Below are 59303 nucleotides of genomic sequence, written 5' to 3'. Positions count from 1 at the left end.
TTAAATACTTGCAGACTTAGGGTGTTTTTAGTTCGCACTAGCACTGTTAAAGTGGGTCGTCCCGGTCCAGCGCAGACTTAATTTTTGATAAGTTTTTACGGGCTAAGATTCGTACAACCCTAGCCCGCCCTACGTGGGTTGGCGGGCTTCGCGGGCCAGCTCGTGATTTTTTTTTTTTTAGTGTTTAAAAATTTTTAAAATTAATATTTTAAAAATATTAATCTCATATATATATATATATATATATATATATATATATATATATATATAATTATATATATAATGTTACATAACAAGGCAGAATTGTGTAACGTATATTTATTTTTTATTTTTATTATTATTATTTTTGTAATAGGTCTAGTCCGCGGGCCGGTCCGCGGCTCGCGCGAGTTGCGGGTTAATTTTGGCTCGCCTCGTTAGACCCGTATTTTCATGGGCCTGTTTTTCCATGACCCTAACCCGCCTCACTGCGGGGCGGTGCGGTCCAACCCGCGGGCTTCGGCACACTTTGACAGTCATAATTCGCACATAGGAATCAGAATCGAAATGAGAATTATATACTTAAAAATTGTATGAGTTTTGGTAAAAGTATTTTGCATGTTTAGTAGTAGAGTGAAATTATAATGATTACAAATATTGATGTTTGGTTATGTATGACCCTATAATGAAAATAAAAATTTTAAAAATAAAAAATCAAAACAATTAATCATAATATAATGACATGCAGAACATAAAATTAACAATAAAATCAAAACAAAAATCTAAAAGCATTAATCTAAACTTAATAAAATGGGATGAAATATCTTCTTCTTTTTTTTTTTTGTTTTGTTTTTTTTTTTGTTTTTGTTTTTTTTTGTTTTTTTTGTTTTTGTTTTGTTTTGTTTTTTTTTTTTGTTTTTTTTTTTTTGTTTTTTTTTTTTTGTTTTTTGTTTAAGGGTAAGAACTTTATTCAAACTAAGCAATAAATTGTTCAATACATGAAGGAATCGATGAAAACCAAGTAACATGACCAAAGCGAGAACTAGCAGCTCGAGCTAACGCATGAACACATTTGTTCACTGATCGAGAGATGAACTCAATAAACACTGATTCAAAGTGTTGTTTCAGTAGCCGGCATTGACTGATAACATTGCCCGCATATGAAGAATTCGGGACATCTTGATTTATGAACCTGCATACCATCTGACAATCCGAATGAAGGATGAGCTTACGCCAACGTTGAGAGAGGATCCAAGATAGAGCTTCCTTAATAGCCATGACTTCTGCTAGATGAGAATCTTTTAGACAACGTATGGGACCACATTTGGCTGCCACAACGTATGGGACCCGAATGAAATATCTTTTAATTAAAGAATGAAATTTATAATTTATAATTAAAAAAATAATCAAATTCTATAATTGTAATTAAAAAATCATGAACCAAACACACCATATACAAATGATATATGCTCATATACGGAATAGTATTTTGGCATTTTGGCATAAACAGCGCTTACCGAAGGGTCAAAATTGCACTGGACCATTGCCAGCGGAATTTCCAGTCTGGTCAAACGCAAGTGAGAGACTAGAGATGGACTTTTCGCAGACCCCTTGGCGGAGCCGGAAACCGCCTCCGCCGAAGCTGACGGACATCTACTCCACCGTCGTCGTCCAAGGCAATGACAAGAACAAAAATGTCGCCGCAGAAACGGATGCCTCGGACCTTTACGCCACGATCGTCTACAAGGACGACGCCGACGACGTCGACGTCGTTGATGATCCAAACGACGACGATTCGCTCCCTCCGCTACTCAAACGACTCCCTAAGGACTTCGGCGGCGGCGGTCTAATTGATTCCGATTCCGACAACGAGGCGGGCTCAATTTCCGGGACAATGATAGTCAAGACCAGTCGCAGCTCGATGTATTCAAATCCGTCGTCTCCGTACCGAAAGCATCGCTCAGGACCGGCGTCGTATTGGGAGCGGAGAGTTGAGGATGAGGGTGACGAAGAGGAGGACGATGATGATGAGGAAGAGGAAGTTAATTTTTCCACTTTCGTGGTGAGAGATAGCAGCGAGTTTGATGCGGGGACAGTGGTAATGAGGACGAGAAAAAGTGGAAGCGGCGGAGCCAGTGGATCATCGACGATGAGTAGAGCTGTGGCGAGTATGCAGGCCGTGGGGGAGATTGGGCATGCGAGGCAGAGGAAAAGCGGGAGTGGTTGGGTGCCGGAGGAGGAATTAAGACCTCATGTGAGTAAGGTCTCGTCGAGCTCCATTCCAGAGAGTGTCACTAAGGAGGATCCATCCTCTAAATACGAATTGCTCCATGAGCTTGGTAAATTTGATTTCTAGCTTATTGCTCTTAGCTTTCTAGCCTGATTCGAACTGGATTTATGCAATTGGTAGTGAAATTGATACCTTATTTAGTTAACATGCTGCCATTGGCTTATCGTGTTTAGTTTTGTATCAGGTGGTCTTAATAACAACGGCTTTTAATTTGAACTGACATGTACCTTCTTGGATATATGACCAAAGTGTATATATATATAAGATTTCTATACAGTTCAATGTACAGAAACATAGATACAACCTATTTTAATCTATAATAACAATAACAATAATAATAATAATAATGCTAATACTAATACTAATATAATCTGATCTCTCTTTCTTTGATTTCTCACATATTTTGCTTTCGCCTAATTGGGCGGGTGGTGGCTATTCACCACCCATTAGGTCTTACAAACTGTCAATTTCAACATGATATCAAAGCCTATTTCAACATGATATCAAAGCCTATGTGTCCTTGACCATTTTTACTATTTTTCCGTGTAAATAGTACTTTCCAGTGAGCACAATCCGACCTTTTTGGTGGTTGCATCTGCAAACTAACACCACTGTGTTTTTCATGACATCATCGCAACCCTTAGCCCATCACCGGTGACGTGCCCTTATGTGCTTCCTAGCGAAGAAGTTGTCTCTTTCAGTCTTTAGCTCAAATCTCCTGTTCTAGTGATTTTCTGATCTCAATGTCTACACCAGTAGTCTCCACTTATAAAATTTTGTTGTCATATGCCATTATCATGTGTAGGCGGTGTAGCCAAGCCTCCTTCATACGCTTGTGCATGTGACTACCGGCAAGATTTTCTAGGTCTCTTTTTCCCAATTGTTCAGTTTTTTTGGTGAAATTTGAAGGCCTTTTCGATCCATATCTGAGTTTCTTTCTTAAGGGTGTTCAGTTTTGGTATTACCAGTGTTGCAAAAATCGCGCCTAGGCGCTAGTCGGTCGGCCTCCTAGGCGCCCGCCTAGGCGCTCTAGGCGCCCTAGGCGGTACCCAGGCGCCTAGCGATTTTTTCAACATTGGGTATTACTGTACTGGTTTCCTTATTTTTGGTGTGATATATTTATTCCCCAAGGGTGTTCAGTTTCAAAATTACTACGGAGTATATTTTATTTCCAAAGGCCTTTTATTATTTCTCAAGTAAGGGGGAGTGCTGCAATCAACAACCAACCGGTGTCCTATTTTGTTTTCTTCAATGTTATGGGCTTCTATTAAATGTTTTGGGCTTATCTTCATTACTATGGGGTCTATCGTTTTGCATCCCTTTGCTGCACTTGCTCCGTTTAGCATCTACAGCTCTTGGTGAAGACTTTTTGGCCTGTATCCTAGAGTGCTTGTGTTGCCGTATTATTTTGAGGTTGTTTGTCAGTTTGTGTTCAGTTCTATTCTTTGGCGCTTTCATCTTCATTCTCAAAGGGCGTGCACAACGCCGTGTCTTCCGAAACCATCCAACACTATTATCCTCAAGTCGTGCCTACTGCCTAGTCTTCTTTTGTTATTTTGAGCTAGGTGGAGATTCAGTTTGAGGGGAGTGCTAAATAATAGGAAACTGCAGCCCTATTTCTAGTAGGAGTGGTCTTAACCAATATTCCTATAAATATAGGATCTCTATATAGTTCAATATACAGAAACATAGAGAGACAACCTATTATAGTATATTATTTATTATTTATTAGGAACATGTGTCAAATAAGTCATTGAACTTATCACTTTTGTGCAATTGGGTCACTGAACTTAAAAAGTATGTAATCGAACCATCAATTCATCAAACAAGCAAAATATGTTCAATTGGGACATTTTTATGATTTCTTTTAATGCAATTTAAGTTAAAAACATTTCAATCTTTCATCCCAACTAGTATGACAGAGGAAATGACGATTCTTAGTACATACCATGTAAGTTATATGATCAGATTCTACCGGAAAAATTGAAAATGTCCCAATTGCACATATTTTACTTGTTTAATGGTTTAATTTCAATATTTTTACGTTCAATGACCCAATTGCACAAAAGCAATAAGTTTAGTGACCTATTTGACACATTTTCCTTATTATTAATACAATCATATATTCTCTCTTTCTTTGATTTCTTATATGTTTTGCAATGGCAGGGAAGGGTTCATATGGGGCAGTGTACAAAGCTCGAGACCTGAGGACTTCGGAATTGGTTGCAATTAAAGTAATATCATTGAGTGAGGGGGTGAGTTAAGTCTGCTTTGTGATTTCATTTCATATTTAGTTTGTTGCAGCATAAATTTTTGAAATATTAAATGCATCCAGGAAGAAGGCTATGAAGAAATTCGTGGTGAAATTGAGATGTTGCAGCAGTGTAGTCATCCAAATGTTGTTCGTTACCTTGGGAGCTACCAAGGGGAAGAGTACCTTTGGGTATGGACTATAGCGTTAACCTAAAACCTTAACATATTCTTCAACTGGTCTACTCAAATATTTCTTTTATCATATGGTATTATGAGCAGAACTGAGATTTAGTAGCATTTTTATTTTACGTGCTGATAGATTGTGATGGAGTATTGTGGGGGTGGAAGCGTTGCAGATTTAATGAATGTCACTGACGAGCCACTTGAGGAGTACCAAATAGCATATATTTGCAGAGAGGCACTGAAGGTAAGCTTGAATTGAACATGAATGTGTGTAAGACTAAGTTGGACATGTGACCCACCCGGCATATCTCTGGATTGTACTTCAGTCCCACGCTTACATGATGCCAAGTAATGCTTTAAATCTTTACAATGCAGGCATGAGCTCCAAGGGGCTTTAAACTATATTCTATGTATTCCAGCATGCAAAGTATCCTATTACTGAACTGAAGTGATAGTGACATTTTTCCCTTAGGTCATAGAGGAAAAGGGTGCTTTTATTTCATATTTTTATTTATAAATATGAAACACATTTCTGCATATTATGTGTTTTCACAGGTAAATATTAAAAGCTTGTATTAGAAGGACACCAAGTGGGTGTCTGCTGCATGTCAATCCTATGTAAAGCAACCATTCTATTTGAGAATGCAAGCTTAATGTACAAATATCAATCTATCAAAAAGCTAGCAAAATGACACCACTGGTTTAGTTCTTATTATAGTGATGATTCTTGAAAGTGCACAATTCTATATGATTCCCCTCAAAAACTCTCATATTCCAACCTTAGGCACTAGAGCATTAAAATGGCATCCAGCATCGTAAGTCATTCTTTCTTCTGATGCCTTCTATTGCCTCTGGATCAACTGTCAAATACCTCCATCTTTCAGTGCTTAACTCCGAGTCCAAAAATCTTGGATAAGTGGAGGAAATTTTAGGAACTAAGTAAACAAGCCATATGAAGACAGGCCATTGTCTTTGGAACTTCCATCATTGCTAGTTTGAAGCATAATTTGTTCTGTAAACTCATAGTGTCAAAACAAAATTGAATTCTTTCGCAATTGAAGCTTAAACAGTCTGTTGTTTCCTGAGTTTCATCTGGGCTGTTTTCTGCTTAATGCAGGGCTTATCCTATTTGCATTCAATATTTAAAGTTCATAGAGACATAAAAGGTGGCAACGTTTTACTGACTGATCAAGGAGAGGTTAAGTTAGGTGAGTGCCTTTATGCTTTTACTGTGTTTCCTAAAATCCAAATAGTCTTGAAACTCTGCTTTTCTTCAATTGTTTTTGTAGAACTTTGTATGAGTCCTTAATTCATTACTATGTCTGTGTGCCAATTTGATTTGTGATTAGTTTCTCTTCCCAAAAGTCATTCGTCAAAACAGTACTATTATGTGACTTCATTAAGAACTATGAAATATGTAATAATTGATCCACAATATGAGCCAGGTGATTTTGGTGTTGCTGCTCAGCTGACTAGAACAATGTCCAAGCGTAACACGGTATGCTTAATAGTTTCATTTATTTATTTATTTATTTTTTTGTTTTTGTGTAAAGGCCTGTTAATATATATTTTAATGTATATGGTGCTATTTCTTTTCTGTTAGCTGATGGATTCTCTCTATTCCAAAATTTTTCATAAATGGAAAAGTATAAATGTATAATCTTTACTGACTTATATAGAAAGATACCAAGAAAGGGAAGGAAACATTAATAACTGGAGCATGCATTTTAAAGAAGCTTTCAACTCATAATATTAATAACTGGAACATGCATCTTTAAGAAGCCTTCAACTCATAATAGTTAATAAAGCAGTAAACAACCACTAAGAAAGAAGAAGAAAGCAGAAGGAAAAAGAAAAAAGAACTGCCAAGAAGAAAAGTTACCTGTGAGTGGAAGTTGAAGGCGAGGCTTGGGCGGGGGGGGGGGGGGGGGGGGGGGTGGCTGCAATTGGCGGTAGAAGTTGAAAGCAAGGCTGGGAGGGGTGAAGTCAGCTGCGATCGGCGGTGGAAGTTGAAGGCGAGGCAGGGATGGGGAGTTAGTGTCTCAGGCTCGTATAAGTAGGGTTTTTAATCGACATTTTTTTTCTTTTTTAAATATTTATTATAAATAAAACCCGGGTCGGACCCATGTTTTAGTACTGGCTAGGCATCCAATACGCCCGACCGAACGCCAGAGCTCGCCTCACCCATTTCAGGCGAGGCGAGCTCATTAGGCGTACGGTCTCTACCGACCAGACACCTAGGCGACGCCTTAACAACACTTGAAATAATAGTTATTGATAAGTGAAATATGTTGTTCACAAATAGCGACACCAAGCAGGAGTAGCCAAACTACTAAAACATCACTCTTTTAAGGAATCTGGACAAGCCCTAAAAACAAACCTCCCATTCAAGATCTACAAATGCAATCTTGAATTTTATAGCCCTTTTATCTACAATGTTTTTTTTTTCCTCAATGATAGATCTCCATATCAAAATAAGAACTTTTAGTCTTCAATATAACCCGTGATATGAAAGATTGCAAAGAACAGGTTCCAGATGTTTTTGACAGTCTTCATGTAGTATTATATGACTTGCAGGTTCCTGTCTTGTATACATAGAACATATGACTGCCTTGCCTCCTTTTTTTTTTGGCAATTTATCCTGTGTGAGAATGAAATTAAGGATTGCTGTAGAAAGAAAGAAGTAAAGAAAAAAAACCTTTAGGAGCTCTGGACTACCAAATAGTGTTCTTATTTTTTGGCATAATTATTTTCAGTTTATTGGCACGCCACATTGGATGGCTCCTGAAGTTATTCAAGAAAGTCGCTATGATGGAAAGGTATGTTCTCGTAGTTGTTTGTGAGTTTGTGTGCACGCTAGTTTTTTATTTTTGGTACCCAGTCTTTATGACTGATACTTTCCATTCTCTTCCAGGTAGATGTATGGGCTCTTGGAGTATCTGCAATTGAAATGGCAGAGGTGTGTAGGATCTGGAACTCTTTCTATTTGAGATTCCCAAGCCCTTGTTCCTGGGGTGCTTATATATATATATATATATATATATATATATATATATATATATATATATATATATATATATATATATCTGTGTGTGTGAGAGAGATAAATTTATTGATGGTGAAATGTTTTTCTATTCTTGTACTTTGCAGGGTCTTCCTCCAAGAGCGACAGTCCATCCTATGAGGGTTAGTCTGTAAATTTGAACCTTTCAGGGAACGTTTAATATGAATGATTGTTACTCTCTTCATGAACTTATAAAAACATGCTGCCTATACATTGTATGTCTTTCAATGAAAAGCTTTTAATGTTATAGAGCATTGTGCTTCCTGATGAAGCCATTAGGCAACAGTAATGTCTTTGCCTGATTTCAGATCTCTGCTACTCAATGGACTGATGAACCACTAAACCTCTTTGAATATTATACTTTATCAGTGAGCCAAACAAATGAAACCAGAGTCCTTGCATGTTCCATAAAAGGGATTTATTTACTGCAATATATAAGGACCAAGAATTATGAATAAAACATACTTTTATCATTTGCTCAACTGTCTTTCCAATCCTTTGTCAGCTCTGTAATAGATATTAAAGTGCATGCTCTTTTCACTTGCTACACCTTTTAACCCAGGATTTCATGTTGGGTAACTGAATGTGTGGTAGCGTAACTGTTAAATCATTACTGCCAGCACTGTTGGAAGCTTAACTACAATCCATAGTTTCTGTCTTTCTGATCTCAATGTTATGGAAGTGTAAACAATTTCATGTTTTCTGCAAATGTGTGTAGGGTAGGCTCCTTACCTAATTTTAGAGAGTCAATTTATTTATGATGCACAAGGGTATACAAGCTACCTACCGAAAAATACAATAAGATAACATTGGAGAGTAATATGATAAATGTGGTAATAATATGAAGTCCCAATGATGCATAATATACTAACAATGTGCTCTCTATGAGTTATTCAATTGGAGTTTATGAAAGGTTTGTTGGGCAAAGAAGAGTTGGGGAATTGATAAAATGAATTTGACTTACAAACTTACAATAGCATATTATTAGCATGAATAGATTCAATTATCTGGTCCGCTCTCATCTCTTTCATGCTCGACAATGTATCTGATTGGTGGCATTAATCTGAAGGTTCTCTTTGATACTGAAAGCTGATGCGTGGATTTCTTTTCACATTTGCATTTTCAAGCAATACCTTTCAGAGACTTTATGTACTACTGAATTTGCAGGTACTATTTATGATATCTATTGAACCAGCCCCAATGCTTGAGGATAAAGAGAACTGGTATGTTCTTGATTCTTTTAATTAGAATTATTAACCATGGCATGACGCTTGAAGTTAATTTTACTAATGTATTTTTTTCTTAGAGATAATATTTGGAATTTAGTTTTACTTTAAACAAATTGGATTTCTTAGAGAGAATATTGCATACTGATCAACATTGTTTTATCTGTTTCCCTGATGTTTCATGGGTTTTAGCCTCTGTAAATGATACTTTGCTTTCAAACTGACCTATTCTTGCTTGAATCTCAATTAGGATGACTTGCAGAAAAGCTCTAAACAATCTAGAATGCTTCAGTTTCTCTCCTTTTCTTTTGTTGCTTTCTATGCCCTTCCTACTCTTAATTTTTTCTACACCCTTCCTTCCAGTATAGCATTTTGCATTGTAATTTTCAAGGTGAAGTGTAATTACATTTTCTAATATTAATATGCCAGTTGGCCCATGCTCTTGAACATTTTAATTGTGAAGATACATTGTAAGCTCAAATGTAACCTGTGGATGAGCCTGTTTGCAGTTTGCTTTGTCTTAGTAATTATAAATAAATAATGATAGTTGAAGCTTATGGAGATGTAGATGTTGGGGCTAATTAATCTTGGATTAGCCTGGATAAGAGCTTACATTTTAGGATTATGTCTGCTGCTATTCTAGTATGCTGCTGAAATTATGAACTGGTATGCTTGCCCATACCAAACAAGCAGATGTGTAAGAAGAGGTTCAAATTTATGACCTAGGGTTTCAAAAGAAGATAAATAACCATGAGCGGTAGATTAGGCCTTTAGGCAATGTATAGCTGCTTTTCACTTTTTTCCTGACTTACAAGTATAGTATGCATTTCTTTTCTATCTTCGGTCACTTTTTAGTCATAGATGAAGCACTGGAATGTGATGTAGATGGAAATTGGCTCACATTTGCAACTTGACTATGGTTACATATCTCACAATTTGAAGTTTTCCTAAAGGATTCCACTTCGATATGGACGTACACACATGGCTCAATTTCTAGTGACGTCTTTTAGTGAGTATAAGATCTTTATATATCTCTATATCATTTCAGGTCTCTTGTGTTTCACGACTTCATTGCCAAGTGCCTCACAAAGGACCCCCGTCTTCGTCCAACTGCAGCAGAGATGCTTAAGGTACTTTTTGTTCATTATAAAAATACTAATTGTGAATTTTATGGATCCTTTCATTCACCAGAAAGTCAAAATTGCAAGACATTATGATCTTTATCAAAGAAAACTTGCTTTTTCCCTCCACAGTCTAAGATGAAGACCAACTATAACTTTAGGCCAATCATTATTTTATCTCTACTTTTTTTTTTTTTGGTTTTAGAGATCTCTTTAATTATATACAATAAGTGGCCTGAATACAGGATATGAAAACACTAGTATATAAGTTTTATGTTGCCTTGTGTACTTAAACTAGAAAAGGTGCACCTAGGCTCCATCTCATTGAACAGTTTGATTACTCAATGAAGTTTTAAATTCTAGGGCAAACTTATGAAAAGCGAGGCAAGCGACACCTTGTCGCTCCGCTTCAGCAAGGCGCAGCTGTGTGAAAAAGCGTGCGCTTGAGCACGCTTTTCCAGCAAGGCGACGAAGCGGCGAAAAGCGAGGCGACGAAGCGGCGAAAAGCGAGGCTTTACCATGCAGAGCGCAAGTCAACTGTCAAAAAAACAAAAACAACATTCTAACCTAACCCTAAGTCGTGATAAAAAACCTCAGACCTCCGTTCTTTGCTCCTCTGCTCACCCTCTCCGTCCCTCACTGCTTTCTGCCAATCTGCCTCAACCATCATCGTTGCCGCTTCACCGCTGCCTCCTCCCTAATAGCCGAACTCAGAATCCCGAGGTAAATCGCCCATACTTCTCACTCCGTTTTTTTCCCTTTCTCTTCTTACGACTTACGTCGTTGAAGACTTGAAGAAGAAGACGGGTCTGAGGTTAAAATGTTAAATAGGAATAGAGTTGGAGTCTTGGTTGGACACTTGGCAGTAATTGTTTACACTTCACAGTACACGTTTTGTGTGTGTGTGTCTGTTTTTTTTTTTTTTTTTTTTTTTTTTTTTGGTATTAAATTAAGTTAAAATCTTAAATTTCAATTTACAGTTAATTCAATTAAGATTTATGCCTTTATTATTGAATTATTGATTGTTGAATATGTGATATTTCGATGACTAAATGACTTGAATGACATTATTTTGATGACTAAACTTTGTATTATTATGATATTGTTACTTTAGGAGTTTCTATTTATGTTATTTTTACATTGATGTGCAACTAGTTCTGCAGTATAAGCCTTTCATTAAGGAAAGTTTCAGGTTGATTTTTCATTATTGTAATTTTATTCATTTTCTGCCATTTCTTGAAAGCACAAATTCATTGAGAAATGCAAAAGTGGAGCTTCGGTTATGCTTCCCAAGATTGAGAAGGCCAAGCAAATTAGGTCATCAATGGCTTTGGAAGCACAAAATATTGTTCAAGAGCCCCTACTACCAGGCGCAGATGTATGTCTAAACTTTTATGTCTCTATACTCAGCTCACATAAGCTTCTTTTTTTTTTTTTTTTTTCTTCTTCTTCTCAAATAATTACCCCTGCCCTCCCGGAGAAAAGGTGAGGTGGAGACTTCCATTATTAATAATACTCCTGTCAATTTTGTGCAATTGCAGCTAGGAGTTCCAAAAGTAAGTGAAGTCTTTGGGGAGACTGTTCCCTCTAAGCCTAATGTTGGTCTTCAAGTTGCTAATGGAGTGTCACCTGCAATTGGTTCTCAAAACTTGGTGGAACCTACTGGAGAAGGTAAACCTATTTAATTTATATCTCATCCCCTATGGTTACTTATGACCATATTCCTGAGGTTAATCCAGCAAAACATTGTGAATAGATCACCCCTACAAATGTTATGACAGGATCTTGGCTGATTTGTACTGTCTAGTTTTCTATTTTTGAGGCTAACTTTTTGATCTTGCAAGCAAGTTGGCTCAATAAGCTTTTATACTATTTCGTATCTTCTGGGAATTGGGAAATGCATATTATATTTAAAAAATGTTTGGTAAATTTTTGGGTCTTTTATCAGGTGACTTTGGGACCATGATAGTTCGAGATGGAGTTGATGTAGATAAAACAGCTAGTCAAACTGCATTTATAAATGCAGAGTCATCATCTACTCTTAGGCATCGTGAAAGTGCTCATATCCATGGTGACAAGGCAACTGAACCTAGGTATTTTCTATCTTCCTTGATGTTGTCAAAAGAGGGGTAAAAAAGGACAGAAAACCTAACATCAAATAAGTTTTCATGCTGCTGTTTAACTGTGCATTATGAGGCCAAATATTGTGTGTGTATAGGTATTAGATCAAATGAGAACTGCCACCCAAGTAAAAACTGAGGGTTCATCTTAGTCATCGATCTGGGAATGGTCAATGGCTCTAAGGCAAGGGAAAAATGCGGTGGTATTTTGTTTAATATCTCAAGCTTTAAAGTGCACCAACCACATATGCAAGGTGCCCTGAGCAATACTACAAAGTGCACTTCTATGTACATCGGATGCACTTTGCAGTTGTGCGCGGTGCATTTCAAAGTTTGAAACATTTACCAAAATGCCATTACAGTTTTTCTCCTTTTTCCCCTTTCTTTAGAGCCGTTGATCTTCCCTAGATCAACGGCTAAGATTAGTTCGTAGTTTTTATTTGGAAGTGGTTCTCATAGGATTCAATCCCTATGTATATATAACCATGCACAAAAGGAAATAGTAAAATGTTGCTATTTCAATTTCATGGCCGTTCTGGAAAGTTCTTTAATACTTGAAACTGCTTTATTTTACACTTCTGCTATCAAACTAGAAGAAAATTAATCTATTGGAATAGTCTGAATGGTTTGCAATATATATTAGGCATGAAGTATTCTTTGTGCTGCCACATTTATGATTTATCAGCATCATATGTAGCACCATATTTACCAATGTCTGAGTGGGTGCGTCCATGCATTTTCCCATACTTTCTTTCTTTACATTTTTTTCCTGGTAAATAACTTTGATTTATACTTTAATAAGAAACAAGAAAGAAAATGTATTTTTCAAAAGCCTATCCAGTAAAATCAATTGCCCCATGGTGCATATCTGATGTCAAATTTCCTTTTAATAGAAATTCGAAAGTCTCAAGCAAAAAATGCTACCCTTTTCTAAAGTGAATAATTAATCTCATCAGGTTGCAAGATGAGGTAAATGTTAGCTCCCCTAAAGAAGGGACGTCCCAACCTGGACATGTGCAAACTACTCCTTCCCCTGATCATGATCTGAAGGGAAACATTTCGCTAAGCAGAACAATGAAGAATGAAAGTGTCAGTAAGAAAGCTTTGGATAAGGTACTCTGTTTCCCCCCGTTTGTTGTATATGTCATGTGTTTGTAACTCAGTGGCACTGCTTCACTATGCTAATCTTCATTTGTGCCCACTAGCTTTGGTCAATATACTCAGCTGGTAACACAGTCCCAATTCCCTTCCTGAGGGCAACTGATATATCACCCGTCGCACTTTTGTCTGAAAATGTGCTTGGGGGCTGGCAGCAAGATGATAGTGGGAAGATAGCTGTGGATGGAGTGCAGGAACTTTTAACTGGTGATGCTCAAAAGAAGGGTCGAGCTAGACAAAATGAGGTTCACTTTCTCTCACTTTTTTTTTTTTTTTTGGTTTAAAATTAAGAAAAAAAATAAAAATAAATTTCTCCTCCCCGCCCACCCCAGCCCCTCCTTTTCCTTTTCCCCTATGCTATGCTGCTGCTTACTAGTGTTGCATAATTGGTCACAGGTTCCACTTCCTCCGAGTGTATACCAGAGACTTACATCGAGTCCTACACTAATGAATCTCACACAGGCCTTGGCTTATCACAAGATGTATGATTATTCAACTCATTTAGCTTCCAAGTTTGTTGCATTTGTGATTGGACTTGAATCTTGAACCGGTTGATTTATATCATAATTCACTTTTCATGATAATTTATAACAGTTATTGACTCTTTGATCTCATCGCCACAGGTGCTATGAAGAGATGCCGCTTCAAGAAATGCAAGCTACACAAGAACAACAGACCATTCAAAACCTTAGTGAGACTCTAAGAACCATTTTACGATTGTAGATTAAGGATGTATCTTTACTCTTACTAAATATGTTGTTTATGTTGTGTGTTGTGCTCAATTTTAAGACATGTATGCTATTTCTTATTGAGTTGTTGTTGCTTTGATTGATATTCTATAATGTGCAATCATACCTGATGGTTTTATTTTTCCTAGCTCATCATGAAATTGGATAATTAGGGGTATTTTAGGAAATAAGTACAAGAATTAAATAAATTGGACACTGGACTGCTGGGGGTTCTTTCGGTTTGTGGAAAATAATATAAACTCCAAGCCCAATAGAAGGCCTGGTGGAAGCCGGTTGTTATACCATGGACCCGAGTCTACCTTGCAAGGTGGATCCTTGTCCTATATTGTGTATTTTTAATATTAGAATTGTGATTGTGTTTCTTAATTTTGAGAATTTGTGGAAAACAATACAGTATCATCACAAATTGTGAATTTTTAAAAGGTAAATTGTGTATCTTTGGATCCAGGTTCATCTTGCAAGGTGGATCTAGGTCCACAGAATAATTTACCGGTGGAAGCGGAGGGAAGGTATTCAAAACTATTTGATGATGTCCAATGTTGAAAAAATTGTTAGGTGACTGAGGACCGCCTAGGCGGGCACCTAGGAGGCCGACCGCCTAGCGTCTAGACGCGATTTTTGCAACACTGATGATGTCTAAAAGCCTTGAACGGATCCCGGTTTACAGTGTCTTATGCTTCCAATCCTGCCACCTAGACTACCACTCAGTCTACCATGCATTGCTCTTGAAAACTAGGGAATGTTTGGGTTCTCAAATTAAACACTTTCAAATTGAATTGAACTAAAATTTGAAATCGAAAGAACGAACATGAAAAAATAAAATAAAAAATTGGAACGCCCACCCCTTATTTATTCTTCCAAAAGGAAGAACCCCAACCCGGCCCGACAGAGCATTTGGGAGGATGTAAATCATGGTGACTCAACTAAACATGAACCATAGAGGCTAGACCGGTGCTCACTGCACACAAGGAACCCCCCTCACTTTGAGAAGTTGCTCCCACACTGCCGCTGGTGAGACTCGATCCCTGGTCATTCTTCCAAAGTTTCACCTCTATGACCAGTTGAGCTACCCATGCGGGCACCCCTTATTTATACCTATACATGAAGTTGCACATTCTAATTCTAAAGTCTTATAAAAACAATTAAACAAGTGCTAAAACTGGAGCAGTAGTGAGTTTCTTCTTCAAGATTTGGAATGCATGCTCTGATGCTCTTATTTTAGATTGCAAGTAAACTTGATGTCCTTCTTCACGAGCTCATGTGTATTGGGATAGTGTTCACCTTCTTCAACTTGGGATGAATCAATAGGTAGAAACACATCCTCATCCTCATGCTCGGTCACCTCAATTGTCTCATCTTCCTCATCCTCAGACTCATACTGGATTGCTGCCACTATAGACTCCATTTGTTTGGAGACTTTCATATTTCTCTTGTTAGCACAATCTCTGGCCATATGACCATCGACATTAAAATCTAAATTTATGGGCGCATAAAACAAATATTATGAACATAATGATGTTATTGAATATGATATACAAATTAATAGAGGTGAAACTTTGGAAGAATGATCAATGATCGAGTCTCACCAGTGACAGTGTGGGAGCAACCTCTCAAAGTGAGGGGGGCTCCTTGTGCCCAGTGAGCACCGGTCTAGCCTCTATAGTTCATGTTCAGCTGAGTCACCATGATTTACATCCTCCCAAATGCTCTGTCGGGCCGGGGTGTGGGGACCCTTAGGGTTGTAGTTCAGCCTTTTGGAAGAATGATATACAAATTAATAGTTAATATAAAACATGGTCATTTTGAATCAAGATCCACCATGCAAGGTGAACTCTGGTCTATGATATAATTTGCCGGTAATGATTCAATTTCAAAGCCAATGCAAGCAAGAAAGAAACATTTCCAGTTAAAGGGGATTGGATTCTTCACAAAAATTCTTTAAAGTACACATCTTCTAAAAAATTTAAAACATGCTTGGGTGCAGCAATTGCTTACTAACTAAGAACTTGCATTTTCTCTTAAAACCTCAGCTTCAGCTTGTGCCATGGGATCATCTTTGATATCTCCATCTTCCTTCTCTCCTTCTCGCTCCTCTGCCATTTTTTTCCTGTGTAATTCCTCTGCAGTCTCCATGGCAGCCCTGTGCTCTGCTTGGAGTTTCTGCATTTCCTCTTCTTGCTGTTGTCTTTCGAACCATGTATCGGCATCCGCCCAAACTGAAGACATAGCATAAATGAGTAAGTACTTGCATTCAAGGGTGGAGGCAAAAAAATCATATTGGGGGCTCAAGTTATAGAGAAAATTTCCAATGTCAATCGACATTTGTACTAATTGTATCCCCCCTACCCCCAAACGGTTAGCTCCACCCTTGCTTGCATTCAGATCAGACAAGAATGGTGTTAATGTGCAGAGAGTTTTAGAGACACAGTAACTGGAAAGTCAAAGAAGAAATAAATTGAATACAATATAATTAATATAATAGTAAATTCAAGGTTTAATTTTGAAGAACGGTATGTCGGTACTAAAGGTTTATCCTAACGGTGCAATTTCAAAGATCATTATGTATATGTTTAAATTAACCCCCACCACCGGAATTCAATCCTGTGACCTTTCCTCAAGGAGAGCCACAGATAGAGAAAGTATAGAACAGATACTACCTTGTAATAGAGTCAATAGTACTCAAAAGCGGAAGATCAGAGGTCATTCCTTAGGGTTTTCTATCTTAGGCTCCCATCCCCTACTTCTTTGCAGATGAGGAAACAAACTTCATACCACAATGCCAGCCAGCCATCAAATATGAATTAGCCACATTCTCAAAGATAGGATCTTTTCTTTTCTGCTTTAGGGTTTTTCCTATTCCTTTCTAGAATGGTGGGAATTTCGAACTTAGCATCAGTCTTCTCGTCATTAAACTTCCAACTCCATCTAATAGTTCTACAGAAAGCTCCGACTCTTGAAGAACTACTGAAAATCACAATTAATTCTCAAGAGATTCTATTCTAAATTTGAAATTCCCTACTATTCCATATTGCAATGCAATTCTTAATTCCCCAAAACTCTAAACAATTAAATTTTCAAAGAACCTCCCTCAAGCCAATTGAAATATGCTATATACTAGCTACCGCTTACAATCTAGGGTTAGGTTTAAAATTACAGTTATTTGAAAAAAAAATTAAGAAATAGTAAGAGTGATGATAGTGAAGACTTACTAGGTTGGGCAGCCCAACCCTGCTCGCCACCCTTGATGCGCTCCGGGAGAGCGTAATTAACGGTGAGTACGCGGCCGTAGAGTTCGGCGCCGTCCATATTGTCCATGGCGGCGGAGGCATCTTCTCTCTCCAGAAAAGTGACGAAGCCGAAAGAGCGGTGCTTCTGCGTGGCCTGGTCTAGCGGCGTCTTCACATCCTTGATGTCTCCAAACGGTATGAAGGCTGCGTGCAAGATCGCCTCGTTCACTTCCTCCGCCAATCCACCTGCAGTCGCCGCCGCCGCAGCAGCAGCATGTACGGTTTAATGTACGAATTCATAGAGATACACATACGAATTCAATACGTATATGATATACACGACATGTAAGAAAGTTAGACCAGCAGCTTACCTACGTACAAGGTGTTCTTCTGCACTGTCTGATTCATTGCTCTGTCTCTCTCTTTCTCCCTCCCTCCCTCTCTCTCTTCCCGCCTCCATTTTTATAGCATCAAATAGGCCTAGAGACTAAGCCCAATACGAGGCCCATTCCAAATGTATTTTAACTCATACTCCTAGTAGAATTTGGTTTGAGTTTTTTCCACTTTTGGTCCCTTGACTTCACATGTGTTGACAAATGGGATTCACGACTTTTATTCCGGACATAATAGGTGCACAACTTCAATTTTTTTTCCACATTTGGTCCTATCCGGCCAAGAACCCGGCCAACCCACCGGAATTAGACCCAACCCTTATTATGGCAAGGGTATTCTAGTCATTTCTAACCCATGAATATTGATTAAATAAAATATTTATTCCGTATTTACACCTCGTCTATCTCTGTTCGAAGCTAAGTGTGCGAAGAAGGAAGAACAAAAACCCATGACTGTAAAATCGTTCGTTGAAGCTGTATAATCGTTCAGCGCGAAACTCAAAAACACAAGCTGTAAAATCGTTTGTTGAAGCGGCGGATATGGCTTCTCATCATCGAAGCTGTTCTTCATCGGATTGGGCATCACATGGTAAGTACACTGGCAAAAAGTTAAATTAGTTGCTTTTTTGGAATGTTGAGGATGTTGTTATGCAGTTAGGGGAGCATATTGATAAAGTTGAATACTTTAGTATATATTATGGTTTCATTGGGACCCATGACTGTATATATTTTAGGGTTTAGCTTGGACCCATATCTGTATAAATTAGGGTTTAGTTGGGACCCAGTTCGACCATTTGGGGACCATTTTTACTTTTTCATTTGTTTATTTCATCTGCAAATGTGAATACCATTTCTTATACAGTTTATGTATATTCTGTGGGGACCATTTTTGTTGTTTTACCACTTGCATTTGTGATATCACTGCTCCGAATTTGTGTATGAATTTGATTTGATTTTGTATTGTAAATATTTGTCTTTGAAGGTGAAAGTGTTGAATATGACAGTGACACTGAGGGCAGTGAGTATAATGAACTAAGTGCTGATGATGACAATGTTCAAAATAAGGATGACATAGAGTTTGAAGAACATATAGATTATGGAGTTGAAGATAGGGGTTTAATAAATAACTTAGAAAACGAGGTGGGCAGTCAGGCTTTGCAAAGTGATATATTTGACCCTAACCTGTCTGATGATGCCTCAATTATGGAATCAGATAGTGATTGTGAGATAAGTGGTGGATTATGGACTAATTTTAGGGCAAGTACAGATATGAATGATCCTGAATTCACTCTAGGAATGACATTTGCCTCTAAGCAAGAGTTTAAAGAAGCTGTTCATAACTATGCCATTAAAAATGGAAAAGATATGAAGTTTGTGAAGAATGACAAATATAGATTCATTGTAGAATGTAAACAAGAGGGTTGTCCTTTCAGAATAAGTCTTAGAAAAGTTATAAACTCTTTGTCATGGAGGATTTTAACGATGGAGCAAAAGCATGATGGATGTTCATGGGCTTTCGATAACAGAATGATGAATTCAACTAAAATAGCCAAGAGGTGGAGCAAGGAAATCAATTATAATCCTGATTGGAAGATGTTAAAGTTTAAAGAAAAAGTTCATGATGATGACAAGTACAATATGAGTGAGAGGCAGACCTATAGAGTGCTTGCTAAGGCTAAAACTATTCTGAAAGGAAATGAAGAAGAGAACTTTAATAAACTTTGGAGTTATGAGCTGGAAATTAAAAGAACAAATCCAATGTCACGTTGTTTTATTAAATTGAGTGACTTGAAAGAAATGAATGGGGATTCACGATTTCTTAGGTTCTACATGTGTTGGGATGCATGCAAAAAAGGCTTCAAATATTGCAGGAAAATAATTGGAATTGATGGGACTCACTTAAGGACAATTACTGGAGGTGTGTTGCTCACTGCTATAGGGATTGACTCTAATGATAGCATATTTCCATTGTGTTATGCTATAGTTGAGAAAGAAACTTTACAATCCTGGACATGGTTTCTAGAGTTTATGAAAACTGACTTGGATATTACTGCTTGGAATGAGGATGAATTCACAATAATTTCAGATAAACAGAAGGGTTTAATTCAAGCTTGCAAGGATATTTTACCTAAAGTGGAGCACAGGTTCTGTGTAAGACACCTTCATGGTAATATGAAGGTTGCAGGGTTCCAAGGAAAATCACTTAAGGATGCATTATGGTCTTGTGCAAGAGCATACACTGTCACTGATTTCAATAGAGGGTTTAGACGTTTGAAGGAGTTAGATGTGAATGCATTTGAGTGGTTAGCAGATAAACATCCTAAAGAATGGTCAAGATCACATTTCTCATGTGCATCACAGAGTGATATGTTGGTTAATAACATATGTGAATGTTTTAACAGTGTGATATCTGAAGCAAGACAACAACCCATTATTGGCTGCCTAGAAAACATCAGGAAATTGTTAATGAAGAAACTGTATGAGAAGAGAGAGGCTGCAAAAAAATGGACTCAGAATATCTGCCCTAGGATCTTGGACAAGTTAGCTGTGATAGAAAAACAAGCTGCAAGTTACAGGGCAACTCAGAGTGATTATCATCTGTTTGAAATCCAAGGAATGTATGGGGACCAGCAAGAGGTTGATTTGCAAAGAAAAAGATGTTCTTGCAGGAAATGGGATTTAACTGGAATCCCATGTAAGCATGCTGTTTGTGCTATTTGGCTAAAGAAAGGTGTAGTTCATGATTATATTGACAAATGTTATTCAAGGGACACTTACCTGAAAATATATGAGGGATCCATACATCCAATGGCAGGGGCTACAAATTGGCCTTTAACTGACAGAAAACCTCCCCTTCCTCCACTATACACTGCTAGGCCAGGTAGACCACAGAAATGCAGGAAAAGATCAGCTGGTGAGCTCACCAAGGATGGGGTATCAGTTGCTCAGAATCAGCTCACCAAGGATGGTTTATCTGTTGCTAGGAGTCATATTCAGTTGCATTGTAGCATATGTAGGAAGAGTGGTCATAATTGCAGGAGTTGTCCAGACAAGACAATGAGAACCCATAAACAGGTATTTCTATATTCTCCTGAAATTTTACTCAAGTCAATTCCATAAACTAACTTAATTTTTGTGTAATTTTTTTTTTTTTTTTGGTTTTAGATGAAGCCAAGGAAAAGAGTGATCAAGCCTACTTCTGTACCAGTGTCAATTCCAGTTCTTGAAGATCCAGTTGCTGTTCCAGTTCATGAAGATCCAGTTGATGTTGAAGTTCCATCACCACTTGAAGTTGATGTTGATGTTCCAGTTCCACTAGAAGAACCAACTGAAGTTCCAGTTCCACTTGAAGATCCAACTGAAGTTCCAGTTCCACTTGAAGATCCAACTGAAGTTGATGTTCCACTTGAAGATCCAGTTTATGTTCCAGTTTTTGAGGAGGGAAATAACATTGGGTTATTTAACATTCCAGTTGAGCCACTGAATGAGCAAGAAATACTGACTCAAGAAGATCTTGATTTCTATAATCATTTTGATTTCTCAACACCATTTGAAGACCAGCCTGTTCCACATCAAGACCAACCTGTTCCAGCTAAAGACCAACATGTTCCAGATGAAGGTTGTTCTGGGCAACCACCAAAGAAGAAGGGCAAGGGAAAGGACAATGCCAAGAAACAAAAACAGCTTAAGAACAGAGGTATTGCAGGAAGGACAAGGGCTTCCAAGACTTTCAAATCTCTGTTCTTTGGAAACTCTGATGATCCATTAACCATTGACTAAATATGTATGGGAACTACTGTTTTTTGGGAACTTAGATTTTGGCTAGCAATTGAAACAATATGTCAATTGAAACCATTTGAAATGTTTGGTAATATAATCTCTTTTGGTATTTCATTTTGGTAGTATGTCAAACTGATTACGATCATGATATATTCAACTTGTATTTTGTCCAAAAATATTAATGAAATCATCATTTTGGTAGTATGTCAATCCAGATTTGTTAGTTATTGGTTAATTGCATCTGCCCATTATTATTCATTAACTGTGTGTTCACTCCAAATCCCTCATCAGTCCCCATTCCATCTACCTCATTCACATATTAATACAGAAATTAAAAACTGAATGAAGAATTTAACTGCACAGCAAACTAATACAAACAACTTGAATTTCAACAAAGCAAACATTTGGTTCAATCTTAAATGCCCAACATACTACATTAACTGCTTTAAATCCACTAACCTACTGTCAGTGTTACAAATAAGTAGGATTACAACGATACCTACAAACATTATAAGTACATGAATCTTCCACTGTATTGGCATTGGCTCATCACGGAGTAACTGGACTTTACTTTTTTCTTCAGCTTTCAACTTCTCCTGCTGCAACTTTTGAATCTGTTCTTCATGTTTATTTATCTTCCTTAGCAAACCTGGGATTATTTTCTTCGATCTCTTACACATGGGAGGGTCGAACCATTCCATTGAGCTACACCTAGCCATTGGGCATTGCCAAAACCTTCTCCCAGGATTTTCGTTCGTCCAGGAAGTTCGCAACTTCATTTGATACCCACAGCGACAATGTATTACAGGAATCCATTCACCATATTCATAGTACATACCGGTCGAGTTAGATGTTGAAGAATTTGCATTCATCTTGCACGCCACACCTTCTTCGAACAAAGACAATCGAACGGGTAGGGTTTTTTTTTTTCTTCCTTCTTCGCACAATCGAACAGAGATAGACGAGCGATGAGGTGTAAATACGGAGTAAATAGTTTATTTAATCAATATTCATGGGTTAGAAATGACTAGAATACCCTTGCCATAATAAGGGTTGGGTCTAATTCCGGTGGGTTGGCCGGGTTCTTGGCCGGATAGGACCAAATGTGGAAAAAAAATTGAAGTTGTGCACCTATTATGTCCGGAATAAAAGTCGTGAATCCCATTTGTCACCACATGTGAAGTCAAGGGACCAAAAGTGGAAAAAACTCAATTTGGTTTAGCTCTTTGACTATGATTACTTTATTTGTTGATTATTTTTTGGAATAAGGGTTAAATAAGTTATTGAATTGCACACAATAGTGCAATTAAGCTACTAAATCTAACTAGGATTATGTGGTTTAATGGTACTTGGGTTGGACTTTTATTTGGAAGATTATGAGTTTGAGTCTCAATGGAGGCTTTATTGGTTCTTTGTGTTTAGTAGGTTGAGAAAGTATATGAACAGATACTACAATGTAATCAATAGTTATGCTGTGCAACCGAATGCACCATGCGCATGGTGCATACGATGCAAAACGACGTCGTTTTGACTAAAAACGCGCGTCCCACTTAAAAAAAAATTCAAGTTTGATTCTCGGCAATAGCATTATTGTGGATATATAGTTATGAATTTCTAGATATATAGTTATGAATTTATGGATATTTAGTTCATTCATTGTGGATATTTTAGTTCATTCATTGTAGATATTTACTTCATTCATTCACTGTGGATATTTAGTTCATTCATTGTGAATTTTTACTTCATTCATTCATTGTGGATATATAGTTATGAATTTGTGGATATATAGTTATGAATTTATGGATATATAAAAATGCTATTGCCGGGAATCGAACCTGATTTCTTCTTTAAGTGGGACGCGCGTTTTTTAACCAAAACGACGTCGTTTTGCATCGAATGCACCATGCGCATGGTGCATTCGGTTGCACAGCATAATTTGCGCAATGTAATAGAACCAGTAGCATTCAAAAATAAAAAATAATTATTTAAAAAAAAAAAAGACTTTTGGCCGGAGACGAAGAAATCCCGCTGGTTTCTTCGTCTCCGATCGAAAGTCCTTTTTTTAAAAAAATAATAAATAATTATTTTTTAATAATTATTTTTTAGAAAATAATTTAAATTTGGTTTACATGTTAGAAATCTGCAAATGAGAAGAATTGAATGAAATTGGTTAGTTTAGGGATTCAATTGTAAGTTTTTTAGGTTCAGTGGCCTAATTGCATTATCGTGTGCAGTTTGATAGCCTATTTGATCATTATTCTTTTTTTAATACATATATTTTTCGGTTTACGCTAGGCTAATCATAGTCTCTCGTTCCTTGCTCCAAAAGTTACTGAAGGATGTAAATTCAAGTCAGATGAGCAGCCTTTCAATCAATACCCCGCCTTACTATGTGCACACGCTACTTCAACCTGGAGAACCCAGCTCCAGAAACTGGGGAGCCCAACTTTAATCTCGACAATTCAAATCTCCGCAGCCCAAGAACACGCTACTCCTAAGTCCAACCTGGGGAGCCCAACTCTAATGATGTTTGAAATGTAGTTTGAATCCTCACCTAGTAGCCTCCAGCCGGCAGCCGTGACTTGATCGGCCATTATACTAGTTCCGGGGAGTTTGTTTGATTATTTTTTGAGTGACAAGAGAAACTCGCAATCATTACGTGAAGTGAGTGTACCCTATGAGAATTATATGCAAGTATTATAATCATATTTTATCCACTCGTTCATCCTTTGTTGTCTTCTCTATAGATGTAAATATCAAATTACCGATCTCGTCTACTCACCCTATTAACTCTTTGAATGTTTTTGTTTTTATTTTTATTTATTTTTTAAAAGCACATGAAGATGTTTAAATTCCTATTTAATATTTATGACAGTGAATTACAAATTACTTTATAATTCAGACATTTCAAAACCTCTCTAACAACTTAATCCCATGATAAAGGTTGGATACCCTCTTTATTCTTTTTGACTAAACACTTTGATTTAAAAAATGGTATGAAATTTAAAAAAAAAAATGCTAAACATTTCTACAATTACCAGTCACAAACAATCACTTCTTAATGTGGTAAAATGTCATATCACAAATATGCAATAACTATCCAAATACGTAACTGTCACATCAAAAAGTGTTTGTTTGTGAGTGCTAAATATAAGAGTGTAGCATTTTTATGAAATCAGAAAACAATTTCAAACAAACCCTTAATGCACAATATTTCAACAAAAATTAGTCTTGATAAATTTCAATGTGGTAAAGGGAAATGGTAATTTCTAAACAGTCACAACTCATAAATGTGAATGCATGTTAAAATGAACATGGAAAATACATGAAAAGGGGAAGAGTTAGGATGGTAAAACATAATGTATAGTTTTAATTAATAATCTCAATAATGACAATCTTCAAATCTGTATACACCACCTGTATACCCCCAAAATGTGAATGCAAAATCCTCCAAATTCAGGGTGTTCGACAATTAACCGCTAAATAATCTAATCTCTGCAAAGGAGCACCAACCTGTAAGTTACAAGCAAAATTGCTACAAGCATTTGTGAATAATGAGGAAATCTATTGATTCGCTTGCTTCTAAGGATCGGAACCAAAAAAAACTACTAAACAGCTAACCAGGAAGCAGGCAAGGCTTTATTTAGCCTTTAGGTGTTTTACTTCTTACGCAAGAACAAGAAACTGGCAGCCACAGAGATGCCAACAACGGCTACCGGAAGAACCCAATAATGTTTGGCGAAATCCACGACTTTCTGAGATGTATTGCTCGGCTGCTTTGAAACAGTTTCGAGTTTAGGGATGGCAGGGGCAGACGGATCAAGCTCTCCAATGAAGAATTGCTCCATGAGTTCCCTTGCACTTTTGCTATGCCCAGCATCTTCAAAGTCATGTGTTGCATCTTTTCCTAAAACAAAATTGAAGCCCAAGTCACACCAAGACTGAGGATTCCATCTTACAATTTCAAATTATGCTTTCTTGTTTGAGTGATCAGCATATGAAGCCTTTGTGCTCATTACTTCTGTTAGGATCAAGCACTTACCACTATGCCAAAAGCTATAACCGAGAGGCAGGGTGCTGGACTTGTCCCTTTAGGCACAATCCCTCCAGCACCTATCAGCCTTAACTGCACAGTTTATCAAGCGCTTACCACTACACCAAAGGTTATAGCTCATAGCGAAGACGCAACTTTATTTCCTTATGCCACCACATTTTCAAGAGGCAGGGTGCTAGACTTGGTCCTTCAGGCCTCCACCCAACAGTCCCCCTAGCCACCTAGTGTTGGCCTTGGTCCTTCACTGGCCTCTGCCACCTAAATCTTCTCATATATACAATGTTTAATTCCCAATTTGATCCCTTGACTATTCACATTTGTCCAATTCTAGTATTCACTTTAAATTTACCTATTTGGATCTTTTGATTATTGATTTAAAAAATAAAAAATATGCTCAGTAATAATAATGAAATAAAATACAATTTACCAGTGACAGCTAGCATAACATCATCTCCACCTGGATGTTCATCCATGTATGATGAAACATCATACACCTGCACATGTAAAATAGCTCAGCTTGTTAAACCTTTTGATATCTTTTTCTATTGTGCCTAATAAGAGTTGAGACAAGGTTTCGCTTCCTGATAACCATAGGACAAGCTCTGGATGTGTGGCCAAAATAACAACAAAAAAAGTACCTTATCTAAATTAATGATTGAATGTTGTGAATGAATGTGTGTTCATAAGCTGTAAGGACAAGTAAAGTGCCAATATTGTTTTGCATACTATAAGAACTTAAATGTGTTTGACATGTGAAAGTCACCAATAGGTGCCCCCAGGGCATAGCTCAATGGTCGAAAGCCTGAGTGTGGGTGTAGTGCCCAGCAATTACTCGGGTTCGAATGCTCAATGGGGGAGGATATCAGTCTAGGGAAAAAAGCAAACACTCGAACCCTACACCACTAAAGTCACCTATAGGTTCCATATAGACCTCCTCACGCAAATAACCATGTAAGAAGGCATTCTTTACACCAAGCTGGTACAAGGACCAATGACTAGAAGCTGCCAAAGAGATAAATATACGCACAGAGGTTAACTTGGCTACTGGAGATAAATATACGCACACGAGTTTCTTCAAATTTCCAGAAAACCCAAAGAGTTTATATTGCTTTTGGCTTATTGAAAATACAAATAAAGTGGGTGACTTGACATTAATGCCATCATGTGGCACTTTGGTTAAGGATAAGCTTGAAACCTCAGGCTTTAGATCTTATCTTGATGAAATTCCTACATGCTCTGGTTGAAAATGGAGTATAGCATACTTGTCCTTTATCATAATACAAATTTCTATATATGGAGTATTTTTTTTTTAATGGGATGCAAAACAACCAATAATGTGAGTTCCCATATCAGGTAAATTAGCTTACTTATCCTATGCCCCTATGAAAATATGAGCTTCATCCATATTTCAAAGCTAAACATAAAGCATCTAAGAAATCAACTCTAAAACCATTTGAGCATGTATTTATATATTTAGAAATTACATTGAAAGTACTATTAAAAATAAGAAGATCAAATTTAAAAATAACTAAAAATACTAAAAAAAAAAAAAAAAATACAAAAGAATAAAGAGTTGATTTGATTGATGGATAGTAAATAAGATTCAAGCAATCATAACATCAACTTCACATACTCTTTGCTAGCAAAAGTTTTTATGTTGGATTACTTTCAAATTCACTTTAATGGAGTCAAACTTTTAGCAATTAAAGCAAGCCTCAACTCAAACAAACGAAAAAAGAAAACACACAAATCAGATTTCAAAATCAAAACTAGTAAGAGTATAGTTTAAACCAAATCTAAACACTAGATGAAGATAAGTATAGGGATAGACCTTGCCGTCAATAACGACCCAGCAATCTTCCTTAGTATTGTGCTCAGAAGCTTCCGCCATTGAATATAACTTGGTTAGAGTTGGCATTTTTTCTTCTTCTTCTTCTCCTCTTGTTATTCCCGGCAGATTCTTGTACCCTAATAAAGACTAGAATCTAAATTGCTCTTCCCTGCCTTTTGAACTTTGAAGTACCCAGGAAAGCCTATGCTGATTGCCGAACCCAAAGCCCAAATATGAATATTCTGTGGTTGGTGGGTCTTTTAGTTGATTGCGCAAAAAGAAAACTTTAACACTTTCGTCCTAGTACGAATTTAGAAGTGTCTCCTACAATTATGACATATTCATGACCACCTCGTAGTCTAATTTAAAAAAGAAAAAAAAAACTTAATTCTTTCTATTTTATAATAATAATATACAAATCTTCTCAGCCTGAAAACAAAAAATTAAATATTTTTAACTCTAGTAGCAAAGTCGCAATTTTAATTAAAATAAATATATTAAAAATTAATTGTCACCTACCAAAAATAGAATTACGAGTAATACTTTTCACTATTTGTGTCCACATACTCAACCTAACTTTCAAAAACTCCAATGCAAATCATAAACTTATATCCCTTCACTTCTCTCTCGAAATCAAGAAATACACAAAATCGAGATGAGGGCACAAACTTGTGTTGGTGTGCACACTTAGTTAGTTAATACCTAAAATGATTATTGACTATAATTGTTTTTCTTAGTTTCGTTCTAAATTATTTTGGTGATTTAATGTAGTCTTAGATTTTTATGTTTTTGTTCAATTTAGTATCCTTTTTGTTATTCCGTCCATTTGGTGTTAAAAAGATGGACAATTCAGTAATTTAAATATTGACATCTCTTTACTCCTAAACTTGCAAAGTGCGAAATCATTCTTTCTTTTACGAATTACTCCAAAACCTGTGAATATAAAATTTGATTCGCATGAGTATTTCGTAAAAGAAATAGAGATTTCGCATTTCGCATGGCGGGGAGTAAAGAGAGACTAAGATGAATTCGTGATACTCCACCAAGTTGTGTTCGTGATTTTTTCTCCCATAGGCAAACTCACTGGCGAGACAGGCTATTCTTATACAAGTTCTACTATGGAGACTCTCAAATTCTACTCCATCAATTATACTTTTTGATGTAACAAGTATGGATTTGACATTTTCATCTTGTGGGTACATAAAAAATTATCTACATCCAAGATGTGTGAGGTGGGATAAAAGTTGGGAGTAAAATTTGAAAGTACAAGTAGTATTTTCCATTCTTATACCTCAAATATTTTTTCATTTTCAAAAGTGGGCCCTACTTTCATATCATCAAATTTGTAATTTCATTCACTATTTTTTCTACATCCTTACAAGTTACAATACTCTTACTTTAAAAAATGATCTCACTTTAACATCACAATAATAAATTATTATATTTCTAATAATTAAATAATACTAAATTTTTATTTTTATTTTTAAAAAGGACAAAATGCTACCAAATGGCAACAAAAAATTGCAGGTTGCAACTTGCAAGCTTGCAACCCACGGTGAAAAACAAAAAAAAAATGAAAATTAATTTTTTTTTTCCCACCTCACCCTAAAAGTTACCCATTGGGGACAACCTAAGACTCGAAGAATGGTCACTGGGTTAACATACTAATATTAACGAGTTGATATGTTAAAAATATGAAACCTAATGAATTTTTAACAAGTCAATCATTTCAAAACTTAATTAAGTTGTTAATTGTATGCTAACATCTGCATGATGAGCTCTACTTGGTCCACAATATAACAATTGCTTACCTATCCGTTCGTAATTCGAATGACCACAAAACAAATTTAACACACTTTTAGGTAACAACGGCGGGCAAACTTTCTTAAAATCACATTCTAAAAATCATATAACCAAGACAAGCAACGGAGTTGTGAAACCTTAAACGAATTCAAGGAATTGCATATTTATTAACCTATTTACATTGTTTTGTCTTTTAACAGTGGCTATCAACAACAGTATGAATACTAATTTACATCAAAATTTTAGTAGCTGAGGGCTTAAAATCAAGAATTCAGTGGTGTCTGACAGATTAGTTCACTGACCATGCATGCCCAGTTCAGTGACTTCAGTTGCAAAATCCATTCAAGTGGGCAAATAAAGCAGCAGCTCACCTCCATCACTGGCTATAGCCAAAGCACCGGCCTCTGAATCATCTGTGGCAATACTTGAAACCGACGCATCTGACAAGAAAATTTCAAAGTTCAGTGAATCTAATCTACCCAACATATTAGCTGGTCTGAGAATACAAAAGAAAGATATGCAAGATGTTCAAAAAGTTAAAATCTTTTTGCCATTGATAAGTGATTATGTAGTAGGTAGCAAACTTGAGAATTCGTGGTTGTTCAAGAATTGGGTCACAAGATAGTAGCTACTTTCTCTATCCCATTTCACCTGTCTTGTTTGCTATTCACTGGTCAAATTATTTCTTTTTGCTTACTATTGACTATGTTACAATCCAATATCTGTTCATGATTACTTTCTAAACCTACTGAAATACAAAGAGTCAATACCAAACCTCCCATATGAGAAAACAACTTGGTGCAACTAGACCACAAGGTCCTTGGCATATAAAATTTATATACTAATACTAAACTTAATATTATAAAAAATTGAATTAAAAATAACTTTAATCAAATTTCGTTAACCAAACAAAACACATAAAAATATAAAATAGGACAGAGGGAGTGCCGAACATGATCCAAATTTCCGACATCATCAATGAGTTCTAGAGAAATTTTGTTAAAATATGGTCTAAATATACATTAATTTTGAAGTTTAAAAAGAATGATATTTCACATAGATTATTTTTAGATGATGGTCAATAGTAAACATAATCATGCATCTGAGTTCAGGGATTAAGTTTGTGAAAGACCTAATCATTACTAGTGAAAAGAATTACCTTTGAAATGATGCAAACTACCAAGCTTAGTTCCAGTGATTAAGTCCCACATGTAGACTTGTCCATCACTTCTACCAATAATTCCGCGGCCAACAGAGGCACCAACTGCTGCAGCTCTACAACAAACTGAATTTTATGAGACATGGGAAATTCAATGTGATAAAGTAAAAGAAATGAACTGAGAGTCAAATTAAATCTTCTCTTAATCAATCACTGAGAAAAGTGTAGTTGATAGTTATTATCCAAAACTTTGAATTTTAAACACACAAGAGTATTTTATTATGCTATTATAGTCTTAAAAACATTGTTCTTAGAAATTACATGATACCATCATTGCCTTCCAAAAGAAATTTTACTTCAAGAAATTGCATTAAACTTTCATAGCCTGCTTGGCTTACTGACTCAGGTTACATACCTCCTAATAATACCCTCCACATTCTCACATGTGTGCATGCAGGCATGCACAACACATACTGAGAGAGTTAAGGGAGAATGTTCTCTTCAAATGAAGAATCTAAAGCAGGGTCCATGTGTAGAGAACATGGCATAAGAATATCATATGAAGAAGGTAAACATTATGAAACATAATCCTTCTCTGAGCTAATGTATGTCTCTAGAGAGATCTAAATTTATGCACTGTGTACCTGGGTTCCAGCACATCCCCCATGATTACAGTGTTTTTAACCAGTAAAGCAAGCCTCCAACTTCCAAGTGGGTCACTTTGCTGATTTGATTGGTGCCTGTGTTTATCAAGATCTGGAGCAGTCGAAACCAGAAGCCATGCCACCACCTCGTCACCCTCTGTGTAGCTGAGAACTTGGTTGTCGCCCTTTTCTGAAAATGATGCTTTTGTGGCCTCCATGATTTCATTATGGACCTCAGTGCACAGGTCTACAGAGATATTGCATTTTACCTTCCACGTAAACAGACTAAGAGGAACACATCCAAAAACTGAAGTACGTGAAGAGAATTTGGATACAAGAACTCGCTTGTCTATGTCCCTGGAAACAAATGAAAAAAAGAAAAAAACACCAAAAAATGGGTCTGAGTCAATATTAATATGCACCTACATGAAACAGGAGAGAAACTAAAATAATAAAATAAATCTACACTAAAGGGGTATAATACAGAGAGACTGGGTTCTCACAAGATCTTATCATTGGAAACCATTATGCCTTGGCAACAATAAAAAGGGGTATAATAAGAACTTTCCAGATGCTCACACTATGCACATTGATTTTCGCATGAGCAAACCAATCTTATTAAAACAACCAGGAATACAGAGAGACTGGAATTAACAGCATCTTTTCAGCATGAAACATTATTTTACAGAAAAAGAAGGTATTGGATATTATTTGGAACGTCTACTGTTGCACATGAGTCCTGCATTATTAAAAAAAAAGAAAAAAAAAAAGATTGTGCATTGCATAACATTCAGACAATAGAATGTAAGGAAAACTTATTTACCATAGGATGAACTCCCCAAAACCATAAAGGCCAAGAACCAAATGCAAAAAGTTTGGTATTCTCTTCAATTCCATTAAAGGAGGCATGCAACTTGGTGATTGCACAAAGCACTCTTCTGTTGACTTGCTGCATATTGAGCATCAGAATTAGATGTAAAGATAACCTGTTTGATGGCGAACAATCATTTTTTTCTTTAATAAGTTTTAAAATAATAAATCGATGGTTATTCAATTTGGACCAAACTTAAAAAACCATTGACTGTTCAAGATATTAACTTGCATTCATAAATGATGTCAAGTTAGATCAAATCATGGAACATGTTAATATTTTATCATGGAAGACCTAATTAAGATTTATTTTGTCAAGCTCAAATGCTCAATCTTTATATCCTCTCTTTATAACTCAACCTATCAACTTATCAGTAAGATGACTTGCACCTATACTTGTCCATAATACTATCCAGTTTGCAAGAAAAGATCACTAAATGTACTAAGCAACAATATATGCATTTAAAAAAAAAAATTGAATGACAAAGTATGGATAGAATGACTAGAAATGTAAGAACTGAATTCTCTGCACAAGGAATTTCTGACTATTGAAATGCAGTACTTGGTAAATGAATGTAGGGGAATGAGAATTACTGCAATCTACGGCATGAGGCATATTACCTCCACAGATCCAGGTGATACTTATTAAGTATGTCAAAGCAAATATCTTACTATTAGTTCTCTTAACAGTCAAACCTGAATTTCAACTAAGATTAACCTCAGATGGCAAGGATTATGCAAACTGAATTTGAAGCAGTGTTCAGAAACAGTCACCTCCATCTCGAGTTCATGAACCAAATGTTCAGCTTCCCACTGTCATCAGCCGCAAGAAGGTGATGAGGTCTACAGACTAATATACAACGAACACTTTCTGTTGATTGTAGCCTAGCTATGACAGAAGTGTAACCATCTTTAATTTGCAGAATTTTTACTGCATTATCCTCGAGATCTGATGTGCACGCGAGGCATGGACAATATATGTCACCCTCCCTGAGAACATTACAAGGAGGTTAGTACACAAACAGATATGTAGTTTATACCTCTATTGAAGATATTCAACCTGCAGCATGGAGCTTTTATACTGTTCAACAACACAAGGTATTGCCCATGAGGAGAAAACTGCAAAGCAGTACTGTCCAGATCAATCTACAGAAAGGAAGAATATATATATATAAGATGATGACCAGAGCAGTAAAGCTACAGCTGATGAAAATTAGAAGTCAGAATTATCTTACATCTCTATCAAATGGTAACATTAATGATGCATAGCCAACAAAAGAAGGGTTCCCCTCATCTTGTCCGGTCATGGGTGCCTTGTATATAAAAAGCTTTCTTTCCTTTTGCAAAAAGGGGCCACATAAAACACATATACTGATTTCTCTCTCCACAGTAGTTACAAGTACCAGTGAAACTGGCATCGGATGAACATAGCAAGCAACAAACTTAAAAACACCTTTTATCTCGCTCTTATTATGTTCTATATCCATATGATTAATGAAGTCTGAATCATCATTGTCATGTTTCTCTTCATTCATACCATCATAAGTATCCATCCTTTGGTTTTGCATATATGACAATGGAGAAGTAACGAAATTTTGCTCTCCAGGTGCACTAAATTTAGATATTTCTTGGCATGAATTAGTTGGATGAGCATCTGAATTATGAATACCATCCAATATCCTACTATTTTCTTGATTTTCCAACGTAGGGGGCACGTCATGAAGCACACCATTAGTACTTGCCACTCTATCCTCATTATGGGAGCATAGGGAAGGGCCATCAAGTTTTTGTTCATTACCACATAAATTTCTTTCCACTACGTTTCTCTGGTCATGATCATTCCCTTGTGACAAGTGTATAGCATTTGAAGCATTCACTTTAGCACATTCCTCTGCAGCACAGTCATCTCTAAACTCCCTGCATATGATACTTTCTGAGAGATGAACACATTTGAGCACTGGTTCAGCAATGAGGGTTTCACTACTGACAACCCCACATCCATTTATTGTGTTTGGAACTTTTTCTGTTGAAGCCAGGACATAAGCCTTCCTGCATGCTATGCTGGTACCGCTTCTCATGTCTGTTCAACAATTCACATAAATACTCAAAAAAGTGTATACTTTTTCTGCAAAAGATATACAGCGACCAAGTAAAAAGATCCTGTTTAATTTGATTATATGAATTTTTACCTACTGAGCTAAATTCAACTAAAACATAAACAAATGAATTTCCAGCCAATGAGTCTATGGCTAAATAGAAAAATATCATAAGTCTCAGAAAGCAGGAAAATCTTCCCCAACACTCTCCTAAAAGAATCCCAGCCAAATAACAAATAAATAAAATAAAATGTTCAGAATTGACAGCTAAACTAAAGTTTGATGCCCAATGCTGAAAAAAGATGCAGGAAGAAGCAAGGGAAGAAATGGACATTTGGGACATCTTGAAACTAATGCCTTCTGCAGGGAAATTAGTGTGAGACTTCTATAGAATTAAGTAATTAACACTACAGATCAAAATTTCATAAAAGATGGCAGTCCTTAAACATCAAAAAGTCAATACATAGGATAGCAGATAGCTATTAATGCAATATTTTGTTAGGTATGCATGATTTACTATATGTGTGACCTGCTTTGTGCATATTCCCTGTCAAATGGTACGTAAGGCATAGAGTAAATTCTACTTTTAATCCTAAAAGTTTAAACTAAGCAACTATTTCAGTCAAAATGTTTTAACAATTTCAATTTTTTCATGAACGTTTGACATTGGTTTCAATTAGATCCACAAATCAGTTTCTGGTCTATCAAATACAAGCAGGTATTATACCTGACATGAATTAGGACAAATTTTTCATTTAACTTAATTTTCGGACCAAACTCGAGATCAAGTTAAATGAACAAAAAACTCACCTTCTTTGGAATTCTTGCATAAATCCATCTGGAAATCTTGGGAAACTAATGAATTTTCTTCTGAGTCAACTATATCTGGTACTACCTTTGTTTCACATAGTCTAGTATAAAGATCTGGAGAACTTTGATCAGCTTCAACAATTTCACATGACTGAGGTAGTTCAGTATCTGGAACATATCCACCCTCATCATTGTCAAAACTATCAGGAATTATGAATTCTGCATGTCCACTACATGGTAAAACTGAAGCATGACCTCTGGCAGGAAATTCAATCTTTTCCTTCATTTCCAAATCTGAGTTCTGAGAAAGCTTGCTAACTTTGAGATGTTGCAAAAAATAAGCAAAAATAAATAAATAAATCCAATTGAATAAAATTATAGTACAGATGAGAAATATTCAATCAGAATACAATGGGGATTGATAACAGTAATTACTAAACCTAAAGTGCAGAGGTCAACATACCACATGTGACGGCGGCATGGTCAGTCTTATTTTCTTCCTGAGACATGCGGGTAGATTTTTCTGGGGGCTTTACACTATTCGTTTTCCGCCTTGAGAATGTCTTAAGCAGAGGAAGTGCCCGAGGGAGCAAAACTGTCATCATTGACTTGGCTACTTCCTGATCAAATGTCTCAAACTCACTCTTTGCTGAGCTTACATTTGAACTAGGTATTCCCAATTCATTTGTGTGTGAATCAGCTCTTAAAACATTAGGAATGACTGTGTCAGGAGCACTTATTTCATCTTTCACATCGGTTGAATTAAGATTTAAAGAGTCAGCTGCGAGAAGTAATGACCATAATTTAAGAGGATAAGAATTTGGAGATGTTGCATAAGCCAACAGATAGAAAAGATTTGAAAGGTTATAGAAATAAATAGTTGAGCCAAGGTAGAAAATGAATTATTAATCATGATACCTGTTGGGTCATCCAAGGTATCATGTGAGTAAAGGTTGGCATCATTTGTTAAGCACAAGCCGTTTGTGACCTGTTTTTCTTCATTATTTTCCTTTATGAAGGAGTTACTTGGCACCTCAACTTTGAAAACTTCTGACCTGTCAGACTGTGAGAACTTAAGAACATTTGCTTAACCAGAATGGATGATGCTCAATAATTCTGGACTAGGTTAACCCAAGATCAAATGAGAGAAAAGGTAAGTAATGACCAATTCAAGGCCTAACTCTATATTATCTTCAACAAGGAGACTAGAAAGATGAGTAGTCACAAGGGAGAAACGTAGAGACTATTAACTGAGAATGGAGTTAAGAAGCAACATAAAAGGAGTGTAACGATAGAGACTTACAGGTTTTCCGTCTTTTGGCAAAATGCCCACTTCTTCTAAGGGCAATTGAATTTCAAAACTAGAACACTTGTTTTCATCTTGGGAAAAGAGACCATTCACTTTAGGATGATCATTTGTATTTGAAGGTGCCACAGGTGAAACATTCTCCTCTGAAACTTGGTTTTCTTCTTTTTGCACTATACTTTCGAGTCCCATTGACCCTGGCAACACTTTTTGACTATTTCTTGGTTCATGCCTCTTCCCAGTAGAATGTGAAGCACCAAGGTTATCATTTTTATCCTGGTGTCTATGTTTTTTTAGACCTGTATTCCTGTACGAGTTAACACTCATTGTTTTTTCTCTCCTACTTCTCTTTCCAGTTGTTTGTGGTTTTTCCAAGTGTAGAAGCAGGTTGGGATATGCACTTGATACAATGCATTGGCTCTGATTGTTAGTCTGCAAAGCCACACTGTTAGAGAAGTTGGACCTTGGCGAAAGCTTTTCTGCAGCTTCATTGATATCTGACACCAGTTCCCTGAGTAGCCTCTGAACAAATGGATTTTTGAATCCAAAAACCTGGAAAGCAAACGGAAAGAGAAGAAACAAATTAGTACATTGAGGCAGCTAGTACATTAAGTTCTGCTGAATACAGAACATAGCCGGCACCCCTTCCATTTTTATTTAAAAAATAAATGCATGACTTTCCACTAAAGTCACATTGAAAAAAAAAAAAAAAACTCTTTACACCGTCATAGTGAAGAAGGACTCAGGTATAATAATTACATGCAGTGTCAGCATTATGCACTCACTTCCACACCATCTATTTTACAGGAGAATCTCTTCCCAGGCAATGACTTTATTCGAGGACAGCCTTTCTTCTGAAAGAACTCCCACGCAATATCAGGAGTTTGCCCACTAGTTGATTGGCCATCTGTAGAACTAATCTGTGCAGAGAGAAAGAGAGAGAAAAAGGCAGGCTTCAATGTAACATCAATAACAATATGCATTTTCTATTTTTTCTAGCAGTTGAATCATAGCAACACACCATGAAAAGGGGCCCATTAAGGCCTTCAAGGATTTCCATTTTATAGGTAACTCCATTTTGATTACGTAAAGCTTTGTACCCAACAGGATAAGGATAGCGGTCTTTGCCCTAAAAGAAAAAACAATAGAATATGAAGTTAAGCATAAATCAAAATTATGTAGAGCATGACAAATATATGGCTATACACTTGTGACTCAGGAGTTGTGTCTTATATGGTAGTTCCTAGGGGCATAGATATAGCCCTTTCATACAAAGCATATAAATAGCAAACTGGATAGGAGCAAAATTAAGAAATCATCTTTGAGATTTTAAAATTGGAGGACCTGTAAAACCTACTTCAAAATCCATAGCTGAAGGTCCATAGGCAAAACTAAACAAAGTAATATTAGGTAATATGTGTTAAAGATTAATATAAATAATAAATATGCATCCTTACTAACAACTTCAGCTTTTATATGAGGTGGAACACATACTTCAATAAGGTATTCAAGTAGGGGAAAAGGTCCTAAGTTCGAAATCTCAAACACAAACAGATCATCAAAATATTTCCAAATATTTGTCCCATCAAAATGAAATTAAAAAATGTGGCGCACACTCAATGGGACATGTTGAGGATGAATATAATTTTTTTTTTTTTTTAAAAAGTGTATATCTTATTAACAACTTGAAATTTTAGTCGAACAGGAACAAATACTTCAATAATATGTAGATTAATGACACTTCAGTTTCCTGATGACAGATGTTAACATAACCCTTAAAAACAAACTATGAATGATCAATGACCAATTCTTCTTTTTTTCCAGCTTGAAGGCAAGCAACACATTTAGAAGACTAAAGTTATCAAGAACAGACATTTATACATTTTCTCCACATAATCCAGCTATCAAGAGTAACAATTTGTCCATCATGCACTCATTTGATACTACTCATACTTGTGCACAAATTATACATTAGCTGAAGGTAAGATTAATTAACTCAAAAAGGAAAATGCACAGATATGGTTAAGCACAAAACATATGCACACAATGTATCAAATTCAGAAAAAAGTGTCACCATCTTATTGAGGGAGGAGATCATATATAAACAAACTAGCAAGATTACAACGTACACAGCTAATATTGCTTTAGAAACACTGAATTATAGAGAAATTTTAGTGTTTAGTTTAGAGAACTCGTAGGGTGCCAAAGACCATGCCTTGAGCCTACACGCGATGTACCTCTCGAATTGCTAATGGTACTAGACTACTAGAGAAAAGTGCGTTGTTAGTATAGTTCCTGCAGGCACAGTAGAATTTTCTTCTAATATATGTTCAATTTGCACAATGATATGAGATTTTGAACTTCAATTGCCCTCCAAAATTCATATCTTATGAAAAGTTAATGATTAATCATTACAAAATATGAAATTATAAGAAGCGATAAACTAAGAGGGACGATCGTATAGAGATAGAAAGGAAACGGAAAATCGAACCCTAGAGGAGCTCCAATACTTCTTGTCCCAAGGACCGCTGTAAAGCTTGCCGATTGAGACGATCTCCAGCCCGTCGGATTTCTCCTCCATTGCAGCTAACAGAATTCTTTTCTTCCCCTCTCTGTTTCCCTATCTTCGTCTCTGTATTCCACTGTTTACAGAGAGAATAGGATATTCGAATAGGAGATCCAGGGAGGGAGAGAGAGAGGGCAGCAAATTTCGAGAGTTCAAATGGCGGGAAGAAAAGCGGGAACCCAATTTGACGTACGAACGCTTCCCTCCATTTTATTTCCGTTATTTTCCATTTTCAATGTTTTAAATATCTTTTTTTTTTTTTTTTAATCCTATTAATTCTGTTATAATGTAATATCAGTTCATAACTACTTTATCAATTTACTGAAATACAAAGAGCTAATACCGCCCTCACTAAGAATCTAACCCATAACTTCCTATTTGAGAAAGTCATTTTGTGTCATTAGAACCCAAGGTCATTAACTTAAATATCTTCTTTCTTTTTTTTTTTTTAATTTAAAAGCTGCTATATTAATTGAGCAAATCAGAAACAAATTCAAGAGGTACTGACTCCCAATACATCGAATGTGTTTGTGTAAGATCTTCATAAACTAAAGAATGTGCTATCCGGTTTAAAGCCCGGGAAACAAAAGAAATAGAGCAAGAATCAAAAGAACACATCAAACGCCTACAATCTGAAAGAACTAAACCATTATACGAACGAATACTAAGCGAATGCAAAAAAAGGTAATGATAAAGGTTCAAGCAGTCCGAACGAAGCATCACATCGTTGACATTAACTTAAATATCTATTTAATCCTCCCCTCACCACTAAATCTTATTTAAGAAAAAAAAAAAAACAGTGTATAATTTGATCCCTCTATTATTTTTTATTTTAAAATATAAAATATGGTCTTTTAATTCTTAAAGTAAGTAAATATAATTTTTAATTGTTTGCTTAAGTTGTTCATGTGGTCCCTCCCCTTGACAAAATTGGTGAACAATTAAGGGATCAAATTAACAATTTGAGAAAAATTGACGTTTTACATTGCGAAAAAAAAAAAAATTGATTACAAAATCAAAAGTGTAATTTTTTTTTTTAAAATATAACTACTTACAATTTTCTTATAGTGCGATTGGTATGTTCTCATCAATTAAATTATTAAGAAAATATTTTAAATGAATGCATTTGATTGGAATAATTTTACAAAAATAAAAAATAAAAATCTATTAATATGTTTAGTGTTACCTTGAAAACATAAGAATTATATTACCTAAAAAAATTAATTATATAATATGTTTTTGTCATGTAAGTTTTGAAATCTTTAAAATCTCAAATATATCATTATTATATACAAACATTATTTTAAAAAATTAAAAAAAAAAACATAATGAATAATAAAAGTTTAATAAATCACTTGTAAATTAATTTAATAAATCATATGTCAAAAAACTATAGTTTGCATTTCTCAAAAAAAAAAAAAAAAAAAACTATAGTTTGCAATAAGAATATTCACAATATGTACAAAATAGTACGTATGTAAAAAAGAACATCTATCCGTAATGTAATTAAATTGAGCGTTGAGGGGGAGGGGGGGGGGGGGGGGGGGGGATTGTGGCTCTAGGATCAATGATAAGGCAACTACTCTAACTTTATATGTTCCATCTATTGTATTTTGAGTAAAAAGAATGATGTTTTTCATGGCTCTCCCCCTTCAGTGGATAATATTTCGATTAAGATCATTAATTAATTTCATATAAAGTACTCTATAGTTTATATTCAACACATTTTGCTTTTCTTATAGTCTTTTCTCTGTTGACCAACATAGACATTAGCAGTTAAGCGATGACATAACCCAACCAAACCAATGGTTTAATGTGTAAAGGCTTTCTCAATCCTAGTTTTAGTTGTCATTTACTAGAAGTGAGATATGCTAGTGGTTAAGTGACATTTTAGCTGGACACTCCCCTATAGTTGGTAAAGGTATTATAAATTAAACCTCGATCGGATTGTTAAGCTTATCTGAGGAACTCAACTAAAACTTTTGATATTTTCAAATTGATAATCTAAACTTTTACTTTTAATAAATTAGTTACATTAATTAATAAATATAAACTTATATATCATTTAAAATCTAGCAAAACCACTACATTTTTAAATTTTAACTAAAAACAATTAATATACTTATACTGTAATATAATATTCTATAGTAAGTTTTCTATTTTCCATTATTTATTTTCATACAAATAGTTTATTTTGTAATAAACTTATTAATATATTAATATAATTTTTTAAAACTTAATAAAAATATTAAAAATTAACTTACTTATAATTCTATGTATATTTTATTTTACATCATTTTTGTAAAGGCATCTCAAATCATGAAGATAAGTGGAGGAAAAAATGGGAGAAAAGGAAAAAAAAAAAATCATTAATGAGAGGAAGAGATTTATCTTTGGAGAAAACTGTCTCGTCGGAAATAATTCGGAAAAGCGCATGTACACGCGCCACAAAGACGCGCAGGTGGAGGGGTTCTTAGTTATTAGTGGTTTCCTAATGCATGCTTTAGTGTTTGTTTGTTTGTTTGTTTGTTTTTTTTTTTTGTTTTTTCTAAATCCGGATCGGAGTTGGCAAAGTTCGCCCCTTCCTTTTACATCATGGCTAATGGCTTTGAGATTGCGATTTGTTGATTTGGTTGTTTTGAACTTTCCAGAATATGTTCATTGTATAGTAGTTGTTATTGAGTATTTAATAAATTTTTATATTTACCGATAAAAAACCCAAACATACAATTGTCATATAAATTAAAGGAGTGACCTTTTGTGAGTGCTAAATATATTATATATAGGCGCGTCACGCGTGGCTTGATCCTAAATTAATAGTGTGAATGCTCATTTATTGTTTGATATTGTTAGGATCAATAATTTACTACTACCAAAAAAAAAATGTATAACTAGTAGCGAATGTACAATTTTATGTCTTTATATTTGTTTAACAATCATGCCTTTCAATTAAGCCTCCGCTCAACGAGGACCGGTTTTTAGATTTTAGTGATCCCGTTCTTAATAAATGAGGTCCTACTAAAAGTATAAGTGCAATCTTTAATGGTGAATGGTGATTATTATTAGTGGTAAATGGTACATGTTTCAAGTAATCTCTACAAATTCAGGACTTGAGACATCATGTGTGCTGTTAGGGAAACATAATGGTTTTGTCATGCTCAATTAATTATGTCCTAATTATTATGAGAGATGAGTGAGTTGGAATAAAACTGGTGAGTTTTAGAATTAATTGTTGATTTTTTTTATTTCTTAAATAGCTAAGTCAAAAATAAATATTAAGTCCTCTAAAAATTGAGGCAATGTGTTGTTGTCCATCTTGCACAGTTGCACGCACTAAAATCTGACCATGCGTTCAACAATCCTCCTAGCCACCTGGTGTTGCACTTGGCCCTTCGCCCTTCAGGGCTCCGCCCAGCAGTACCCTAGCCACTTGGTGTTATACTACTTGCGCATTTAGGCCTCTACCAATTAACCCCCCCCCCCCCATCCAACCCCCACACATGTCATCCTTAATTTCACAATTTAACACTTGTTGGGATCAAATACTAAGACAACTTTATTTTTTAAAACTTGCATAATAGCCACAATACCACATTTCAAAAGGCAAGATGCTGGCATGGATTTGGCCATTCATATATTTGTACTCAACAAGATAAAACATGACCCAAAAGAGTGTGCATGGAAATGATACCATATATACTCTTCACATTAAGCTGCTCATGGACAAAGGTATTACATTTTGCAAATTATTAAAACATGACCGAAAAGAGGGTGGAAATGATACCATATATATATATATATATATATATACTCTTCACATAAAGCTGCTCATGGACAAAGGTACATTTTGCAAATTATTACAAAATAAAGCATGACATCCCGGCCCATACTTCATAGTATGTATTTTATCCTTTGTATATGTATATGATCAAATGATGATATACAAAATATAATAGGAATCAACAAATCAAAGAATACACTTACCTAACTTGTATTCATGCCTACTAGTATAATGCCCTTAATTTCTTCTCTTAGTATAGGCATCTAGCTAGATGAGTGTTTGATGCCATAGTAAATTTTCCAACTGGTATACATAAGGGTTATATATGTTGAGCTCATCTATACCAAAACATACATGCATGTGTGCTTTTAGAGTAAAAATAGACATTCCAAATCCAAAATCATGATAGGTAGGTTACGTTACCCGCTAGTAAAGCAGTAGAAGAGATTACTCTCCTGCACCTTGGTTTGAGGAGCAGATAAATTTCTTTGGTGTTCCACCCTTTGGAGATGGGTTGACAACTGCTCCAAATCAATGGTCGTACCATTTTCTGCAGATTCAGAGTTTTCATCCATTTCAGCTTCATAATAAACGCTCATCATGTTGCCATCATCAACAGCATCATAGCCTTCCATTTCAAGGACTCCAGAGCACAACTGGTTTGATGTGAAGCACCTTAGAGGAGTTGTTATGCCCGCCGCCGAAGGGTTATTATTGCTGAGATCCCAATCGGAAGTTAGAATGTTTGCAGCTGCGGCAGGGATTTCTGGGAGTTTTTTGGACTTTTTTTGCACTCCTAACTTGGAGAAAGAGATGTGCTTCTCCTCCATTTTGGTGGACCTGCAGTTGCTAGTGTTCTCTAGGTCTTGACAAAAGTAATTGACAGGAAGTAATTCTGGTAAAAGATATGGCTCTGTCTGCAAGGTGGTCATCATATCAAAGAACCTTGGACCTGCCATGCATGAAAGTTGCATGTTAACTGCAGAATATGATCACGTATCATGTTATGTGTTTGCAGTTAACATAGTCTGTACAGTTAACAGTTTATGTATTTGTAGTTATCATGTTATATGTCTATAATTATCATGTGATGTGATATGATGTGTCTTTAAATTGTTTACAGGTACATAATGTTACTGCATGTACAAAATCTAAATGTTATTTTTGGACCAGGGTCCATAATGCAAGCTAAGATAGACCCGGTCATAATTTGTCATTTATGCCTCTACTTAACAATTTCCCCAACACCAGCCTTAATTAACTGCACAGTTGAAAAGCAAGGTGCTGGACTTGACTCTTTAGACCTCCATCCAATAATCTCCTAGGCACATGATGGTGTTGAACTTGGTCATTCAAGTCTCCGCCCAACAGGAACTAAAATCAACTAAATATCCCTACACCATACAACATAGCTAGTAGCGAAATGCAACTTTATTTTCTTATATACCACCAAATTTTCGAGAAGCAGCGTGCTGGACTTGGCCCTTAACTTCAGGCCTCTGCCCAACGATCCGTAGCTATCGGTGTTGGATTTGTCCCTTCACTGACTTCCGCCTAACTAGCATTATGCATACAAAACTTCTACTTGAACCCATGAAACTAAAACGCATACATTCTTCAGTGACAACCAATCAAACTAAACAAAGAAATAGAGTGATTAGAAATTTATATGATGAACAGGAAATTATTTTACCATGGTGAGTATCAAATTGAGGCTTTCGTCGGCGTTCATTGTGGCCTGCAAGGCTCTTGCGACAACTTCGTTTATCATCATCAAATTCTGACAGCAAATGAAACCTGTACAATATAATTAGAGGCCATTATATTGCAAGTGCATGCATGCAGTCAAGAATATTATATTAGTAATAGTACTTGCCTTGAACTCACGCTGAAGAACATTCAATGCTGTCACGTTAAAATTAAAAATAAGTAACGTAACTATATGCAATTTCGTGTTGATTGTATAGTCCGTACCACTTTATATTACTACTCAATATAAATTATAATGATGATTTGAGAACATAGCAGATAGATCAAGCCACACCACACTTACAATTGAAGTTGGATTTCTAAAATAATTAATGCGATCCTTCTTCTATGATTCTTATACATAATCAATACATAAATGATAAATGGTTGGAAGTAAAATAGAAAAATCGTATGAATTATGATGAAAACATGGAGCTAGATTGATTAAACCCCAAAAAAAAAAAAAGTTGTGTGCCAGCCCGGTTGTATCAATTTATAGGCTCGAGGACATAACAAAAAAAAAAAAAAAAAGTCCAACATGAAATTAATATATATTTTCATAACTAAAATGTAAATTACATAAAAAAAGATAAAATAAGATTCACAAGTTTTTAACAATTTTACATACACAATAATAATCATGAAAAAAAAAAATTATAGATGGTTACCTAAATGCAAAAATAATCAATAACTTCATCGTCTTTAATAAATAAAGAATTAGTGTCACATTTGTGTAAGAGGGTCTCAAATGATCCTTATTTGTGAGACTGTTCGGGTAAGGTCGGATTGATATGGAAATATAATATTTATACTTAAAAAATTTAATACTAATAAGGAATAAAGTGTTTGTTACTTATAGTAATGTTGGCAAATGTTAGTTACTTATAAGAGAAAATGTAATAATAATACTTATGAGAAAAAATATAAAAGTATTATATTTTTTTTAAAAAGTATTACACGTTTTCATAAGTAATAATATTAAACACTTTATTTCTGAGTAATATTACTACATTTTTTTGTATAAGTATTACATCTTCATCTTCTCACGACCAATAATCCCTAAGACAGTGTCATTGCAGTATTGCACACAAGTTTTTGCCAATAAATTATAGTTTATAGAAATCAAAACATTTAAACATTTGAAGGTGAGATGGATGTGAATGAATGGTGATCTATATATGTTAATGAATTAATTACCTGCTACATTGCTGGCAAAACCGCTGTTCAATGCCATCAACAATGACTTTTGTAGTTTTGGAGTGGTCATTACAGACTCGATGCCTTCTGTAATAGTCTTTTGAGGAGCTCAAGTCTCTGAAACAACCATGAACTTGGCAGATAGGAGGGTGTTGCAGGGAACTGCTCAAATTATTTGTGATTCTCGCCCTTCTCACTAATGTTGCCGATGAAGCTTCTCCAGTAGCAGCTTCCATTGATGACGATAAATCCCCCAATAATTTTTCTTTTGAAGAATTTTGACCGCTCTTCATCGCTTTCTGGCAATCAACTAACCTCTTGTTGTTCACCGGAATAGCCGCCGCTGCAGATTCAAAATTTCCTTTAAACAAGGATTGATCATCGGTTTGTTCTGATCTCAAATTGAACGACGATGTGTGATAGCGGGGAAGCCAATTGCAAGCTTGTTCTTCAACTTCCATGTCCGGTGCCGCCGGAATCCGGCCAAAAACCGCCGTTACAGGCGGATGAGACGACGACGACGACAGCACCATTGCAGGATCAACACATACAACAGGCGGCGGCGGCAAACAGAATTCCATAAACTCCGCGGCTTCATGATGATTAGGGCTTTCATTGTCATCAATCTGATGATGAGAAAATAATGACGACTTTAAGTTCCTTTCATTCACAACAAGTCTTCCATTTTCTGCTGCTAATTCAACACCGCCGCCACTGCTTCCTTCAAAAGCGTAGCTCATAAAATCCATTCCGATAATCTGATCTGATCTCAGCTCGATCGCCGGAAAGCTAGCTAGCTAGGTCATTATGAGTTAATTAATTAAACTACTTCACATTTCCAATAACGCAGCATATATGAAATTATGAATCAGGAAACAATAAAAATTATATTGAAACAAAAACAGAAATTTGGCCATTATTAAATTAAAACATATATATTGGTACTATACATATTCTATACATATTCATATATGATTATATATGTATATGCAGTACAGTATACCATATATATCCAAATAAAGAGCAAAATAGATTAGATTTTTGTGGTTACCTGAGGAACGTAACAATGGAGAAAGACAGATCGATTATCAGAGTTTTTTTTTTTTGGTTTGAACGAATTGAATTGAAGGTTTTCAATTCAGTGATCTGGCGGGTGAGTTATGGAGTTTAAGTTTATTGTGAATGATAAAGTAAAGTAAAGAGGGAGAGAGGGAGGGAGGGAGCAAGTAAGCGTAAAGATGGAATGGCTGATATTTGGTGTGCCTAATCACGGCGGCTACTGCTATGCTGCAGCTATCAGTACGTGACTGGTTTCTTGGAAAACTGAAACTCAATGCAACTCACCATACTTAAACGCTCAAAGCCTCTCCCTTTTTATACTATATATATGTACTACAATTCTTCTCCTATTTCAAATTACAACTATTGGATCATTTTCACATTTTTTGTCCCATGACTATAGTGACACACTGACACGATTCACGACTTTCAAACCTTGCAATTTCGGTTCACGACAATTGTTTTTTTTTTTTTTGGGCAAAATGGTCCTTTCGGTCCATTTTTCGTCAATTTTTCGGCCCGTTTTGGCCGGAAGCGGTTATTACTCCGGTGAGAAATTGATGAAAAATGGCCGGAGGACCATTTTTTGCAAAAAAAAACAATAGTCCTGGACCGAGATTGCAAGGTTTGAAAGTCATGGATTAATCCTGATAGTGTCACTATAATCGTGGGACCAAGAGTGCGAAAAACTCTTTTCACATTTAGTTACTGACTATTAATTTTTCCACACTTAAATTAGTCTCTCTAGTTTAAAACATTGTCACATTGGTTCTTCCATCTAATTTGTAGTAACTGGTGACTAAATTTTTATTTTTAAAAATGTGTAACAAAAAATGACAATTTTACCTTTTAAGATAAGTTACTTAATTCACTGTTGCACTCAGGTTCACTAACACTCTAGGAAATTTTGCATTTCAAAATTTAAGTTTATTTAACGTACTTCACCCAATTATAACTATATACCTGCTCTCATTTTATTGTCCTTAATTAACTTCAAACAATATTATACAATAGTTCAAAATGCTCTAAGTCTATATATAGTTTTATATAGTAAAATAAAGTTTTAAAGAATCCTTAGTCGCTATTAACATTAGTGACAATTTTTATTGGATTACAAAATGCTCTTAAATGAGTTTGTTTAAATTTCAAAAGTTAGAGTATTTATATATTTTGAATTAAAAGTAAAACAAATTAAAGTTAAATATAAAAAGTGAAAATGTCATAACTCAAATAATTAAAAATGAAATAAAATCTTAAAATTTATTACATTTAATTAAATTTATAATTTTTGTTTGAAATAATCATGATTCTATTCTATACTTTTTCAAACATTTTCAACTCATCCATTCGGAATGGTAACCGGGATGCCATCACACTACATGATAGTTGGCATGATTATAATTGAATGATTAGATTCATACTATGGCATAATAATAATAATAATAATAATAATAATAATAATAATAATAATAATAATAATAATAATAATTATTATTATTATTAATAATAATAATAATAATAATTATTATTATTATTATTATTATTATTATTATTATTATTATTATTACTATTATTATTATTATTATTATTATTATTATTATTATTATCTAACCTAAAAATATAATAAGTCTCGATCCAAGTTATATCATTGATTTATGTCTGTTTATTGTATGCTAATAAAGGTATAGATTTTACTTTAAATGTTGTAAGCTTCAATTTTATTAGACAAAATTGTCCCTACTACATTCTTGTTAGACAAAACTATATTTATACCGTTATAACTCAATTACTATTTACTTCTAACATTGATGACTCCATCATTATTGTCATACACTTATATCTATCATATCTTTTTCATATTATTTAATTATCATTATATAATTAATTCAATTGTTGATTATATTTTAATTAAAATTCTATGAATGGTAAATCATATGTATGTGTGTGTATATAATACATATATTATTTGCGTATATATAATTTGAACTATAATTTTTAATTATTTATATATATTTATCAATGTTTTAATATTATTGGGTGTGAATTTTTGTGTATCGTGCGTACAAAATGCTAGTTATAATTATACACGTGAATGTCGACTCAACAAGTTGAGGTAACTTGTTAAAAATGGCTAATTGTACTTTTTTTTTTTTTAATTTCAAATTTGAGAGTTTATATATAAGATTTTAGAATGCAATACAACTTTTAGAATAAGGGTCAAATAAACTATTGAAGTACACAGGAATTGCAATTGAGTAATTCAACTCAAAAAATTACAACCGAGTCCATGAACAATGTAAAATGATTTCTTCATCTCTGGCAGAGAGGATGGCGGGATGGATTTGGGGGGTGGATTTTTAATTTTATTTTATTTAAAATAATTTTTAAATCTGATAACTGCAACATCAGCGAGCGAATGCCATGTGAATAGGTCATTTTAGGTTCAATTGCATGATTTTGCACAGTTCAGGTACTCGATTACAATTTTGTTTAAAAAAAATTGATGACTTAATTGCAGTTTTGTGTGTAACTCGATAGCTTATTTGACTTTTTTTCCTAAAATTTTTAAAATAATTTGAACACTTATTTAACTCTTTCTATATTTATTATTTATATATTTTATTCACAAAGTACTCAAAAAGCTTTTCTCATGCAATAATATATGCTTCTCTGCAGGCTGTTCGCAGCCTTGCAAGAACATGTCTTGCAATCCAACATTTTTTTTTAAAGCCTACTTGTTGCAAGTTTGACACACCAGAATTATAAATTTTGCAATTCTAGTGTTAGAATTTCAATTGTACAATTATTATTATTATTATTATTATTATTGTTGTTGTTGTTGTTGTTGTTGTTATTATTATTATTATTAATTTATTACTTCTTTGTTAATAATTCAAATTAAAATTAATTAGCATGTAATTAAAATAATATATAATATTATTATGTATTTGACTTTTAAATTTTAATAATTTTAATCTATTTTGAGTTTTACATTTGAATTAATTTTATTTTTTAAATTTTAAATTCTAAATAATATTTATTTTAAATTTTTACGTAGTACAATTTTTTTTTGAGAAGAAGTACAATTTTTTCTAAATATATATTTGCATAAATATTAATTATTTTATTTAAAATTTTGTAAAATAATTTGATGAAATGATAAATTTTTTTTATTCTTTTTCAATATCTTAAATTAATTTATATATTAATTCTCCATATAAGAGATTAATTGTATAAACGAATTTTTTATTGATATAAAAAATAACTTTTTTAGGGTGATGCGGAAGTTTGAGCACTTTTGAATGTGGGGAGAAAATTGCATAGATGGGGCGTGAATAGTGATTAATGGATAAATTTTTTGATGCAACATTTTTGGAAGTGAGAGTCAATTTCATGGCTGCTACAACCCTAATATAAATTAAATTAATTTGGGTGGTGGGTACTATATGTATTAGTCGAGTAGCTAATATTAATGTACTTGTTATCCATGCAAGAATATACGGATTAATACTGTACTTTTGTTTAAGATCAATATGTTGATGTGAACAAAACTATATATATATATATATATATATATATATATATATATATATATATATATATATATATAGCAATTTAGGACCGTGAAAACACTTTCAATTCCCTGTAAAAAGTATAGACACATTTAATATTGAGAAATCAAAATCTATGATGTTATTATTATTTCAAACTTTCAATTTACAGTAATTATAATATGAACCCTGCTCTTAAAAGTTTTCAATAATTATAAAATTGATTTGTATTTTTTTTAGTAAAACCTTCAACCATTGATGAAACCAGATGGACAACTGAAGTTAGTTATTTAAATTTTTACAAGAGGACCATGTTCTCATTTGATTATGTCTATATATGTGTGTGTATGGGATAAAATGATCTGAGAACAAGTCCTTAGGAGAGAAATAAAAATCAATCTCAGTCTTAAATCTGAAAAAATGGGACGGATCAGATCAAATTAAAAAAAATGGTGATATTTTCGTAAATTTCGCCAACTTTACTATGCAAACTTGAACAATAAAATATGCAATTCTGAGACTTTTATAGATTTGCACATTTAGTATTAACATTTTGCACATTTTGGCATTTTGCATATTTAGTATTAAAATATTGCACTTGTAAAAATGTGAAAGTGCATTGTACTTAGGGTTTTGGTTTTAAAGTTTACTAAGCTTTTGGTTTTATTTGATTTAGTGGTTCACCTTTTACTATTTGGGTTTACAATTTAGTATTTTTGTTGATTTTATAAAATTTACCAAATTTGTATATTTTTGCGAGTACTATTAACTTTATTACAATGCAGTATCTATTCATGTTTGCATATTTTTTTTGAAAGGAGCCTGTGCGGCATTTATTCGAAATATGCTGAAATAGAGTCTGGCGGGGTTACGTCCGCGTACATACTAGAGAGCTGATTAATTGCAGAAGTAGCTAATGTATGTGCCAAATAATTGTCTAGTCTAGGAACATAGTGAATCAAGCAGTAATCAAAAGATGCCATACTAGTTTTGCAACTATCAATGGCATAGCCCACATAAGAGCGCAACGAGTGTGTTGTAGACGAAAGATATTGTTGTAGCACCAAACAATCCGTGTAGAGGTCTATATCAGTTTCCTGTCGTTGTCTGAGCCATGACAAAGCTTCCTTGCAAGCGAGAGCTTCCGCCATTAAGGGTGTAAAACAATGTATGACAGGGGTGGCCATCGACGCCACATAGAATCCTTGTGGATTTAATATAATAGCCCCCATTGTTGCCTTGTTTGTTGTGGGATCGTACGTCGCATCGAAATAACATCGATTCCTCCCGCTGTGTGCAATATCGTGCTGGGCAATTGCTGAATTTTGTTGTGATGCTGGCTGCGTTCCGGCTTCTCCTTCCCCCAAAACTGCCGCGCCATGGGTCTGGCCGTAGACTGCCGAAATCGGCAGTAACATTGCAGCCGGCGTGGTGGTGGCGGCTTGCCGATTTCGTCGTGCGGGGTGCGTGTGTTTCCATGCATTGACCGAGGACAACGCCATTGCTATCACGTTCTGGGGTCTGGGCAACTTTGCTTCCCACACGGCTCCATTTCTCGTTCGCCATATGAAATACAAGATAGCCACTGCATAGAATATTTCATCATCATCTAAAATATTCAACAAATCTTTAAACCAATCACTGAAAATACTTGTGGCACTATTGGGGATTGGAAGGTTGGATTGTGCCCAAATGTTCATCGTATAATCACAAGAGATCAAAGAATGCACAAGATTTTCATGCCCAACTCCACACATTGCACAAATTGGATCAATATCAACTCTCTTTATAAGTAAATTCTCCGTAGTAGGCAAAATATCATTAAGAGCTCTCCACAAAAATGTTTTCCATTTTGGGGGGGCTTTGAGGCTCCACAATTTTTTCCACTCATGGAAGTTACCCTCCGGTTGGGTGAAATTCCCTCTTATCACCTTATATCCTTCTTTAACTGAATATTCCCCCTTTGGGTCACCATACCAGTACCACATATCCTCATACTCAAGAGACACAGGTATTTTTAATATTTGTTCCACATCTTGGGTTATGAAAATATCCGTTAGAATTTCACGGTCCCAGGTTCGAGTCTGCTGGTCTATTAGTCCCCCCACTTTTGCCTGTGCCAACTGAGGCGGTTTTTCCGTTTGGATTCTTGATTGGTTGGCATCATATAACCACGGGTGATCCCAAATCAAAGTTGATTCGCCATTCCCAATCCTGCGTCTTACTCCCCCACAAATTAAACTCTTAGCCGCTAAAATACTTCGCCAGCAGAAACTTGGATTATTCCCCAAGGTTGCTTCATAAAAGGAAGTAGTTGGGTAATATCTAGCTTTGTATACTTTTGAGACCAGTGATTGTGGTTGCGTCAGGAAGCGCCATGCCTGCTTCCCTAGCATTGCCAAATTAAATGCTCTCAATTCTTTAAACCCAAGTCCTCCAAATGTCTTGGGGATACACATTCTATCCCAGGCCTTCCAATGGATGCCTTGATCATTTCCTGACCTCCACCAGAAACGATTCATTGCTCTCTCAATGGCCGTACATAAATTCATAGGTAACAGGAATACGCTCATTGCAAAAGTGGGCATAGATTGAGCCACACTTTTTAGTAGAACTTCCTTCCCCGCCTGTGATAAAAGCTTTTTGTTCCACGAGGCAATTCTCTGTTTTATCTTATCCTCAATGTATGAGAAAGCCTGCCTTCTATTCCTGCCCACAAAAGATGGAAGCCCCAAATATTTTCCAAAATTCTGAGCCTGCACAACTCCCAATATATCAGCAATTTCTTCCCGGCATTCATCACCTGTATTTTTACTGAAACATATGTTCGATTTGTGGTAATTAACCGCCTGTCCCGACATAGCTTCATAGGTTGTTAAACAATGCTTAATCGCTCCTGCTTCCTGATTATTAGCTTTGAAAAACAGCAGGCTATCATCCGCAAAGAACAAATGAGTAATAGATGGAGCGCCCCTCGCCACTCTGCATCCATGTATATCCCCTTTGATCTCAGCTTGTTTCAACAAAATCGAGAGTCCTTCAGCACAAATAATGAACAGATAAGGTGATAAAGGATCACCTTGTCTTAACCCACGAGTCGGTGTTATCTGTTCAGTTTTTGACCCATTTACCAACACACTATATGACACTGTGGATACACACATCATTAGCAATTTAACCCACCTGTCATCAAACCCCAGTGCTTCCAACATCCTTTGTAAGAAAGACCATTCCATACGGTCGTAGGCTTTTGCCATATCTAACTTTAAGGCCCCCCAGCCAGCCAATCCACACTGCTTTCTGTTCAGATAATGGCCCACCTCCGCCGCTACTAATATATTATCTGTAATAAGCCTTCCCGATATGAACGCACTCTGGGATTCAGAAATAATACTATCCATTACCGGTTTCATTCTAGCCGTTATTACTTTCGCCATTACTCTATAGACCACATTACTAAGCGCAATTGGCCTATAGTCAGAAACCATTTCCGGGGACTTCTTTTTCGGGATCAAGATGATATTTGTCTCATTTAAACCATCCGGTAGAGAGCAATTATTCAGCGAATTCATGATGAAAGTAGCAACATCAGATCCTACCACATCCCAAAAACTCTGGTAAAAACCCGGGTTCATCCCATCCGGGCCCGGTGCCTTATCCGGATGCATTGAAAACAAAGCTGCTCTTATTTCGTCCATCTTAAACGGCCGCACTAGGGTCTCATTTTGTGTATTAGTAATCCGGGGTTGAATACCCCCAAAAAAGGCCTCATCAATCGTAGGTGTACTTGAATTGAAAATGTCACGATAATAATCCAAGATAATATTTTTCATAGCTTCCCCCTCAATCCAATCCCCACTAGCGTTCATAATCTTAGTAATGGAATTTTTTTTCTTTCGGTGAGAGGCATACCTGTGGTAGAATTTTGTGTTTGCGTCCGCATTCTTAAGCCAGTGTTGTTTGGCCCTCTGCCTCCAGTATACGTCCTCCTGCAGCTCAATCCTAGCCAGACACGCATCCAACCTCCTAAACTCAGCGAGGGATATCGGATCCGTGCGTCCTCTGAGGCGCATATGCTCCTTTCGTAGGGCCGCAATCTTCTCACCAAATTTGTGGAAACGGTCTCCACCCCATCGTGTTAACCGGGTTCCACAAAAAGCTGTGCACTCCTGCAAACCCCTTCCCCGTCCTTCTCCCCATGACTTCTCCACCACCCCCCTACATCCCTCGTCCTGTAACCATGCCATCTCAAAGCGGAAGCCCCTACCCCGATCACCCCGCCCTCCCCGAAGATTCAGAATCCCAAGGAAAAGCAAAGAGTGATCCGATTTTCGGGTCAAAATGTTCTGCACACTTGCATCTCGTATCAATTCCCTCCAGGACTGTGTAGCCAACACCTTATCCAAGCGTTCCTCTATCCAGTTCGATGTGCCCTTCCCCTTTTCCCAAGTATAAGGATAACCTGACATTGGTAGTTGAGTTAAACCACACTCCTCTATAGTCTCACCGAATCCTCGCAACAAACTGTCCGGGTGTGGATTTCCTCCCCGTTTCTCATACTGATATAATAGATCATTGAAATCTCCGATAATAACCCACGGCAGCTCAGACTTACCTGCCAATGACCGAATTAAATTCCATGATTCCCTTCTCTGGGGCCGTTTCGAGAAGCCGTAGAAACCAGTCATCCTCCACTTCTCAAATCCAGGAATAGTCACCTCTACATCAATGTAGTTATTCGAATAGCCAATCAAGCTTGCCATACTATTGGTCCTCCACAACATAGCCATTCCCCCTCTCAAACCGGAATTGTCCACATTAAATAGACCTTCAAAACCAAGTTTAACCCGAAGTCGCTCTGTATGATCTCGGTTAACCTTGGTTTCCATCAGAAATACAAAGTCGGGTTTCTTTCGGGACACTACGTCCTCAATCTCCCGAACTGTCCGTGGATTACCCAAGCCACGGCAGTTCCAACTCAGAGTACTCATTGGCCTGGGCGGGTCTGCACCGCAGCACCCGCCATCTGCAAGTTTTTTTGTACTTCTGTCATTGTTACATCCACACCCACCTCTCCATCCTCACTAATCCGTCCGTCCCTCACCTCCCCATCCCCCGGTGCGGTCCCACCCATGGTTCCGCTGTCCACCCTCATTCCCGGCCTCACCTCGCACCCAATCCCGCCATCCGTTCTCCTCCGCTTGGGATCCACCCTAACCCCCTCATCCTCTCTACCCATTCCGTTTTCAACCCCCGAACCCGGCAGCCCACTCCCGCCCTCACCACTCACCCGATTACCCATTCTGCCCAAAGCCAACTCCCCACCCGTGGCCCCTCGCTGCTCACTGCCAACCCTTCCAAAACCAATCTCAACCCGCCGTTGCTGCCCCAACTTGAACCATTTGTCCCCAATTAACTTAGCCGGATTATTTGCACCCACCCTCATTGTTGCACCGTAAACATATTGATCGGGAGTCAACAATGAGCGCCGTGCAGCCAAGCAAAATTTATCTGTGTGTCCCATTATCCCGCAATAGAAGCAGAACATGTGCAGTCGCTCATATTTGAAATTAATCCAAGTCCATGTCCCGTCCCGCATGACCATCTTCATTCGGCGTTTTAGGGGCACGGTTATATCATGTGTAATACGAATCCTGTAATACGAAGTCCATGGTCTCTCAAAATTCCGCTCATCATACCGTATGAACACCCCGGCAAAATCCCCAATCCTTTCCAATACCTTCACCGTTCGATATCCTAATGGGATATCAAACACCTGTAGCCAAAAATCCACCGTGTTCAAGACCACCTGCGTCGGGTCTACACCATCATCCAAGACCTGACATAATATTCATGTTTGCATATTTAGTTGTTAAAAATTGCATATTTTAAGTGTTCATGTTTAAAGATTGCATAGTAAACTTGATCAACACTATTGACTCTAGCTTTTCTTTGTCTTAAATTAACCTAAAAATAACAACAACAACCAAACACCACTTAAGTGAAAAGCTAGTTTGGTATTACAATGTTTGTATTAATTAATTGTTTGTAAATTAATATCACTACTAATAGATTAAATAAAATTACGTACACACGCATGTTTGAACGAGCTTAGTTCACTGGTTCAACAGTGTGAAGATTACGCCCAATGTGAGCAGATCCCTTGTGCGCACCGACATTTAGCCTTGTCTGCCGAGCATAAAAATTGTTGTCATTTTTAATGACAATAATTGTGTGTTTCATTAATGTATAGGCAGATTACTAACATTTAAAATATAAGAAAGGGAAAATGGCACTTTTTACTCCTGAGTTATATACTTATAGCACTTTTTCCCCCTCAATTATTTAGGTAAGCACATTAGCCCCCTCAATTATTCTAAAAGTGGTGTCTTTTCCCCCTAATATATTAAATTGACATTTATACCCTTAAAGTAAACATTTTATTTATTTTATTACTCCAACAAATTATTGCGTATACGTAGGGATGACCACGGTTCGGTTTGAATTGAACCGGATACTAAAGCAATCAAATTAATAGTTTACGGTTATAATTCAGATCTAGAACCCAATATTTAAATGTCAATTTATTAAAATTATGTATCAAAAATTAAATATTTAAATGTCAATTTTTAAGTTCGGAACATGAACCGTCCTTTCCGGTTCAAGATTTTAATAAACTCTAAATATCGAATTTCGATTCTAAATTGTAATTGGAATATTTCGGTTTGGTTGCTATAGTGTTTGTTTAGTTTGAACCAAATTATGGTCATAATTTGTTGGAAAAAAAAAATTAAATATTTAATTTAAGGGTAAATATGTCCATTTAACATTTCAGGGGGAAAAACAGCCACTTCAATAATTTAGGGGGAAAAAATGCTATAGGTATATAACTCAGGGGGAAAAAGTGTCATTTTCCCTATAAGAAATGAAAGATGTTAGTTTATATATATTCTTAAAATTATCTCATATGCTCACCAGGGCTTAAATGACACGATTGAAGGCGGCAATGTGAGACTTCAAGATTTGCCTCCGTAAACTTATTACGATTTATTTTCACAGTGGCTTTGGAGCGGAATCCGTACTTTTACTTTTACTTTTTAACGTGATAAAAGTTAAATAATAATGTTTTTATATTTAATTTATTGACTTTTACAATAATTAATTGATCCAGATGAATTAATATGTCAAAAAATGTACACAATATTAAATATAAAAAAATTAAGTTAAATATTGCACGGAAAGAGATTTTTTTTTTTGAAAGTGGAAAGAGATAAAATTTAATTAAAATATAATTTTAGAAGAAAGCGTTGAAGAACTCGAAATTAAGAAAGCGATTGAGTCCAAATCCTTAAATCAAACGAACCCACAATATTTTTTTATCCTTTTTTTGAAATTTCAAATTTCTTCTCCCAAAACTTGAATCTCCAAACCTAAAAACTTTCACTATGGTCCGACTAAACATTTAAGAGATGTAAATTACGGTGACTCAATGACTCAACAGATTAGTCAAATGTCAGTATACACAAGAAATTTGCCAATTTTAAGTATAATTCCTATACTGTTTTTACCGATGTTTCAACCTTGATCTCTTATCTCAAATATTACCTATTGAATAAATGAGTTAAAAGCCAAATTTCTTTTGTGGGACAATAACAATCACTTTCGAAGGTTACAGTTCATTAATTTCATTGGTTGTTCATTCGTTGTATTCTTCATTATTTTTTGCTTTTCTTTCATTGGGGAGCTGAGGTTTTTCATTGTAGCAACATTAACTGCAACAATAAAAATATTATTTTTCATGAAACTTTGTTGCTAAGGAAGGAGACCAATGGCTTGGGTTTGGTTGACTGAAAACCCTAAACTTAGAAAATGAGCTGCCCAAGATAGCTTTTTCAAGTTGGCAAAACTACTGTGTTGGCGTCTCTAAATTAAAGTTACACAACGATTCTAATTACTTGAATAAATTATTTTAATCCTTTCGTATTGTATTAAAACTTTAGTGATCGATAATATCATATTGAAACCCATAATCGTTATGTTGTGAGCACGTGCCTATCTTGCATGATGCACATAAATTTATATCTATAATTTTTATATTGTAGATTCATAATTTTTAGACTCTCGGTGAGTTAAAATTTATACTTTAGATTCATAATTTCTAAAACCGTAGGATCCATAATTTAAATACAGTAGATCCATAATTTCTATACTGTACTGATTTGTGAAAACATGGTTCAGCAATTGAAATCTAAACTATAAATTTTAGCTCACTGAGATTCTAGAAATTATGGATATACAGTATAGAAATTATGGATATAGATTCATGCGCACCATGTTTATGGTGAGCACGTGCTCACAGCATAATTTGCCTAAACTCTTCAAATTCATTTTCATTGTTCCCAAAAGGTTGAATCACCAATCCTAAGGGCTTTCTACGTTCCGGTCCAATAGAGCATATGGAAGTTCCGGTCCAATAGAGCATATGGAAGGATATAAATCATGGTAACTCAACTAAACACAAAGACTAGACTTTTGTTTACTGTACACAAGGTCCTAAGGGCTTTCTACGTTCCGGTCCAATAAAGCATATAGAAAGATATAAATCATGGTAACTCAACTAAACACAAAGACTAGACTTTTCTTGCTGCACACAAGGAGCCTCATCACTTTGAGAGGTTGCTCCCACACTACCGTTGGTGAGACTCGATCCTGGGTCATTATTCCCAAACTTCACTCCTGTGACCAACTGAGTTGCCTACGCGGGCTTCAAATTCATTTTCATGCAAGTTTGGTTAGGAGTTAATACAACTACGTAAGTGACGCACCTTAGGCACAGAACCAACACATCTTAAGAAGGAAGACGACGCACCTTAAGCACAAAACCTACGCACCTTAAGTTTGACCCATATTAAAAATGATCAAATTGCCACCGTATTTTTTTTAATATTATTAATTCTGAACGTTGATTTAGGCAAAATCAATAGCTCTTATCTCACCACACCTTCATACCTAGGCACACCATTCGCATTCGAACCTAATATATATATGGCAAGGAGTATCTTCCATGTCCCAAGCAGAGATGGGAAAGCTTTCGTCATCCTTCCCCGGCCCATACCAAAAATATATCATCTTCCTTAGTTTTGTCAAAGCGGTGAATTAGATTCCCTAAACATTTGCCAAGGATCTTGTGGTCTAATAGTACCAAGTTATTATTTCATATGAGAATGCAGTATTGACTATTTGTGCTTCAATAAGTTGAGAAAATAGTTATGAACAAATACTGTA

The 59303-nt window shown here is 35.7% G+C and overlaps 5 protein-coding genes across 5 annotated transcripts; 1 reads left to right on the top strand and 4 right to left on the bottom strand.

Moving 5' to 3' along the window:
* The first annotated feature begins 1488 nt into the window (after positions 1 to 1488).
* On the top strand, positions 1489 to 14233 carry LOC109161009 (serine/threonine-protein kinase 3-like). Its single transcript, XM_019309310.1, has 18 exons — positions 1489 to 2318; positions 4436 to 4524; positions 4605 to 4712; positions 4842 to 4949; positions 5823 to 5913; positions 6151 to 6203; positions 7462 to 7524; positions 7620 to 7664; positions 7856 to 7891; positions 8937 to 8992; positions 10044 to 10125; positions 11360 to 11494; positions 11658 to 11787; positions 12065 to 12209; positions 13193 to 13349; positions 13442 to 13639; positions 13791 to 13876; positions 14018 to 14233. The coding sequence occupies exons 1-18, from the start codon at positions 1571 to 1573 to the stop codon at positions 14115 to 14117; spliced, it is 2430 nt and encodes an 809-aa protein (XP_019164855.1). The 5' UTR covers positions 1489 to 1570; the 3' UTR covers positions 14118 to 14233.
* Positions 14234 to 15998: 1765 nt separating this feature from the next.
* On the bottom strand, positions 15999 to 17864 carry LOC109160772 (peptidyl-prolyl cis-trans isomerase E-like). Its single transcript, XM_019309013.1, has 3 exons — positions 17742 to 17864; positions 17353 to 17616; positions 15999 to 16359 (listed from the first exon to the last, which is right to left on the bottom strand). Exons 1-3 carry the CDS (start codon positions 17776 to 17778, stop codon positions 16142 to 16144), a joined length of 519 nt encoding a protein of 172 aa, XP_019164558.1. The 5' UTR covers positions 17779 to 17864; the 3' UTR covers positions 15999 to 16141.
* A 6891-nt stretch (positions 17865 to 24755) lies between these two features.
* LOC109161152 (cytochrome b5) lies at positions 24756 to 27688 on the bottom strand. Its single transcript, XM_019309503.1, has 3 exons — positions 27428 to 27688; positions 26024 to 26090; positions 24756 to 25449 (listed from the first exon to the last, which is right to left on the bottom strand). Exons 1-3 carry the CDS (start codon positions 27512 to 27514, stop codon positions 25202 to 25204), a joined length of 402 nt encoding a protein of 133 aa, XP_019165048.1. The 5' UTR covers positions 27515 to 27688; the 3' UTR covers positions 24756 to 25201.
* A 5399-nt stretch (positions 27689 to 33087) lies between these two features.
* Positions 33088 to 38898, bottom strand: LOC109161150. The gene is made up of 9 exons (XM_019309501.1): positions 38607 to 38898; positions 37137 to 37244; positions 36901 to 37035; positions 36113 to 36667; positions 35728 to 35872; positions 35273 to 35590; positions 34810 to 35127; positions 33683 to 33983; positions 33088 to 33275 (listed from the first exon to the last, which is right to left on the bottom strand). The coding sequence occupies exons 1-9, from the start codon at positions 38694 to 38696 to the stop codon at positions 33194 to 33196; spliced, it is 2052 nt and encodes a 683-aa protein (XP_019165046.1). The 5' UTR covers positions 38697 to 38898; the 3' UTR covers positions 33088 to 33193.
* Positions 38899 to 42458: 3560 nt separating this feature from the next.
* LOC109161151 (squamosa promoter-binding-like protein 6) lies at positions 42459 to 46735 on the bottom strand. The gene is made up of 4 exons (XM_019309502.1): positions 46460 to 46735; positions 45409 to 46205; positions 44156 to 44259; positions 42459 to 43414 (listed from the first exon to the last, which is right to left on the bottom strand). Exons 2-4 carry the CDS (start codon positions 46155 to 46157, stop codon positions 42882 to 42884), a joined length of 1386 nt encoding a protein of 461 aa, XP_019165047.1. The 5' UTR covers positions 46158 to 46205; positions 46460 to 46735; the 3' UTR covers positions 42459 to 42881.
* Between the last annotated feature and the right edge of the window lie 12568 nt (positions 46736 to 59303).

Source organism: Ipomoea nil, unplaced genomic scaffold (assembly GCF_001879475.1).
Source record: "Ipomoea nil cultivar Tokyo-kokei standard unplaced genomic scaffold, Asagao_1.1 scaffold2921, whole genome shotgun sequence".
Taxonomy (NCBI): Eukaryota; Viridiplantae; Streptophyta; class Magnoliopsida; order Solanales; family Convolvulaceae; genus Ipomoea; species Ipomoea nil.
The sequence above is the reverse complement of the archived record's forward strand: the minus strand, read 5'-3'. Positions and strand labels throughout refer to the sequence as shown.

What these genes read in the sequence shown, in the direction of transcription:
- LOC109161152 (XM_019309503.1), bottom strand. Translation starts at nt 27,514, where the DNA reads ATGCCAACTCTAACCAAGTTATATTCAATGGCGGAAGCTTCTGAGCAC. An exon ending in GGGTCGTTATTGACGGCAAG is followed by an intron (nt 26,091 to 27,427) that starts GTCTATCCCTAT and finishes TTACATGTGCAG; the next exon opens with GTGTATGATGTTTCATCATA. An exon ending in TGTTATGCTAGCTGTCACTG is followed by an intron (nt 25,450 to 26,023) that starts GTAAATTGTATT and finishes ATTTTGTTTTAG; the next exon opens with GAAAAGATGCAACACATGAC.
- LOC109160772 (XM_019309013.1), bottom strand. Translation starts at nt 17,778, where the DNA reads ATGAATCAGACAGTGCAGAAGAACACCTTGTACGTAG. An exon ending in GAAGAACACCTTGTACGTAG is followed by an intron (nt 17,617 to 17,741) that starts GTAAGCTGCTGG and finishes CGGCGACTGCAG; the next exon opens with GTGGATTGGCGGAGGAAGTG. An exon ending in GGGTTGGGCTGCCCAACCTA is followed by an intron (nt 16,360 to 17,352) that starts GTAAGTCTTCAC and finishes CTATGTCTTCAG; the next exon opens with TTTGGGCGGATGCCGATACA.
- LOC109161151 (XM_019309502.1), bottom strand. Translation starts at nt 46,157, where the DNA reads ATGGATTTTATGAGCTACGCTTTTGAAGGAAGCAGTGGCGGCGGTGTT. An exon ending in TTTTGCCAGCAATGTAGCAG is followed by an intron (nt 44,260 to 45,408) that starts GTAATTAATTCA and finishes TATATTGTACAG; the next exon opens with GTTTCATTTGCTGTCAGAAT. An exon ending in TCAATTTGATACTCACCATG is followed by an intron (nt 43,415 to 44,155) that starts GTAAAATAATTT and finishes CATGCATGGCAG; the next exon opens with GTCCAAGGTTCTTTGATATG.
- LOC109161009 (XM_019309310.1), top strand. Translation starts at nt 1,571, where the DNA reads ATGGACTTTTCGCAGACCCCTTGGCGGAGCCGGAAACCGCCTCCGCCG. An exon ending in TCAAGGAGAGGTTAAGTTAG is followed by an intron (nt 5,914 to 6,150) that starts GTGAGTGCCTTT and finishes AATATGAGCCAG; the next exon opens with GTGATTTTGGTGTTGCTGCT. An exon ending in CTTGAGGATAAAGAGAACTG is followed by an intron (nt 8,993 to 10,043) that starts GTATGTTCTTGA and finishes ATATCATTTCAG; the next exon opens with GTCTCTTGTGTTTCACGACT.
- LOC109161150 (XM_019309501.1), bottom strand. Translation starts at nt 38,696, where the DNA reads ATGGAGGAGAAATCCGACGGGCTGGAGATCGTCTCAATCGGCAAGCTT. An exon ending in TACCTTGGATGACCCAACAG is followed by an intron (nt 35,591 to 35,727) that starts GTATCATGATTA and finishes TACTTCTCGCAG; the next exon opens with CTGACTCTTTAAATCTTAAT. An exon ending in CCATGCCGCCGTCACATGTG is followed by an intron (nt 35,128 to 35,272) that starts GTATGTTGACCT and finishes AACATCTCAAAG; the next exon opens with TTAGCAAGCTTTCTCAGAAC.